At 48.7% G+C, this 68,999-nt stretch overlaps 4 protein-coding genes and 2 pseudogenes across 7 annotated transcripts in view; 3 read left to right on the top strand and 3 right to left on the bottom strand.

The window, feature by feature from the left end:
• LOC100978434 (C-type lectin domain family 4 member M) overlaps positions 1-6,136 on the bottom strand; it is a 6,376-nt gene extending 240 nt beyond the window's left edge. Inside the window, exons 1-6 of the mRNA XM_057300521.2 lie at positions 5,916-6,136; positions 4,101-4,184; positions 3,159-3,728; positions 2,559-2,710; positions 1,740-1,852; positions 1-529 (exon numbers count right to left, since the gene is read on the bottom strand). The exon at positions 1-529 is cut by the window's left edge and continues 240 nt beyond it. Coding sequence (XP_057156504.2) covers positions 379-529; positions 1,740-1,852; positions 2,559-2,710; positions 3,159-3,728; positions 4,101-4,184; positions 5,916-6,015 — 1,170 coding nt within the window. The 5' untranslated portion in view covers positions 6,016-6,136 and the 3' untranslated portion in view covers positions 1-378. The remainder of the gene's footprint in view (positions 530-1,739; positions 1,853-2,558; positions 2,711-3,158; positions 3,729-4,100; positions 4,185-5,915) is intronic.
• Positions 6,137-21,807: 15,671 nt separating this feature from the next.
• On the top strand, positions 21,808-29,035 carry CD209 (CD209 molecule). The gene is made up of 7 exons (XM_034945315.3): positions 21,808-21,931; positions 22,032-22,091; positions 22,866-22,937; positions 23,310-24,086; positions 24,512-24,663; positions 25,385-25,497; positions 26,366-29,035. The coding sequence occupies exons 1-7, from the start codon at positions 21,886-21,888 to the stop codon at positions 26,565-26,567; spliced, it is 1,422 nt and encodes a 473-aa protein (XP_034801206.3). The 5' UTR covers positions 21,808-21,885; the 3' UTR covers positions 26,568-29,035.
• Positions 27,461-28,073, bottom strand: LOC106634061 (U2 small nuclear ribonucleoprotein auxiliary factor 35 kDa subunit-related protein 2-like; annotated as a pseudogene).
• Positions 28,299-29,166, bottom strand: LOC129393018 (U2 small nuclear ribonucleoprotein auxiliary factor 35 kDa subunit-related protein 2-like; annotated as a pseudogene).
• A 1,394-nt stretch (positions 29,167-30,560) lies between these two features.
• On the top strand, positions 30,561-40,686 carry LOC117976986 (CD209 antigen-like protein 2). Its single transcript, XM_055102968.2, has 6 exons — positions 30,561-32,245; positions 35,059-35,145; positions 35,951-36,034; positions 36,381-36,467; positions 36,890-37,041; positions 37,762-40,686. Exons 2-6 carry the CDS (start codon positions 35,085-35,087, stop codon positions 37,876-37,878), a joined length of 501 nt encoding a protein of 166 aa, XP_054958943.1. The 5' UTR covers positions 30,561-32,245; positions 35,059-35,084; the 3' UTR covers positions 37,879-40,686.
• Positions 40,687-48,787: 8,101 nt separating this feature from the next.
• On the top strand, positions 48,788-53,569 carry CLEC4G (C-type lectin domain family 4 member G). Of its 4 annotated transcripts, none has more exons than XM_034945722.3 (9): positions 48,788-50,268; positions 50,545-50,655; positions 50,997-51,050; positions 51,241-51,303; positions 51,472-51,576; positions 51,890-51,979; positions 52,163-52,311; positions 52,394-52,509; positions 52,826-53,569. In XM_034945722.3, exons 1-9 carry the CDS (start codon positions 50,214-50,216, stop codon positions 52,962-52,964), a joined length of 882 nt encoding a protein of 293 aa, XP_034801613.2. In that variant the 5' UTR covers positions 48,788-50,213; the 3' UTR covers positions 52,965-53,569. The 4 variants fall into 4 exon arrangements, with proteins under 4 accessions (XP_034801613.2, XP_034801614.2, XP_063456179.1 ...); XM_034945723.3 differs by having other exon boundaries at positions 48,789-50,227; XM_063600109.1 differs by lacking the exon at positions 50,545-50,655 and having other exon boundaries at positions 48,793-50,268; positions 52,826-53,568.
• Positions 53,570-68,999: the final 15,430 nt, after the last annotated feature.

Here is a 68,999-nt window from a genome sequence, read left to right as displayed (position 1 = left end):
TGAGCAGATGGTAGTTTGCACGGATGAGATAAAGCCCCAGGGGACAGGGCAGCTACACATGGCAATCCAAATAGTCTAATCTCCAAAAGGAACAGAGAGTGGATTCATACAACATACCAAGCCCGCCCCCTAAATGCATCCCACCCAGGTCACTTATAAAGCTCCAAGGATGGGCCAGGAACACAAGCTCTACGCCAGGGAAACTTGGAGGCATCAGAAGGACAGAATAAGACCCAGGTTCATAGGGGATGAAAAATCGAACAGAGAACCGTCTCAGGGCATTTGTGAAGGTCCAAGGATGGAGAGAAGGAATGCTGGCTTACAAGTGGGTGAAGTTCTGCTGTACCACAATGGAGGCCGAGGCCAGCAGGGAAGCAACTATTCGTCTCTGAAGCAGACTGCGGGCTTTTTGCAGATCCAGTAATTGTCAATGTCACATCGATTGTCGTTCCAGCCACTGCCACTAAATTCCGCACAGTCTTCATTCCCACTATTGTTGGGTTCTCCACTGTTCCAGTATCGCTGGAAGCTGCAAAGCCCATGCAGAATGTGAGCCTCTGCCCTGCCCAGTAGATGAGCCACATTCCTACCTTCTGTAATATTGATGCTTTAACATCTGCCCTATGTGTGTATGCTGGACATGCATTGCTCTCCACACCTCATAATATGCCCGAGTCACGTTGCCTTCAGTTCCTGCCTCTCTTGCTGCATCCCAGCCTTGGGAGGACTCCTACTGAGGCTGTGATTTTCTTTTTTATCCTTTTTTCTTTTCTCTCTCTCTTTTTTTTTTTTTTTGAGACGGATTCTCGCTCTGTTGCCAGGCTGGAGTGCAGTGGCATGATCTTGGCTCACTGCAACCTCTGCCTCCTGGGCTCAAGTGATTCTCCTGCCTCAGCCTCCTGAGTAGCTGGGACTGCAGGTGCACGCCACCACACCCAGCTAATTTTTGTATTTGTAGTAGAGACGGGGTTTCACCGTGTTGGCCAGCATAGTTTTGATCTCTTGACCTCGTGATCCACCCGCCTTGACCTCCTAAAGTGCCGGAATTACAGGCATGAGCCACCACGCCTGGCCGAGGGTGTGATTTTAAAATACAAACCAACCAGTCTGGGGTCTGTACAGCCAACCACCTGCCTTATTGGGCTTTTGCACTCCAAGCCACTATCCTTCTGCCCTAATCACCCCAAGGCCAGGTGTCAGGCAGCTAGGCAGCCTCTATGCCCCAGAGCCCACAAAATGCTTCATATCTGCCCATCTGAAGCCTGCTTGCCTGGCCTTGCCCTTTTCTCCCCACACAAACCATAATAAAAGCTCTGGCCCACAGTCCCCTCCATGACTTTGCCTCACGACAGACCCTGCTGCTTCCCCAGTGGCCCCCTGCTGTGAAATGTGTGCCCTCTAGGAACCTGAGGGTAGGATAAGCTACTCACTTTGTGTAAATGGCAATTGTCTCCTGAGCTGGTGGCCTTACTAGACTTCAGACTTCCTATTAATACACTGTATTTTAACACACCCACCCACAGGGCAAGCTCCTCCTGCAGCTCTGCTGGTGGAATTCTTGGCACCTGCCATGCTGTCTGGAGGTGGGTGTGAAGACCACCTTCCCCACTCAGTGAAAACCCCAGACTCTTAGTCCTATGGGGTCAGGGAGGTTGGGGGGGACCCCCAGGGAAAGCTCAAGTCAGAGTTGCAGGAACCCAGCCCGACTGGATACAGTGTCCCTTTCTCCCAGAATCTACCTGGGTGACAGAGGTGAGCCGTCCACCCATTGCCACGTGCCTTCCTGATTTAGGTCTGAAAGTCCCATCCAGGAGAAGCGGTTACTTCTGGAAGTCTGCAGCTGTAGGAAGTTCTGGAGGGTAGAGGAGGAGTCAGGAGGGAGCTCTGCTTCCCATTTTCCAGGTTCCACCTCCCCGTCTCTTGGCAGAAAGTTCTGCTTTCAAGTTAACCTGCAGTTTTCTGATATACCAGGTCCTGAGCCTCCTCGTGTCTGAGCCCCTCTCACATCTGTATCCCCACGGCATGTGTGTCCTGACATGCAGGCACGCATGCACAGCTGGCCTCTCCTCACATGCTCCTGTGAATGCTGCATGTTTATCTATTCTGCATGTCCACATGAATTTACTCCTGACTGGGTTTCATGTACTGGAGCCACATTGGACCCATTACTAATTGCTGGTCCAGCACATCTCCTTTCAGCTCTGCACTGAGTGACAGCACATCACAGCTTGAAATCAGCCGCAGTGGGGATATTTACACCGGGGAAATTGGCAAACACAACACATCAGGAATTTTCTCTCCGGAGAGCTGGTTGTTAAACACCTGCAGCATGCTGTGGTGGTTTGCTTACATTTGACGTTTCCCCCAAATATTCACGTGTTCAGATCTGGTTTGTATTTGCTTGAAGGGTACCTGGGACTCCTTCATTCATATCCTTCTCTTCCCATCTTTCCAAATAGAGCAAAGCCCCTCTTCTGCAAAGTCCTCTCTGAGCACCGCCTCCCCAGTTGGCCAGAAGCCATGCCCCAGGCCAGGACGAGGACCCCCACCAGGTGTACCTGCTCCTCAGCACTTTTGATTACGACGAGCTGGGCCCTCACTTCCCGGCAGGCGGTTACGGAGTTGTGCCAGTTCCGCTGGGAGTTAGACATGAAGTAACAGTTTCCTTGGAAGAATGTCCAGTCCTTGGGACAGTGGCGGCACAGGCGTTCTGTTGGGGGAGGCTGGTCAGGGCTGGGCTCAGATCAGGTTGTCCATATTCCCATATCTGCCCAGCCTTCAAGCCCTTGAAAATCAGGGCCCTTCCTTGACTGTCCATGTTGGGTGGACCTCTTGGAATGAGGAGAGACCATTCCTCTCCCTACTTCCCAAGACTCTCCCTGATCCCCAGGAGAACCCAGGAGTCCTGGCTCCATCTCTTCCAGACTGGGAGTATTAGCAGCTTTAGAGCTCAGAACAGAAGGCAGCGGATTGGTTGAACTGAGTGTCTACTGTGTGCCTGGCCCAGTGTGAACACCAAGTGCAATGATCGCAGTTACCCTGTGTTCTCATTTCACAGGGGAGGAAACTGAGGCTCAGGCAGGGTTGGTAACTCAAGTAAAGTCACATCACACAGAGACCATCTCAGGCCCAAGGACCCTCGATGTGCAGGAACTCACCAAATGCAGTCTTCAAATCGGTCAGTTCTTGATAGATTTGCTGCTGCTTGGACTGGTCTGGCAATTTACCAAGTGCAGCCTTCAGCTGGGTCAGCTCCTGGTAGATCTCCTGCAGCTCGGATTTCTCTGGCAACTCACCCACTGCAGCCTTCAGCTGGGTCAGCTCCTGGTAGATCTCCTGCAGCTTGGATTTCTCTGGCAACTCACCCACTGCAGCCTTCAGCTGGGTCAGCTCCTGGTAGATCTCCTGCAGCTTGGATTTCTCTGGCAACTCACCCACTGCAGCCTTCAGCTGGGTCAGCTCCTGGTAGATCTCCTGCAGCTTGGATTTCTCTGGCAACTCACCCACTGCAGCCTTCAGCTGGGTCAGCTCCTGGTAGATCTCCTGCAGCTTGGATTTCTCTGGCAACTCACCCACTGCAGCCTTCAGCTGGGTCAGCTCCTGGTAGATCTCCTGCAGCTTGGATTTCTCTGAGAGCTCACCCACTGCAGATTTAAGCTGGGTCAGGTTCTGGTAGATTGTGTCTTGCTCGGATTGTTCCTGACTTAGGGAGCTGGGGACCTTGGACACTGGGCCAAGAAGAAAAGGAACTGCAATTATTAAACACCTACTGTGTGCCAAGCCCTGAACTGAGCCCCATAGAGACATCATTTGTGAGAGCCAAGGTCTCAGTTAATCCCCTTCGAAGATGAGGAAAACTGACACCTGGAGAAGGCAGCACAGAAGGCCAAGGAGAGCCAGGTTCTTCCCCTCCTCCTCCTCCTCCCTCTCCTCTCCTGCTCTAGAGTGGGGAGGGGCTGTGGGAGAGGCCCCTACAGACCCCCAGGGACAACATCTTGGCTGTCAGTCCCACCTCCCTCCCAGACCTGGCCACTCCAGGCTCTGTTCATAGCCAAAAGGCCAGGCGTGGGGACCCCAGACCCTCAGAACCTGCCCCTGACCTTGGACAAGGATGGCCACCAGGACCCCAGCCAAGAGCGTGAAGGAGAGGAGTTGCAGCACCAGGGGACCATGGCCAAGACACCCTGAGAGAGGATACATGCGTCAGCCTGCCAGTGTTCCCACCTGAGCCTGGCCCAGGGAGAGCCTGGCCTAATCCCTCAGCACCCCAGGACCCAGGAACCCCAGCCCCAGCCCCCTCCACTCCAACACCTGGGAATCCAGGCCCTAGCTCAAACCTCCCCAGGACCCAGGAACCCCATCCCCAGCCTCTCTCTCCCCAAGTCCCAGGAGTTTAGGTCCCAGCCCCCACCTCCCCAGGTCCCAGGAACCCAGGTACCTGCGTCCACCTCCCCAGTGGAACAGGAATTAAAAGAAATTAAAGAATGTGTAAGCAAAAACTCAGTTGTATGTAAGAAAACCCAATTCCCCCTGAAGAAGAGAAAGAGGTGGAATCCTTTAAAAATTAACTGCCTGTTTGGCCAGGCATGGTGGCTCACACTTGTAATGCCAGCACTTTGGGAGGCTGAGGCAGGCAGATCACAAGGTCAGGAGATCAAGACCATCCTGGCTAACACAGTGAAACCCAATCTCTACTAAAAATACAAAAAATTAGCTGGGCGTGGTGGCGGGCGCCTGTAGTCCCAGCTACTCGGGAGGGTGAGGCAAGAGAATGGCATGAACCTGGGAGGCAGATCTTGCAGTGAGCCGAGATGGCACCACTGCACTCCAGCCTGGGTGACAGAGCAAGACTCTGTCTCAGAAAAAAATAAAATAAAATAAAATAAAAACTAAATAAATAAATAAAATAAAAAAGAATTAACTGCCTGTTTTTCTGTCTGTGGCTAGTGAGCCTTATCTCTCCCTTTCCCAGGCATTGTGAAGACCCTGTTTCTCTAGCTGTGCAGCTGGAAGGTCACTAGGCAGATAAACTCAAGTTGTAAAACATGTTTTTCCTTGAAAAGTAAGAAATGATGTAATGCATGTCTCAGTTGAATAACTGTCTTTGTTTCTCGCTTCTGTAATATGCTTCCCCCTGCACAGATCTCCCCCTACCCCATGAAATGCTTAAAAGGTAACTTGACTCTTTGTTTGGGGCTCAGTCTTTTTGGATGTTAATCTGACTGGGCTGGTGCACCTAAATAATAATAATAATAATAATAATAATAATAATAATAATAATAAATCCTCCTCAACCCCTTGATCTCTGTGATTCCTAAATTATCCTGCAACACCAGGACTCAGGCATCCAGGTCCAAGCCTCCACATCCCTTGGTCCCAGGAGGAACCCAGGCCCAAGCTCCCACCTCCCCAGGTCCCAGGAACCCAGATACCTGCTTCTACCTCCCCAGGACCCACGAATTCAGGCCCCAGCTCTCACCTTCCCCAGGACCCAGTAATCTGGTCCCAGCTCCCACCTCCCCAGGACCCAGGATTCCAGTCCCCAGTTCTCACCTGCCCCAGGACCCAGGAATCCAGGCCCCTTCTCCCATCTCCTCTGGTTCCAGGAGTCCAGGCTCCAGTCCCTACCTCCCATGGACCCAGGTATCCAGCTTCCAACCCCCACCTCTGTAGGTCCCAGGAGTCCAGAACCCCTCTCCCACCTCCCCAGGCCCCAGGAACCCAAGCCTCAACCCCCACCTCCCCAGGTGTGAGGAGTTCAGATCTCTGCCCCCTCCTCTTCAGGACCCAGGAACCCAGGTCTCAGACCCTCCTTCCCCAGAACCCAGGATTCCAGACCCCAACACCTACCTCCCCAGGACCCAGGGGTCTGGGAGGCTCTGTCTTCCACTATCTGCTCCCTAACTCTTGCCTACCTGTAGAGCTCTTGTGGCCATGTATCTGCTGGAATTGAAAGTCTCTTGGAAAAAGTCTGATGCCACTGGTTGTTGGATCTTCTTCTGAATTGACAGACATCAGCTCAGAGCCTGGGCCATCCCTTCCCCTTACCCAGGATCCCAGAGTTCCAACCCAGCCTTACCCAGGAGGCCCAGCTGCTGCACCCTTGGTTCCTTGGAGTCACTCATGTTTTCCCGCTGTCCCCAGATGTTCAGGACTCCTGGGGACCACAGCTTTTATTTTCCACCCTCTGATCCTCACTCCCTAAATCTACTGTCTCTCAGGAAGACAAACAGGAAGCTGGGTAAGATCACATCACCAGAAAGGCTAGTGAAAGGAGTCAGAGCCTGAGATCGGCCTGACCTTGCAGGAATTTCAGGGAGGTGTTGGGGGATGGTCTGGGGTTGACAGGGAGAAGGACTCCTCCACTCATGACATGGTTGAGCGACGGGATGCTTTTAATAAAATTCAATTCATTCTAATGGAAAGCGACTTTGTTATGCCTCCCTACGTAGGGCAGGGGTGGGCAGGCAGTACCGCCTAGTTCCTGGAACCACCATGCCCTCTGACCTCCAGGATCTGCTCTTTTGGTCTGCGGATGCTCTCATTCATGGGAATTTCCTTTGTTTTTGGGAGTTGGAGATGAACGATAATTGTTTATTTCATACATATGATAGGCACATTTCCAACAGCTTTATAAAACTCCTTCATTTAACTTTCCTACCCTGCAGTAGATCATGTGACCTCCAGTTTACAGATAGGGGGAAATAGAGGCACTGCGAGATTAAGAAACTAGCCCAAGGTCACACAGCTGGTAAATGGTGGAGCTGAGATTCGAATCCAGGCAGTTTTCCTCCACACTTCACCCAGTTAACCAAAGAGGGTCTAATAACATCAAGGGCAAAATAGAAATATTTACAGTAACTTTAGTTAGACTATCCCAACCCAAATTGGAACAACCCATGTGGCCACCAGCAGGTGAATGAAAACAAATATCATGGCATATTCAGAGGGTGGAATTCTATACAGTAATGAAAAAGCAAAGTACTGATACGAACAACAATTTGGATGAATCTCACAAGAGTTAAGAAACCCAAACAGAATGAATACATTCTGTAAGATTTTGAGTTTACATGAATTTAAAGAATAGGCAGAAGAACTAACCTTTGATGGGACTCAAACTGGGGGCTTTCTGGAAGGAGTGGGTGTAAACTGACCAGAACGGGGTAGAAGGAAATTTTCTGCTGACAATGGTCCATATTTTTTTCTGAGAAGTGGCTGCATGGATGAATTCATATGTCAAAATTTCTTTCTTTCTTTCTTTCTTTTTTTTTTTTTTTTGAGACAGAGTCTCGCTCTGTCACCCAGGCTGGAGTGCAGTGGCTGATCTGGGCTCACTGCAACCTCCGCCTTCTGGGTTCGAGTGATTCTTCTGCCTCAACCTCCTGAGTAGCTGTGACTACATGTGTGCGCCACCACATCTGGCTAATTTTTGTATTTTTATTTATTTATTGGAGATGTAGTTTTGCTGTGTTGCCCAGGCTGGAATGCAGTGGTGCAATCTTGGCTCACTGCGACCTCCACCTCCCAGGTTCAAGTGATTCTCCTGCCTCAGCCTCCCGAGCAGCTGGGATTACAGGTGCATGCCACCATGCCTGGCTAATTTTTTTGTATTTTTAGTAGAGACGGGTTTCACCATGTTGGACAGGCTGGTCTCGAACTCCTGACCTTAAGTGATCTGCCCTCCTCGGCCTCCCAAAGTGCTGGGATTACAGGTGTGAGTCACCGTGCCTGGCCCATATGTCAAAATCTCTTGAACTATATATTTAAGACTTGTGTACTGTGTTGTAAATGTGTTATATATGAATTTAAAAATGAGAAATACAGAGGCAGTTCAAGATGGCAGATTGGAGGCATCTGGCACTCACCTCCTCCCCAAAGAAGAATTAAATAGTGGGTAGATAATCACACTTTGAATACAGCAACTAAGAGAAAACACTGGAATTCAGCAGAGAAGTGATAGGAAACATCTGTGGCCTGGAAGGAGGGAAACAAGGCAGCTGGCCCAGCCTGGATCAGCTGGGAGCACCGGGTTGGGGGGTTCCCAGTGCAGGAACAGGGTAAGTGAGAGATCCCCTGCAGTGCACATTCCCACCATGAACTCCTGAAATCCTAGTTGGGGGAGAGCTCCTCAACCCTCATGGGCCATGAGACCAGTATAAGGTGCTGCTTGGAGTTCATGTGACAACATTACCCCAGAGAGGGAGCTGACTCTGGGTTCCACACATCCCCCAACACACAGGTAGTTGCAGCACAGTGCCATTTGGAGAACCCAGTCCCCACCAGACTACATCCTGCCCTGGGACCCAACAGCCCCTGCATCTCCATGTCCCTGGAGTCTGACTGATATCCCTTCACATCCATCCAGAAGACTACCGCAGTGCCACAGTAGTTGGACCCAGGAATGTAGCAGGGTCCCCAGTGCTTCAGCCCACATAGTGTCTTACGTACCAGGGAACAGGCAGTGGAGCACAGTGGGGAGCCTGTCCCCAGGACAAAGGTAGGCAAAGTCCCCAGAACTTGAGAGACACCTTCCTGGGGCTGCTGCCATTGACAGCAAACCCCCACTCCTAGCAGCAGGGCCACCTTGCACCTGCAGACACCATGAGGACAGGCTCTTCCCGTCCACCACCACTGCAGCCACCACCACCCAAGCACACTGCCTTTCCCTTCCCGTCACAGCCTGCATGCATGAATGCCACTGGGGGGGCCTGAGGACAGGCCTGCATGGCCTGGCACTGTCCTCCAGGTGGCCAAGCACACTACCAGGGGTCCTGGGGATTGCTCTGCTCTATCAGTCACCCTAGGCACATGCATGTACCATCAGGAGACCTAACAAGAGACCTAGAACAGGCTGGGCATGGTGGCTCATGGCTGTAATCCCAGCACTTTGGGAGGCCAAGGTGGGTGGATCACCTGAAGTCACAAGTTCGAGACCAGCCTGACCAACATGGTGAAACCCCATCTCTACTAAAAATTCAAAATTAGCCAGGTGTGGTGGTGCATACTTGTAATCCCAGCCACTTGGGAGGCTGAAGCAGGAGAATCCCTTGAACCCAGGAGTCAGAGGCTGCAGTAAGCTGAGATCGTGCCATTGCACTCCAGCCTGGGCTAAAAGGTAAAACTCCATCTCAAAAAACAGGCCCAGAACAACTGCCACCAGCACCAAAGCGTGCTCTCTGAAGATCTGGGGTTCACCTCACTTTGTTCACCACTACTGGCATCTGTGTATCCCTCCCAGGGGCCCAGGCACAGGTACACCCAGCCTGCCGCTGCCACCACTGGGACCCAAGGACTGGCTCACATGGCACCCCTATCCCCAGCAAAGCCTCATTGTAGCCTCTGCTAACAACTGCAGCCTAAGACGCTGAGGAATTTACAGATACCACTCATAATGTTTATGGTTAAAGAAATCATACAGAGACTACACTGCTGCATGCACCCAGTCAAAGCTAAAGTGACTTACCCAACCAACACCATAGATACATCAACAGCAAAAAGTCTTCCCCTATGAAAACCAATCCAAAAAATTGGAAGAAGCAACTGCTACACCACATACATAGACATCAATGTAAGAACACAGGAAACATGAAAAGGCAAGGAAATATGACACCTCAAAAGGAACACAATAATTCTCCAGTAACAGATTACAATGAAAACGAAATTTGTGAAATTGCCTGAAGAATAATTCAAAATAATGATCCTAAAGAAGCTCAATTAGATACAAGAGAACACGGATAAACAATACAAAGACTACCTGAGTGTTTTGGCGATGCATGCCTATAATCCTCACTAAGCAGGAGGGTCCCTTAAGCCCAGGAGTTCTAGGCCAGCCTGAGCAACATAGTGAGACCCCCATCTCAAAAAATAAAAAATTCAAAGAAATCAGGAAAAAAATTCAGAATATGAATGAGAAATTCACCAAAGAGATAGACGTTATTTACAAAGAACCAAGCAGAAATCCTGGAACTGAAGAATTCAATGAGTGAAATAAAAAATACAGTTGAGAGCTACAAAAAAAAAGATTAGATGAAGCAGAAGAAATAATTCCAGAACTTGAAGACAGGTCTTTCGAAATAATCTAGTCAGATAAAAACGAAAAGAGAATAAAGCATAAAAAGAATGAATAAAGCCTATATAATATATGGGGCATCATAAGGTGACCAAATATTTAAATTTTGGGTGTATCAGAGAGAAAAGGCATAGAACACCTATTTAACAAAATAATAACTGAAAACTTCCCAAGCCTAGGAAGATTTAGACATCCAAATATAGGATGCTCAGAGAATCCCAAATAGATACAAGCCAAAAGGACTTCTCTAAGGCACATTATAGTCAAACTGTAAAAAATAAAAGACAAAGACAGAATTCTATAAACAGCCAGAGAAAAGCATCTAGTCACATATAAGAAAACCCCTATCAGACTAACAGTAGATTTCACAGCAGAAAACTTAAAGGCCAGGAGAGAATGGGATGATATACTCAGAGTGCTGAAAGAAAGAAACTGTCAGGCAAGAATGCTGTATTAATTTGTTCTCATGTGGCTAACAAAGACATACCCGAGTCTGGGTAATTTATAAAGAAAAGAGGTTTAATTGACTCACAGATCAGCATGGCTTGGCAGACATCAGGAAACTTACAATTATGGTGGAGGGGAAAGCAAATACATTCTTCTTCATATGGTGGCAGGGAGGAGAATGAGTGCCAACCAAAGGGGAAGCCCCTTATAAAAGCATCAGATCTTATGAGAACTCATCCGCTATTACAAGAACAGCATGGCGGAAACCACCCCCATGATTCAATTGTCTCCACCTGGTACCTTCTACGACACAAGGGAACTATGGGAACAATATTTCAAGATGAGATTTGGGTGGGGACACAGCCAAACCATATCATTCCACCCCTGGCCTTTCCCAAATCTCATGTCCTCACAATTCAAAACACAATCATGCTCTTCCAACAGTCTCCCAAAGTCTTAACTAATTCCAGCATTAACTCAAAAGCCCAAGTCTCATCTGAAACAAGGCAAGTCCCTTTTGCCTATGAGCCTGTAAAATCAAAAGCAAGTTAGTTACTTCCTAGATACAATGGGAGTACAGGCATTGGGTAAATACACACATTCCAAAAGGGAGAAATTGGCCAAAACAAAGGCCTCATGCAAGTCTGAAACCCAATAGGGCAGTCATTAAACCTTAAAGTTCCAGAGTAATCTCCTTGGACTCCATCTCTCACATCCAGGGCACGCTGATGCAAGAGGTGGGCTCCCATGACTTTGGGCAGCTCTGCCCCTGTGGCTTTGCAGGGTGTGGCCCCCTCCTGGCTGCTTTCATGGGTTGGCATTGAGTGTCTGTGGCTTTTCCAGGCACATGGTGCAAGCTGTCCGTGGATTTACCATTCTGAGGTCTGGAAGACAGTAGCCCTCTTCTCACAGCTCCACTAGTCAGTGCCCCAGTGGGGACTTTGTGTGGGGGCTCCAACCCCACATTGCCCTTCTGCACTGCCCTAGTAGAGGTTCTCCATGAGGGCTCTGCCCCTGCAGCAAACTTCTGCATGGACATCCAGGTGTTTCAATACACCCTCTGAAATCTAGGTGAAGTTTCCCAAACCTCAATTCTTGACTTCTGTGCACCTGCAGGCCCACAGCCCATGTGTAAGTCACCAAGGCATGGGGTTTACACCCTCTGAAAGCAATGGCCTAAGCTGTACCTTGGCCCCTTTTAGCCACAGCTGGGGCTGAAGCAGCTGGGATGCAAGGCACCACGTCCCAAGGTTGCATAGAACAGGGGGTCCCTGGGCCCAGCCCACGAAACCATTTTTTCCTCCTAGACCTCCAGGCCTTTGATGGGAGGGGCTGCTGTGAAGGTCTCCAACATGCCCTAGAGGTACTTTGCCCATTGTCTTGGTGATTAATATTCAGCTCATTACTTATGCAAATTTCTTCAGCCAGCTTGAATGTCTCCCTAGAAAATGGAGTTTTCTTTTCTGTCACATCACTGGGCTGCAAATGTTTCAAACTTTAATGCTCTGCTTCCTCTTGTATGCTTTGCCACTTAGAAGTTTCTTCCACCAGATACCATAAATTATCTTTCTCAAGTTCAAAGTTCCACAGATCTCTAGGGCAGCAGCAAAATGCTGCCAGTCTCTTTGCATAGCAAGAGTCACCATTACCCCAGTTCCCAAAAAGTTCCCCATATTCATCTGAGACCATGTCAGCCTGGACTTCGTTGTCCATATCACTATCAGCATTTTGGTCAAAGCCATTCAACAAGTCTCTGGGAATTTCCAAACTTTTCCACATCTTCCTGTCTTCTGAGCCCTCCAAGTTTCTAGGAAGATTCAAACTTTCCCACGTTTTCTTGTCTTCTTCTGAACCCTCCAAACAGTTCCAACTTCTGCCTGTTACCCAGTTCCACAGTTGCTTCCACAATTTGGGGTATCTTTGTAGCAACACCCCCGTCTCTGCAGTAACAATTTACTGTATTAGTCTGTTCTCATGCTGCTAAGAAAGACATACCCAAAACTGAATAATTTATAAAGAAAAGAGGTTTAATTGACTCACAGTCCAGTATGGCTGGGGAGGCCTCAGGAAACTTATAATCATGGTGGAAGGGGAAGCAAACGCATCCTTCTTTACATGGTGGAAAGAAAGAGAATGAATGCTGAGCAAAGGAGGAAGCCCCTTATAAAAGCATCAGACCTCATGAGAACTCACTCACTATCATGAGAACAGCATGGTGGAAACTGCCCCCATGATTCAGTTATCTTTACCTGGTCCCTCTCACGACACATGGGGACTATGGGAACTACAATTCAAGATGAGATTCGGGTGGGCACACAGCCAAACCATATCAAATACTATACCCAGTAAAGTTATTCTTCAAAAATGAAGGAGAAATAAAGACTTTCCCAGACAAGCAAAACCAGAAGGAATTCATCATCACTAGACCAGCCCTACAAGAAATAATTAAGAAAGTCCTGCACCTGGAAGTGAAAGGGCAATATCACCATCATGAAAACACACAAAAGTATAAAACTTATTGTAGAGCAAAACACAAATGAAGAAAAGACTCAAATGTTACCACTACAGAAAACAACCAAACCACAATGACAAACAATAAGAGAGAAAGAAAGGAACAAAAGATACGCAAACCAACCAGGAAACAATTAACAAAAGGAAAGGAATAAGTCCTCAGACATTAGTAATAACCTGTAATGTAAATGGATTAAATTTCCCACTTAAAAGATATAGACTGGCTGAATGAATTTTTTAAAAAGACCCAACTATGTGCTGTCTATAAGAAACTCACTTCACCTGTAAAGACACGTATATACTCAGGAGGAGGCTGAAGCAGGATGATTGCTTGAGGTCAGGAGTTTGAGACCTGTCTGGGCCACATGGTAAGACTGCATCTCTAAAAAAATTTTTGTAAAGCTAGCCAGGTATGATAGCATGTGTCTATAGTCCAAACTACTCAAGGAGCTGAGGCAGGAGGATTGCTTGAGCCCAGGGTTTTGAGGGTGCAATGAGCTATGATTGTGTCTGGGAATAGCCACTGCACTCCAGCCTAGGCAACAGAGTGAGACCCCATCTCTTAAAAAAAAAAAAACACATATAGACTAAAAGTGAAAGGATGATAAAAGAAATTCTAACAAATGGAAACAAAAAGTGAGCAGGAGTAGCTATACTGATATCAGATAAAAACAGACTTTAAGTCAAAGACAGTAAAAATAGGCAAAGAAGGTCATTATATAATGATAAAGGGATTGATTCAGCAAGAGGATATAACAATTTTAAATATATGTGTACCCAACACCAAAGCCCCAGATATATAAAGGAAATCTTATTAGATCTACAGGGAGAGATAGACTTCAATACAATAATAGTTTGGGGCTTCAACACCCCACTCTCAGCACCAGACAGATAATCTAGACAGAAAAATCAACAAAGAAACATCAGATTTAAACTACAATTTAGCCCAAATGGACCTAACAGATATTTGCAGAATATTTCATCCAACAGCTGCAGCACACACATTCTTCTCATCAGCACATGGAACATACTCCAGAATAGATCACATGTTGGGCCACAACACATTTTTTACAAAATCAGAATTATATCAAATATCTTCTCAGACCACAATGGAGTAAAACTACAAATTAATAACAAGAGGAACTCTGAAAACTGTACAAATACATGGAAATTAAACCATATGCTCCTGAACAACCACTGGGTCAATGAAGACCTTAAGAAAGAAATAAAAAAAATTCTTGAAACAAATCAAAATGGGCACAGAGCATACCAAAATCTATGGGATACAATAAAAGCAACACTAAAAGGAAAGTTTAAAGCAATAAATGCCTACATCAGGGCCGGGCGCAGTGGCTCATGCCAGTAATCCCAGCACTTTGGGAGGCCAAGGTGGGAGGCTTGCTTGAGCCCAGGAGTTCAAGACCAGCCTAGGCAACATAGTGAGACGCCATCTTAAAAACAAAATAACACACAAAATGCCTACATCAAAAAAGTAGAAAGATTTCAAATAAACAACCTAGGAATACACCTCAAGGAACTAGGAATGTAAAACCAAACCAAACCCAAAATTAGATGGAAGGAAATAACACAAACCAGAACAGAACTAAATGAAATAAAGACTAAAAAACAAAAAAACAAAAAAACAAAAACAAAAACAGAGGATCAGCAAAAGGAAATTTTTAAAAAAGATAATCAAAATTGATAAACCACTATCTAGACTAACCAAGAAAAAAAGAGATAAGGCCCAAATAAACAAAATCAGAACTGAAAAGGAGAGGTTAAGATTGAAACCACAGAAATACACAGAAAAAAAATCATCAGAGACTATTATGAACAACTATATGCTAACCAAATTAGAAGACCTAGAGGAAATGGATAAATTCCTGGACAGCCTACCAAGATTGAAACAGGAAGAAATAGAAAACCTGAAACAGAACAATAATGAGTAATGAGATTGAATCAAAGTAAAATGCCTCCCAACAAAGAAAAGCCCAGGGCTGGATGGCTTTTCACTGCTAAATTCTACCAAACTTATAAAGAACTACATAAATTCTCAAACTAATCCAAAAAATTGAAGAGGAAGGAATTCTTCCTAACTCATTCTACCAGGCCCACATTACGCCAAGACTAAAACTAGACAATTACACAATAAAACAGAAAACAGTCCTTGCTTTCAATTGTTTTGAGTATATACCCAGAAGTGGGATTGCTGGATTATATGTAATGAAATTTTTATTTCTATTTTTTAGGAACTGCCATACTGCTTTCTGTAGTGACCGCACCATTTTACATTCCCACCAACAATGCACAAGAGTTCCAGTTTCTCCACATCTTTGCCATTATTTGTTACGTTATTATTATTATTATTATTATTGTTTTTGAGATGGAATCTCACTGTGTCACCCAGGCTGGAGTGCAGTGGCATGATCTTGGCTCACTGCAAGCTCTGCCTCCTGGGTTCACACTATTCTCCTGCCTCAGCCCCCCGAGTAGCTGGGACTACAGGCACCCGCCACCACACCCGGCTAATTTTTTTGTATTTTTAGTAGAGACGGGGTTTCACCGTGTTAGCCAGGATGGTCTCGATCTCCTGACCTCATGATCTGCCTGCCTCGGCCTCCCAAAGTGCTGGGATTACAGACGTGAGCCACCGTGCCCGGCCACGTTATTATTTTTTGTAGTAGTCATCCTAGTGGGTGTTAGGTGGTATCTCACTGTGGTTTTAATTTGCATTTCCTGAATGATTAGTGATGTCGAGCATCTTTTCACGTGCTCGTTGGTCACTTGTATATCTTCTTTGGAAAAATGTTTAGTCAAGTCCTTTGCCCATTTTTAATTGGGTTGTTTTTCCATTGTTGATCTGTACTTTTGCTCATCTTTAAACTAGGTTTGTTGTCTTCTTACTGTTGGGTTTTAGGAGTTCTTTACTTACTTTGAATATGAGTCTCTTTTTTCTTTTGAGATTGGGTCTTGCTCTGTTTCCCAGGCTGAAGCTCACTGGCACTATCATAGCTCACTGCAGCCTTGACCTCCTGAGCTTAAGCAATCTCCCACCTCAGCTGCCCAAGTAGCTGTGACTACAGGTGTGCACCACCACGCTTGGCTAAATTTTTAAATTATTTGTAGAGACAAGATCTCACGGTGCTGCCCAGGCTGGATGATTTCTTTATATATGTCTTGCAAATATTTTTGCAAGTTTGTGGATTTTCTTTTCATTTGTCTTGATTTCAACGGGAATGCTTCTAAAGTTTCTCCAGTAGAAATGGTGTTTGCTGTGGGTTCTTGATGGATACCACAACCATGTTAAGGATATTTCCTTCTACTCTTAGTTGATGAAGACTTAAAAATGTAAATCACGAGTCACTGTTGAGTTTTATTGAACACTTTTATTTGATCTACTGTGATACTTATATAGGTTTTCTACTTTAAATTCTTCATTTGATTTATTATTATTATTATTATTTGAGATGGAGTCTCACTCTGTAGCCCAAATTGGAGTGCAATGGCACAATCTCGGCTCACTGCAACCTCTGCCTTTCGGGTTTAAGCGATTCTCCTGCCTCAGCCTCCCAAGTAGCTGGGATTATAGGCATGTGCCACCGTGCCGGCTAATTTTGTGTTTTTAGTAGAGATAGGGTTTCACCATGTTAGCTAGGCTGGTCTTGAACTCCTGACCTTAGGTGATCCATTCACCTCAGCCTCCCAAAGCGCTGGGATTACAGATGTGAGCCACCGTGCCCGGATGGTATGCTATTATTAATAGATTTTCTGATGCCGTCCATGTGTTTGTCAAAAAAACTTTATTTGATCATAATGTTGTATAGGGAGAAACATGACAAACAGTACCTCAGCTAAGCTATCAAGCTTGGCTGATGATAAGTAATAAGTAATATCCATGATAAGTAATATCATATGATAAACAAAAACAAAAAACTAAAACTGTAAACAAAACATACATTTCAAGATGAAATAAAATAAACGGCTGATGGAAAAATAAAATGACATTAGAGGAGAAAGGACCAAGAAAAGGGGTAATAAGAATGTAGTTGGGCTGGGCGCAGTGGCTCACGCCTGTAATCCCAGCACTTTGGGAGGCCGAGGCCGGTGGATCACCAGGTCAGGAGATCAAGACCATCCTGGCTAACACGGTGAAACCCCGTCTCTACTGAAAATACAAAAAATTAGCTGGGCGTGGTGGCGGGCGCCTGTAGTCCCAGCTACTCGGGAGGCTGAGGCAGGAGAATGGTGTGAACCCGGGAGGCGGAGCTTGCAGTGAGCCGAGATCGCGCCACTGCACTCCAGCCTGGGCGACAGAGCAAGACTCCGCCTCAAAAAAAGAAAAAGAAAAAAAAGAACGTAGTTGGTCAGATGTGCTACAGGGGACTTTGAATTGACTATCTAGCCAAAAGTCTTATTTCCTGGCTCACACAATACTGTGGAGGCGGGGGCAGAGGGGACACTCACCTGTCTCCAGGAGCCAAAATGGCACTGACTGGCCTCCAACTTAGGGCCTGGGTGAAGGTGTTCTCCACCAAGGCCAGGTCCCCAGGTTTCCCAGCTTGGGCCAGCTCAGCTGTCACAGGGCACCAGTAGCCTATTGGCCTGCTGGTCAGAGTGGCTGGTCCAACATTACATGGCACTACAGCCGAATGTTCATCTGCTCAGCTCCATTGCCTGCTAGGGAAGATGATGGTTCTTCAAAGAGTCCTTGGTTAGTGTTACAGCTCTGCAGCTTTGATTACCGTAGTGCTGATGGCTGTCTTGCTGTCTCTCGTCAACTGCTGCCTCTCCGTCTCACCAATCATCATCCTGCTGACCGCTGATCACCATCTGATATCGTTTGGGTGTGTCCCTACCCAAATCTCACCTTGAATTGTAGCTCCCATAATTCCCTCGTGTTGTGGGAGGAACCCAGTGGGAGATAATTGAATCATGGGTGCAGTTTCCTCCACACTGTTTTCGTGGTAGTGAGTCAGTCTCATGAAACCCGATGGTTTTATAAGGGGAAACCCCTTTCACTTGGCTGTCTCATTCGCTCTTGTCTGCTGCAATGTAAGACTTACCTTTTGCCTTCCACCATGATTGTGAGGCCTCCCTAGCCATGCGGAACTGCCCATTAAACCTCTTTTTCTTTCTTTCTTTCTTTTCTTTTCTTTCTTTCTTTTTTTTTTTTTCACAATCCAGAGGTCTTTTATTTTTTTAACACCTCTGATGCCATGAATTCATAGGGAAGAGTTTCCAGCAGCTCAGCCTCCTTCCCATTGGTTCTCACAAAGCATGCTTCTCTGGGTGGAGCAGGCTGGTGCTTCAGTTGAACCCAGGTACCTTTCTCTTTGGCTTCTTTCTGTTTCTGATTATTTTCCTTCACACATTTCAGGAAGCTATCTCAGCTCTTAGCATGCTTAATGCGCTCAATGCACACATTAATTCTCTCGGCATGAATCTTGCCCTTGTTTGTTTACAACAATGCCAACAGCATGCTGGGTAACATTGTAGACTCTTCCAGTTTTGCCATGGTAACCCTTGTGGTCCATTCCTTTTTGAACAGTACCCATTCCCTTGATGTCTACAATATCACCTTTCTTATAAATTCGCATATACGTGGCCAAAGGAACAACTCCATGCTTTCTAAAAGGCCTAGAGAACATATATTGGGTGCCTCTCCTCTTTCCCTTTGCGTTCGTCATTTTGGCAAATTACTGGAAGATGGCAGTTACGGCCAAAAGGCACCTCTTTTTCTTACAAATTGCCCAGTTTCAGGTACGTCTTCATCAGCAGCGTGAAAACAGACTAATATACCACCTCTCTGTCTTTCTTTCTTTGCCACCACTCCACCACTCTCTGATCACCACCTCTCTGTCTCACTGACCTATCACCGATGGGTGCCTCTTGCCACCTTACCAGTTGCCGTCTTGCTGTCTTGCCATCCCTTGCTGTTTCACCTCTCTGCCAATCACCAATTGCCACTGTCTCTGCTGTCTTACTAATTCTTCAGTGATCCCCACTGTCTCACTGCCTCACTGCTGATCACCATCGGCAGATCGGCAGTGCTGCACCAGTCACTGCCGCTTGCTCACTGTCTTTGTTCCTTCAAGGTCACCAAATGTTGCAGGACAGGTGAACCCCAAAATTGGGGCTTAGCCGGGGAGGGTTCTTGGCTTCGCTCTGGAAAGAATTCAAGTGTGAGCCAGTGATGTTAGACAGAGATTTTTTTTTTTTTTTGAGACAGAGTTTCACTCTTGTTGCCCAGGCTGGAAGGCAATGGCACGATCTTAGCTCACCGCAACCTCTGCCTCCCAGGTTCAAGCGATTCTCCTGCCTCAGCCTCCTGAGTAGCTGGGATTATGGGCATCAGCCACCATGCCTGGCTAATTTTGTATTTTTAGTAGAGACAGGGTTTCTCCATGTTGGTCAGACTGGTCTTGAACTCCCAACCTCAGGTGATCTGCCTGCCTTGGCCTCCCAAAGTGCTGGGATTACAAGCGTGAGCCACCTTTTGTTTGTTTGTTTGTTTGTTTTTGACATGGAGTCTCCCTCTGTCGCCCAGGCTGGAGTGCAGTATTGCAGTCTCGGCTCACTGCAACCTCTGCCTTCCAGGTTCAAGTGATTCTCCTGCCTCAGCCTCCCGAGTAGCTGGGATTACAGGCATCAGCCATCATGCCTGGCTAATTTTGTATTTTTAGTAGAGACAGGGTTTTACCATGTTGCTCAGGCTGGTCTCGAACTCCTGACCTCAGGTGATCTGCCTCAGCCTCCCAAAGTGCTGGGATTACAGGTGTGAGCCACCGGTTTTGTTTGTTTGTCTGTTTTTGAGATGGAGTCTCACTCTCTCGCCCAAGCTGGAGTGCATTGTCACAGTCTCAGCTCACTGCAACCTCTGCCTCCCAGATTCAAGCAATTCTTCCGCCTCAGCCCCCTGAGTAGCTGGGACTACAGACACGTGCCACGCCTGGCTAATTTTTTTGTATTTTTAAAAGAGATGGGGTTTCACCATGTAGCCAGGAGGGTCTCGAACTCCTGACCCTGTGATCTGCCCACCTCGGCCTCCCAAAGTGTTAGGATTTCAGGCGTGAGCCACCATACCTGGCCTTAGACAGATATTTTTTATGTAATTATACTGCTCCTTGTGAAGCAGGGCTAACTCATAGGCAGTGCACCCAGAGTCAACAACATACAAGCTCTTGGCAACTGTAGTTATATTCATGTCAACTCACTTTCAGTTATACGTCAGTTAAGGGGTGGGTCAATGCAAATTGAAGGGCAGGTTCTTTAGAAGTTTTAAGGAAAAGGGCGAAGATGTCCAGGTTGTTTCCATGGAAACAGGTGGGAACTTCTAGGTCATTGCCATGGCATTGGTAAACAGTCATGGCACTGGCGGGAGTATCTTATGCCCACGAGCAATGAGGCAGCCAGGGATTGCTTTTGTTGCCATCTGCTGGTTCCTGCTGGTTTCTTCACATCATCTCATCTGGACCAGATTCTGTATGGGTCTGCAGGGTTGTGGCCAGAAAACAAGTTCTGCCAGTTTCCTACCTCATAACCATGTGAAATGTTACCATTAGGAGAAACTGGGTTCACATTAGGGATCCCTAGGTGAGAGATTTACATATGGGAAATCTCTTTCCTACATTTGCAACTTTGCTATAAACCCAAAATTATTCTAAAATTAAAAAATTTTTAAAAAGAATACAAAGTAAAGATCAGGTCAAAAACCACTATTTGATTATGATACATGTATGTATTTTCCATCTTTAAATTGAGATTTAACACACATGTGGTAAATGTACATCTCTATGATCAAAATATAGAACATTTCCAGCATACAGAAACCCCATTGTCAATCTCCACCTGCTCCTTCCTGATAATTCCCATTCTGAGTCTCCTTCAAAGGTTAGTTCTGCCTGTTCTCAAAATTCACATAAAATCAAATCTTACAGTGTGTACTCACTCTGTCTGGGTCCTTTTACTGTTTTGTGAGATTTATCTATGTTATTAAATGTACTAGTACTTTGCTTTTTCATTGCTGTATAGTATTTCAATCTTTGAATATGCCATTATATTTTTTATCATTCACCTGCTGGTGGACACGGGGTTGTTCCAATTTCAGATCATTCTAAATAAAGCTGCTATGGATCTTTTCTTTCCTCTTTGATACTATTTCACTCTTTGGTTAACAGCATGCACTGTGGAGGCAGACTGGGTTCAAGTCTCAGCCCCACCATTTACCAGCTGTGTGACCTTGGGCCAGTTAGCTAAACTTGCAGTGCCTCCTCAGTTTCCTCATCTGTATAATGGAGGTCATATGATCTACTGAAGGGTAGGAACATTAAATGAATGAGTTTATAAAGCTGTTGGAAAAGTACCTGACTACCCTAGGCATTAAATAAACAAGCAATTATGATTCTGCCCCAACTCCCAAAGTCAGCAGGAATTCCCAAAAATGAGGACAGCAGCAGCTCAAAGCAGGAAAGCCAGGAGGTCACAGGGGACAGTGCTTCCAGGAACTGGGGGTGCAACCTGCCCACCCTTGCCCTAGTGGAGGGGGTGTAACACAGTAGCTTTCTCTTAGAATTTATCAGATTTCATTAAAAGCATCCCACTGCTCAGCCATCCATGAGTGGATGAGTCCTTCTCCCTGTCAACCCCAGACCATCCCCCACTGCCTCCCTGAAATTCTTGAAAGATCCGGCCCATCTCATGCTCTGATGCTTTCCACTAGCCTTTTGGATGACAGATCCCTACCCAACTTCCTGTTTCTCTTTCTGTGGAAGACTAGATTTAGGAAGTGAAGATCACAGGGTGGGAAATAAAAGCTGTGGCCCCCAGGAGTTCTGGACACTGGGGGAGAGTGGGGCGACATGAGTGACTCCAAGGAACCAAGACTGCAGCAGCTGGGCCTCCTGGGTGAGGCTGGGTTGGGACGCTGGGATTCTGGGAAGGGGGAAGGGATGGCCAGCCATGGCCTCAGCCTGCCCAGGCTCTGATTTCACGTCTATCCATTCAGAGGAGGAACAGCTGAGAGGCCTTGGATTCCGACAGACTCGAGGCTACAAGAGCTTAGCAGGTAGAGAGGAGTTAGCAGTTTGGGAGGAGAGACGAGAGACTCCTGGACTCCTGGGTCCTGAGGAGCTGGATGCTGGGGCCTGGACTCTTGGGTCCTGGGGATGTGGGGCTAGGGGCCTGGACTCCTGGGACCTGAGGAGGTTGAGTTTGGGGCCTGAATTCCTGGTTCCTGGGAAGGTGGAGGCTGGGGCCAAGACTCCTGGGTTCTGGGGAGGTAGAAGTTGAAGCCTGGGTTCCTGGGTCCTGGGGAGGTGGGGTCAGGGGACTAGACTCCTGGGTCCTGGAGAGGTGGGGGCCTGGGCCTGGACTCCTGGGTCATGGGGAGGTGGGGACTTGGGCCTGGGTTCCTGGGACCTGGGGATGTAGGGGCTGGGACCCAGATTCTTGGGTCTTGGGGAGGTGGGAGCAGGTACCTGGGTTACTGGGACCTGGGGAAGGGGAGGCTGGGTCCTGTGTCCCTGGGTCCTGGGGAGGTGGGGGCTGGGGGCCTGGGTTCCAGGGACCTGGGAATGTAGAGGCTGGGGCCTGGATTCCTGGGTCCTGGGGAGGTGGAAGCAGGTACCTGGTTCCTGGGACCTGGGGAGGGGGAGGCTGGGGACGGGGTCCCTGGGTCCTGGGGAGGTTAGAGCTAGGGCCTGGATTCCCAGGTGTTGGAGTGGAGGGGGCTGGGGCTGGGGTTCCTGGGTCCTGGGGTGCTGAGGGATTTAGGCCAGGCTCTCCCTGGGCCAGGCTCAGGTGGGGACACTGGCAGGCTGACGCATGTATCCTCTCTCAGGGTGTCTTGGCCATGGTCCCCTGGTGCTGCAACTCCTCTCCTTCACGCTCTTGGCTGGGCTCCTTGTCCAAGGTCAGGGGCAGGTTCTGAGGGTCTGGGGTCCCCACGCCTGGGTTTTGGCTGTGGACACAGCCTGGGGCTGCCAGATCTGGGAGGGAGGTGGGACTGAGAGCCAAGATGTTGTCCCTGGGGGTCTGTAGGGGCCTCTCCCACAGCTCCTCCCCACTCTAGGGCAGGACAGGAGAGGGAGGAGGAGGAGGACGGGAAGAATCTGGCTCTCCTTGGCCTTCTGTGCTGCCTTCTCCAGGTGTCAGTTTTCTTCATCTTCAAAGGGGATTAACCAAGACCTTGGCTCTCACAAATGATGTCCCTATGGGGCTCAGTTCAGGGCTTGGCACACTGTAGGTGTTTAATAATTGCAGTTCCTTTTTTTTCTTGGCCCAGTGTCCAAGGTCCCCAGCTCCATAAGTCAGGAAGAATCCAGGCAAGACGTGATCTACCAGAACCTGACCCAGCTTAAAGCTGCAGTGGGTGAGCTCTCAGAGAAATCCAAGCTGCAGGAGATCTACCAGGAGCTGACCCAGCTGAAGGCTGCAGTGGGTGAGCTTCCAGAGAAATCTAAGATGCAGGAGATCTACCAGGAGCTGACTCGGCTGAAGGCTGCAGTGGGTGAGCTTCCAGAGAAATCTAAGATGCAGGAGATCTACCAGGAGCTGACTCGGCTGAAGGCTGCAGTGGGTGAGCTTCCAGAGAAATCTAAGCAGCAGGAGATCTACCAGGAGCTGACCCGGCTGAAGGCTGCAGTGGGTGAGCTTCCAGAGAAATCTAAGATGCAGGAGATCTACCAGGAGCTGACTCGGCTGAAGGCTGCAGTGGGTGAGCTTCCAGAGAAATCTAAGATGCAGGAGATCTACCAGGAGCTGACTCGGCTGAAGGCTGCAGTGGGTGAGCTTCCAGAGAAATCTAAGCAGCAGGAGATCTACCAGGAGCTGACCCAGCTGAAGGCTGCAGTGGGTGAGCTTCCAGAGAAATCTAAGCAGCAGGAGATCTACCAGGAGCTGACCCAGCTGAAGGCTGCAGTGGGTGAGCTTCCAGAGAAATCTAAGCAGCAGGAGATCTACCAGGAGCTGACCCGGCTGAAGGCTGCAGTGGGTGAGCTTCCAGAGAAATCTAAGCAGCAGGAGATCTACCAGGAGCTGACCCAGCTGAAGGCTGCAGTGGGTGAGTATCTGGAACCAGGGCTTCTTGGGCCTGAGATGGTCGTTGTGTGGTGTGAGTTTGCTTGAGTCACTGACCCTGCCTGAGCAAGTTTCCTCATCTGTGAAATGAGAACACAGGGTAACTGTGATCATTGCCCTCAGTGTTCACAGTGGGCCAGGTACACAACAGGCACTCAGGGAAGCCAGTCTCCTGCCTTCTGTTCTGAGTTCTAAAGCCCCAACTTCTCCTAGTCTGGAGGAGATGGGGCCAGGACTCCTGGGTTCTCATGGGGATGGGGGAGGGTCTCGGGAAGTGGGGAGGGGAATGGTCCACCCAGCGTGGACAGTCAAGGAAGGACTCTGACTCTCAAGACCTTGAAGGCTGGGCAGATACGGGAATATGGACAACCTAATCTGAGCCCAGCCCTGACCAGCCTCCCCCAACAGAACGCCTGTGCCGCCGCTGCCCCTGGGAATGGACGTTCTTCCAAGGAAACTGTTACTTCATGTCTAACTCCCAGCGGAACTGGCACGACTCCATCACTGCCTGCAAAGAAGTGGGGGCCCAGCTCGTCGTAATCAAAAGTGCTGAGGAGCAGGTACACCTGGTGGGGGTCCCCGTCCTGGCCTAGGGCATGGCTTCTGGCCAACCAGGGAGGCGGTGCTCGGAGAGGATTTTGCAAAAGAGAGGCTTTGCTCCACTTGGAAAGATGGGAGGAGAAGGATATGAATGAGGGAGTCTCAAGTACCCTTAGAGCAGATACAAACCAAATCTGAACACGTGTGAATGCTCCGGAAAAAAACATCAAGTGTAAGCAAACCCCTGCAGCATGCTGCAAGAGGTTAACAACCAGCTCTCTGGGGGAAGAAGTCCTGATGGGTCGTGTTTGCCAGTTTCCCTGGTGTAAATATTCCCATGGTGGCTGATTTCAAGCTGTCGTTGTGATGTCACTCAGTGCAGAGCTGAAAGGAGATGTGCGTGACCAGCAGTTAGGAAATGGTTGCCTCTGGCTCCAATACATTAAGCCCAGTTATGAGTAAATGTGCGTGGACATGCACAGAACATGTGAAATGGATAAACATGCAGTATTAGCAAGAGGGTGTGAGGAGAGGCCAGCTGTGCATGGATGTGTGCACGTCAGGACACATGTGCTGTGGGATACACATGTGAGAGGGACTCAGACACGAGGGGGCTCAGGACCTAGTATACCAGAAGGCTGTAGGTTAGCCTACAAGCAGAACTTCCTGCCAAGAGATGGGGAGACAGAGCCTGGAAAATGGGAAGCAGAGCTCCCTCCTGACTCCTCCTCTACCCTCCAGAACTTCCTACAGCTGCAGTCTTCCAGAAGTAACCGCTTCACCTGGATGGGACTTTCAGATCTAAATCAGGAAGGCACGTGGCAATGGGTGGACGGCTCACCTCTGTTGCCCAGGTAGATCTCAGAAGGGGCACCCTATCCACTGGGGCTGGAATTGTGAAACTCTGATTTGAACTTTCCCTGGGGATCCTCCCCAACTCCCTGACACCCTAGACCCAAGAATCTGGGGGTTTTACTGAGTTGAGGAAGGTAGTCTTCATACCCACCTCCAGACAGCATGGCAGGTACCTAGAATTCCACTAGCAGAGCTGCAGGAGGAGCTTACCCCGTGGGTGGGTGTGTTAAAATATAGTGTATTAATAGAAAGTCTGAGGTCCAGTAAGGCCACCAGCTCAGGATACACCTGCCATTGTGAGTAGCTTCTCATATACACAGATCCCTAGAGAGAGGACACATCACAGCTGGGGGCCACCTGGGGAAGCACCAGGGTCTGTTATGAGGCAGAGTGGTGGGGAGGGGGTAGTGTGGGCCAGAGCCTTTATTATGGTTTCTGTGGAAAGGAAAGGTCAAGGCCAGGTGAACAGGCTTAGGATTGGGAAGTATGAAGCATTTTTTGGGCTCTGGGGCACAGGGGCTGCCCCTCGCTGTCTGACACCTGGCCTTGGGGTGATTAGTACAGGATAGTGGCTTGGAGTACAAAAGCCCAGTAAGGCAGGTCGCTGGAGGTGTGGACTCCAGACTGGTTGGTTTGTATTTGAAAATCACACCCTCAATAGGTGGAGTCCACCCAAGGACAGGTTGTGAGAAGAGAGGCAGGAACTCAAGGCATCGTGAGTCAGGCATATTATCAGGTATGCAGAGGGATTCAAGTCCAGCATACACACGCAGGGCAGATGTTAAGGCATCAAGATGACAGAAGGTAGAAACACAGCTCATGTAGCTGGCGGGGGACAGAGGCTCACATTCCGCATGGGCTTTGCAGCTTCAACCAGTATTGGAACAGAGGAGAGCCCAACAACGTTGGGGAGGAAGACTGCGCGGAATTTAGTGGCAATGGCTGGAACGACGACAAATGTAATCTTGCCAAATTCTGGATCTGCAAAAAGTCCGCAGCCTCCTGCTCCAGGGATGAAGAACAGTTTCTTTCTCCAGCCCCTGCCACCCCAAACCCCCCTCCTGCGTAGCAGAATTTCACCCCCTTTTAAGCTACAGTTCCTTCTCTCCATCCTTCAACCTTCACAAAATCTCTGGGACTGTTCTCTGTCAGATTCTTCCTCCTTTAGAAGGCTGGGTCCCATTCTGTCCTTCTTGTCATGCCTCCAATTTCCCCTGGTGTAGAGCTTGTTTTTCTGGCCCATCCTTGGAGCTTTATGAGTGAGCTGGTGTGGGATGCCTTTGGGGGTGGACTTGTGTTCCAAGAATCCACTCTCTCTTCCTTTTGGAGATTAGGATATTTGGGTTGCCATGTGTAGCTGCTATGTCCCCTGGGGCGTTATCTCATACATGCAAACCTACCATCTGTTCAACTTCCACCTACCACCTCCTGCACCCCTTTGATCGGGGACTTACTGGTTGCCAGAGCTCATCTTGCAGGCTGGAAGCACCAGGGAATTAATTCCCCAGTCTACCAATGGCACCCAGAGAGGGCATGGAGGCTCCACGCAACCCCTTCCACCCCTACATCTTCCTTTGTCTTATACATGGCTTCCATTTGGCTGTTTCTAAGTTGTATTCTTTATTTTATTATTATTATTACTATTTTTCGAGATGGAGTTTCACTCTTGTCGCTCAGGCTGGAGTGCCATGGCGCGATCTTGGCTCACTGCAACCTCTGCCTCCCGGGTTCAAGTGATTCTCCTGCCTCAGCCTCACGAGTAGCTGGAATTACAGGCAGGCGCCACCAGGCCCGGCTAATTTTTTGTATTTTTAGTACAGACGGGGTTTCTCCGTGTTGGTCAGGCTGGTCTTGAACTCCCGACCTCAGATGATCTGCCCGCCTCGGCCTCCCAAAATTGCTGGGATTACAGGTGTGAGCCACCGCGCCTGGCCTATTATTTTTTGTAAGAATAAAACAGGTTTATTTGGATTTGGGACTCTGAACAGTTCTGTCTCTACTACCTGATCTCCTCCTACCACGACTTTGGGACCTAGAGAAACTTTGGCTCCGGCTGTGACGGCTCCGGCGGTTCTCACTGCGGCTGCACCGGCCCCCGCTGCGGTCACTATTTCTTCCTCTACTTGGTGAATTGTGCCTCTCCTGGCTCTTTGACATGTGCTAGTGAGATTTCTTCCTTTTCCTTTCGGATTCCCCATTTCTTTTGTAGGAATGGTCTGGACTAGGGTATCTCCTTCCCAGCAGCCTGTAGTATTCATCGTGGTGGCCCATCCTCTCTCTCCTCTTGGAGCTCTTGCCAAAGGAGGAGCCAGTCAGATCTGGAGACAAGCAGAGGTCTCTATTGGATTTCTCAACACCTGAAGAACGTTGCAGTGTTTTCCTCTTGGACATTGTTGTATTTCAAATAAACCACAAATCACCATTTTCCACCGGGCCACTGGGCAGAATTCACACTGAAGCTGTCGTCCTGCATACATACCATCGTCCGTTAAACACAGAAAGAGCTGCTTGGCATTCTTCTTCCGACTGGTACTGAACATATATACTTGCCCCTCAGGTGAGGTTCCAAGTTGCAACTGACCTTGAACTGAATCACTCTCCCCACGTTATTTTTTAATTACTATTATTTTTTTAAAGATGGGGTCTTGCTCTGTCACCAGGCTGGTGTGCAGTGGCGCGATCTAGGCTCACTGCAACTTCCGCCTCCCGGGTTCAAGCGATTCTCCTGCCTCAGCCTCCCGAGTAGCTGGGACTCTACTAAAGGTACAAAAATTAGCTGGGCGTGTACCACGGCGCCCAGCTAATTCTTGTATTTTTGGTAGAGAGGGGGTTTCAACATGTTGACCAGGATGGTCTCGATCTCTTGACCTCGTGATTCGCCCACCTCGTCCTCCCAAAGTGCTGGGATTACAGGCCTGAGCCACTGCGCCCAGCCTCTCCTCACGTTCTTGAGCTCGGGCAGCACATCCTCACAGAAATCTAGGAACTGTTGGTAGGTTTCTTCCTCGCTGTACTCCAGGCTTGCTTCGGAGTCATAGTCATCCCTCCTGCACTGCTCCATTCCAAACACTGTAAACATGCTTTTAATAAGAAGGGTAGGACTGGATGTTGGGAAATCATGTGAACATCTATCTCCAAATCTGCAAGCTCCTGTTTTACTGTAGAAGGGACAATTAACTCCATCCTTCTCCATGACTCTGAAATCCAAAGAGGGGTTCCGGGTTTTGCCATGTGGCGCCATTTTCCAACTCATTTTCAGCCTGATCCAGCATCTTCTGGACAGCTTCCGGTTTTTGTTTCTTCTGTCGTTTCTGTTCCTCCTCTTCTCTCTCTTTCCTCTGCTGTTCTTCCCATTGTTCCTTTAACTTTCACTCTTGTTCTTGCCGTTTTCTAGCCACCTCTTCCTTTTCCTTCTTTATTCTGAATTCTTCTTGTGCCTTCTGCTCTCTCAGCAACCACTCCTCATGTAATCTTTGCCTCTCTCTTCCCCATAGCTTTTCTAGTTGTTGTTTTTCAATAAAAGTGTCCTCCTCTTTCTGTGAGAGTCCTGAGTCCCTCAGTGGAGCAAGTTCATGCTGGTGTTTCTTTCGTTTCTCCTTCTTCAGGGCGGCCCTGTACTTTTTGTGGCTTGGTTTCTCTGGAAATGTCACCTTCTGGGGCGCAGCCATCTTGCCGGCACCGCCCCGCGCCTCTAGTTGTATCTTTTATAATAAACTGGTAAACATTGTAACCGCAGATTCAGCCCAATCTGGTTCAACTTTGTGTAATAAAATGGCGAGTTGTTTTTCAGTTGTCGTGGACCCCCAGGTTGCAAGTTACGTACCCTGGGCATGTCCAGATGAATGAAGTGTGCAAATCCACGTGGAACCTAAGTGCTCAGACCGAGGAACAGGGACTGAGTTAAGAAGTGGACACCACGTGGCATGACCCGTGATCCAATCAGATTGAGCCCTGGCATCACTCCACGGCGTGATCCAGTCAGATCAAGCCTCCTGAATCCCCTCATTACAAGATCCAATCATATCATGCCTCACTACCCTCTGTATATAAAATCTGCCCCAGCCCCCAACTTGGAGAGACAGATTTGGGCCAGACTCCCGTGTCCTTGCTTGGCTGCCTTGCAATGAATTTTTCTCTCTACAAAACCCCAGTGCTTCAGTGTTTGGTTTTCCACTGTGAGCCAGGGAACTGACCCAATTTAGTTCGGTAACAACATAAGCAAAATGTTTTCCTGAGTTCTCTAAATCATTCTAGGAAATTACTGAACTTGAGATGGACTTATGGGAAGCCACAATTTTTTGCCAGCCTGGCAGAAGTGTGGGTAGACAGTGCAAAGACTGTCTTTGTACCTGGCATCTGAAGCAGGGTCAGTCTTTTGGGACCTAGCCCTTTAATTTGTGGAATGTGGTGCTAACTCCAGGAAGGTAGTGTTAGAATTAGAGAATTTCTGTGGTGTAAATAAGACACCACAAACATCACTTCCTTTCTGCTGATGTTGACCCCAAAGACGCGCCTTCATAAACAGCTTGCAAGCCAAATTCCGTCTTACCTAAGAGTTGACCTTCAACAGGCAGAGGAACTGTGAGGCTTGTTCTATGTCGTCTCCCAGAGGCTCCCAGGGGGATTGGACCCAATTGCCCTTTTCAGCTCATTAGTGCCTTTGTATTGGGTTCCTTCCTTTCCCTACCTGCTCCTCTTCATTCTCCCCTTCCCCTGCTGATGCTTCTCGGAATCTCCTCCCAGATAAGCTACTTATATCCAAATCCTTGTCTCAAGCTCTTTAGTAGGGGAAACCCAAGCCAAGCTTATATTTTGATAACTACCAGGCATGGCTCCTTTTATGTGGGAGACAAGGTCTTGCTCTGTCACCCAGGCTGAAGTGCAGTGGTGCAATCATGGCTCACTGCAGCCTTGACCCCATGGGCTCCAGTGATCCTCCCCCCTCAGCCTCCTGAGTAGCTGGGACCACACGTGTGCATCACCATATCTAGCTACTTAAGAAATTTTTTTTTGTAGAGATGGGGTCTCACTGTGTTGCCCATGCTGTTCTTGAACTCCCGGGCTCAACTCATCCTCCTGCCTCAGCCTCCCAAAGTGCTGAGTTTACAGGCCTGGGCCACTGTGGCCTGCCTGGTCATGGCTCTTCTCTATCAAAATGTTCTCAGGTATTCTTGTGCAATTTTTGGATGATTTTTGAGTCTACTCTGGCTTTAAAGGTTTTCATTTACTTGTGGAATAAGTCACGTGTGCACACAGAACCAAAACGTATCAATCTCTACAGTGAAAACTAAAGCTCATTCCGTCCCCGTTTTCCCATCTCAAGAGGTTACTGTCCCCACTTGTAGCTTTGCTATTTATTCCCAACTAAAGAGTATAACCTCTTTATTATATTCCAAATAATGAGCTTGTCAAGTTTGTTTTAAAATCTGTTTGGAAATCCTTCAACAGAATTTTGAAAATCTATCTGTGGAGTAGGTGGAGCCCAAAGGATTTTTATTTTTATTTTTATTTTTTGAGACAGAGTCTCACTCTGTCACCCAGGCTGGAGGGCAGTGGTGCGATCTCAGCTCCCTGCAGCCTCTGCCTCCCGGGTTCAAGCAGTTCTCCTGCCTCAGCCTCCTGAGTAGCTGGGATCACAGGCACCCGCCACCATGCTCGGCAATTTTTTTGTATTTTTCGTAGAGACAAGGTTTCACCACATTCACTAGGCTGGTCTCGAACTCCTGACTTCAGGTGATCCACCTGCCTTGGCCTCCCAAAGTGCTAGGATTACAGGTGTGAGTCACCGTGCCCAGCCTATGAAATTTTCTTTTCTTTTACAAAGTAGATTCACATTGTTGTGTAACCATCACCACCATTCATCTCGCAAACTTTTTCATCTTCCCAAGTGAAACTCTGTCCCCGGGCCACACTGACTCCCCATTCCCCGTTCCCCAGCCCCTGGCACCCACCATTCTACTTTCTGTTTCTATGAATCTGATGACTCTAGAGACCCCGCATGAATGGAATCATACAGCCTTTGTCTTATTATGACTGGCTTATTTCACTTAGCATCTTTTCCTCAAGGTTCATCATGTTGTAGCATGTGTCAGAATGTCCTCCCTTTTTTTTTTTTTTTTTTTTTTGAGATGAAGTCTCACTCTGTCGCCCAGGCTGGAGTGCAGTGGTGCGATCTCGGCTCACTGCAACATCTGCCTCCCAGGTTCAAGCGATTCTCCTGCCTCAGCCTCCCAAGTAGCTGGGACTACAGGCGTGCGCCACCACTCCTGACTAATGTTTGTATTTTTTTAGTAGAGACGGGGTTTCGCCATATTGGCCAGGCTGGTCTTGAGCTCCTGACCTCATGATCCACCTGTCTCGGCCTCCCAAAGTGCTGGGATTACAGACGTGAGCTACTGCACCTGGCCACTGTCCTTCCTTTTTAAAGGATAAATAATATTTCATTGGATGGTTATATCACATTTTGTTTATTCATTTCTCTGTCAATGGACACTCGGATTGCATCCACCTTTGGGCTCTTGTGAATCACGTTGCTGTGAACATGAGTGTACAAATATCTCTTTGAGTCCTTGCTTTCAATTCTTTTTTTTTTTTTCCAGTGAGAGTTTCCTTTCCCTCTGTCACCCAGGCTGGAATGCAGTGGACACAATCAGGGCTCCTTGCAGCCTCAACCTCCTGTGCCCAAGTGATCCTCCCACCTCAACCCCCTAAGTAGCTGGGACTTCAGGCATGCACCACCATGCTCAGGTAATTTTAAAAATTCTTTGTAGAGATGGGATCTCCCTGTATTGCCCAGACTGGTCTGGAACTCTTGGGCTCAAGCAATCCTCCTGCCTCAGCCTCACAAAGTGCTGGGATTACAGGCCTGAGCCACCAAGCCTGGCCTTTGCTTTCTTTTTTTAAATTTATTTTTTATTTTACTTTAAGTTCTGGGGTACATGTGCAGAATGTGCAGGTTTGTTACATAGGTATACATGTGCCATGGTGGTTTGCTGTACCCATCAACCCATCATCTAGGTTTTAAGCCCCACATGCATTAGTATTTGTCTTAATACTGCCCCTCCCCTTGTTCCCCAAACCCCAACAGGCCCCGGTGTGTGATGTTCCCCTCCCTGTGTCCATGTGTTCTCATTGTTCAACTCCTACTTATGAGTGAGAACATGCGGTGTTTGGTTTTCTGTTCCTGTGTTAGTTTGCTGAGAATGATGGTTTCCAGCTTCACCCATGTCCCTGCAAAGGACATGAACTCATCCTTTTCTGTGGCTGCATAGTATTCCATGGTGTATATGTGCCACATTTTCTTTATCCAATCTATCATTGATAGGCATTCGGGTTGGTTCCAAGTCTTTGCTATTGTAAATAGTGCTGCAATAAACATACGTGTGCATGTGTCTTTACAGTAGAATGATTTATAATCCTTTGGGTATATACCCAGCAATGGGATGGCTGGGTCAAATGGTATTTCTGGTTCTAGATCCTTGAGGAATCACCACACTGTCTTCCACAATGATTGAACTAATTTACACTTCCACCAAAAGTGTAAAAGTGTTCCTATTTCTCCACATCCTCTCCAGCATCTGTTGTTTCCTGACTTTTTAATGATCGCCATTCTAACTGGCGTGAGATGGTATCTCATTGTGGTTTTGATTTGCATTTCTCTAATAACCAGTGATAATGAGATTTTTTTCATATGTTTGTTGGCTGCATAAATGCTTTCAATTCAAGGTGAGATTTGGGTGGAGACACAGAGCCAAACCGTATCAAGCATGAAATATTTCTTCATTTGTTTGTGCCATCTATGACTTCTTTCAGCAGTGTTTAGTAGTTCTCCTTGTAGAGATCCTTCATCTCCATGGTTAGATGCATTCCTAGATAATTTTTGTGTGTGTGGCTACTGTAAATGGAATTGTATCCTTTTTTTTCCTCTTGAGATGGAGTCTCACTCTGTCACCCAGGCTGGAATGCCGTGGCGTGATCTCGGCTCACTGCAACTTCCGCCTCCCTGGTTCAAGTGATTCTCCTGCCTCAGTCTCCCGAGCAGCTGGGATTAGAGGCATGCACCACCACGCCCAACTAATTTTTGTATTTTTAGTAGAGGTGTGGTTTCACCATGTTGGCCAGGCTGGTCTCAAACTCCTAACCTCAAGTGATCTGCCCACCTCGGCCTCCCAAAGTGCTAGGATTACAGGCATGAGCCACCACGCCTGGCTGAAATTGCTTTCTTGATTTGGCTGTCAGCTTGAATGTTATTGGTATATAGAAACGCTATTGATTTTTGTACATTGATTTTGTATCCTGAAACTTTACTGAAGCCATTTATCAGTTCCAGGAGCCTTTTGGTAGAATCTTCACGGGTTTTATGTATAAAATCACGTCATCAGTGAAGAAAGGTAGTTTGACTTCTTTTTCAATGTGGATACATTTTATTTATTTATTTTGCCTGATTGCTCTGGCTAGGACTTCTGATAGATATAGATATAGATATAGATACATAGATATATAAATATATATAGATTATATATATAATATATATAAAAATATATATAGATATATAAAATATATCTATATATATATTTATTCACCTGCTGGTGGCCACACAGGTTGTTCCAATTTGGAAAGAACCAAATTTAGGAATTTGGGAACAATTCAAAGCCATTATGAATATTTTATTTCCTCCTTGATGCCATTTAACTGTCTTTTGGTGAATTGTCTTTGACTCATTGAGCAGACCGTCTAGGTTCAAATCCCAGATGTCCCATTTACCAGCTGTGTGACCTTGGGCCAGTTACATAACCTCACTGTGCTTTAGTATCCCCCATCTACAAAATGGAAATCATATGATCTACCATAGGGTAGGAAGATTCAAGTGAATGAGTTTATAAACTTACTAGAAAAATGCTTGACTATCATAGGCATAAAATAAACAAACAATTCTGATTCAGCCCCAACTCCCAAAGTCAGCAAAAATTCTCATAAATGAGGACATCAGCAGACCACAGCAACAAAGCCTGGGGGTCAGGGAGGATGACGGTTCCAGGAACGAGGGGTACTGCCTGCCCATCCCTGCCCTAGGTGGAGGGGTATAACGAAGTCACTTTTCATTAGAACTTACTGGATTTCATTAAAAGCATCGCACAGCTCAGCTATGGAAGGAGTGGACGAATCCTTCTCCCTGTCAACCTCAGACCATCCCCCATCAGCTCTTTGAAATTCCTGCAAGGTCAGGGCCATCTCATGCTCTGATCCCTCCCACTAGCCTTTCAGGTGTTATGTCCCTACCCAGTTTCCTGTTTTTCTTCCTCAGTAAGAAGAGATTTAGGGAGTGAGAATCACGGGGTGGGAAATAAGCATCGTGGTCCCCAGAAGTTCTGGACATTGAGGGACAGTGGGGGAAACATGAGTGACTCCAAGGAACCAAGGGTGCAGCTGCTGGGCCTCCTGGGTGAGGCTGAACTGGGGCTCTGGGATCCTGGGGCGCTCTGGGATCCTGGGATGGGCAAGGGGATGGCCAGCCCTGGCTTCAGCCTGCCCAGGCTCTGAGTTCATGTTTATCCATTTAGAAGAGGAAGAGCTGATAACTAGCGGTATGAATTTTTTCCCGAGAAACTTTGGATTCCGACAGACTCGAGGCTACAAGAGCTTAGCAGGTAGAGAAGGGTTAGCTGGAAGGGAGGAGAGAACAGAGCCTCCCAGACTCCTGGGTCCTGGGGAGCAGGTGGCTGGAGCCTGGACTCCTGTAACCTGGGGAGGTGGAGGCTGGGTCCTGGGTTCCTGGGTCCTGGGGAGCTGGTGGCTGGGGCCTGGACTCCTAGGACATGAGGAAGTAGAGGCTGGGTCTTGGGGAGGTGGGGGCTGAGGCCCGGATTCCTGGGACCTGGGGTGGTAGGGGCTGGAGCCTGGACTCCTGGGTCCTACGGAGGCAGGGGCTGGAGCCTGGACTGCTGAGACTTGAGGAGGTGGAGTCTGGGGCCTGGGTTTCGGGGTCCTGAGGAGGTGGGGGTGATGGGCCTGGGTTCCTGGGTCTTGGGGAGGTGGGGGTGATGGGCCTGGGTTCCTGGGTCTTGGGGAGGTGGGGGTGATGGGCCTGGGTTCCTGGGTCTTGGGGAGGTGGGGGTGATGGGCCTGGGTTCCTGGGTCTTGGGGAGGTGGGGCCTGGGGGCTCGGACTCCTGGGTCCTAGGGAGGTGGAGGCTGGGGTCTGGACTCCTGGGATGTGAGGAGGTGGGGGCTGGGGCCTGGATTCCTGGGTCCTGGGGAGGTACGGGCTGGGGGCTTCACTCCTGGGACCTGGGAGGTGAGAGCTTGGTTCCTGGACTCCTGGGTCCTGGGTAGGTGGAGGCTAGGGCCTTGACTCTTGCCACGTGGGGAGATGGGGCTGGGGCCAGGCTTTCCCTGGGCCAGGCCGAGGCGTGGGCACTGGCATGCTGAAACCAAGCAATCTTTTCTCCTGCAGGGCGTCTGAGCCACGCGCCCCTGGTGCTGCTGCTCCTCTTCTTCACACTCTTCACTGGGCTCCTGGTGGCCATCCTTGTCCAAGGTCAGCAGCAGGCTCTGAGAGTCCTGGCCTCCCAGGCCTGGTTCTTCTGCTGTAGACACAGCTGGGAGTGGCCAGGCCCAAGAGGAACGAGGGGCTAAAAGCTGGCCTTCTGTCCCTTTGGGTTTCCAGAGGCCTTTCCCTATGACCACTCCCATCTCCAGGGCAGGGGAGGGGAGGACAGGCTCTCCTGTCCCTTCCTTGCTGCTTTCTCTGGGTGTCAGTTTTCCTTATCCACAAAAGGATTTAAACAAGATTTTGGTGCTCAGAAATGACGTCCTTAGGGGCACGGTGTAGGGCGTGGCACAGAGCAGGTGTTTAATAATTTCAATTTCTTTCCTTGTCCCAGGTTCCAAGAACCCCAGCTCCCAGAGGCAGGAGCAGTCCAAGCAGGAGGAGATCTTCCAGGACCTGTCCCAGCTGAAGGCTGCAGTGGGTGAGTGGCCAGATGCCAGCGGTCCTTGGGCCTGGGAGGGTTTCCATGGGGTGTGACTTTGCTTGAGTCACTAACCCTCTCTGAGCCTCAGTTTCCTCCTCTGAGAAACGAGAACACAGGGTAACTGCGATCATTGCACTTGGTATTCAGTGGGCCGGGTACACAGTAGGCACTCAATCAAGCTAGTCTCTTGCCTTCTGTTTTGCGCTGTAAAGCCCTGACTTCTCCTAGTCTGGAGGAGATGGGGCCAGGACTCCTGGGTTCTCATGGGGATGGGGGAGGGTCTCGGGAAGTGGGGAGGGGAATGGTCCACCCAGCGTGGACAGTCAAGGAAGGGCTCTGTCAAGACCTTGAAGGCTGGGCAGATACAGGAATATGAACAACCTAATCTAAGCCCAGCCCTGACCAGCCTCCCCCAACAGAACGCCTGTGCCGCCGCTGCCCCTGGGAATGGACATTCTTCCAAGGTAACTGTTACTTCATGTCTAACTCCCAGCGGAACTGGCACGACTCCATCACTGCCTGCCAAGAAGTGGGGGCCCAACTCGTCGTAATCAAAAGTGCTGAGGAGCAGGTACACCTGGTGGGGGTCCCCGTCCTGGCCTGGGGTATGGCTTCTGGCCAACCAGGGAGGCGGTGCTCGGAGAGGATTTTGCAAAAGAGAGGCTTTGCTCCACTTGGAAAGATGGGAGGAGAAGGATGTGAATGAGGGAGTCTCAAGTACCCTTAGAGCAGATACAAACCAAATCTGAACATGTGTGAAAGCTCTGGGGAAAATATCAAATATAAGTAACCCCCAGTGGCATGCTGCAAGAGGTTAACAACCAGCTCTCTGGGGGAAGAAGTCCTGATGGGTCATGTTTGCCAGTTTCCCTGGTGTAAATATTCCCATGGTGGCTGATTTCAAGCTGTCGTTGTGATGTCACTCAGTGCAGAGCTGAAAGGAGATGTGCATGACCAGCAGTTAGGAAATGGTTGCCTCTGGCTCCAACACATTAAGCCCAGTTATGAGTAAATGTGCGTGGACATGCACAGAACATGTGAAATGGATAAACATGCAGTATTAGCAAGAGGGTGTGAGGAGAGGCCAGCTGTGCATGGATGTGTGCATGTCAGGACACATGTGCCGTGGGATACACATGTGAGAGGGACTCAGACACGAGGGGGCTCAGGACCCAGTATACCAGAAGGCTGAAGGTTAGCCTACAAGCAGAACTTCCTACCAAGAGATGGGGAGACAGAGCCTGGAAAATGGGAAGCAGAGCTCCCTCCTGACTCCTCCTCTACCCTCCAGAACTTCCTACAGCTGCAGTCTTCCAGAAGTAACCGCTTCACCTGGATGGGACTTTCAGATCTAAATCAGGAAGGCACGTGGCAATGGGTGGACGGCTCACCTCTGTCATCCAGGTAGATCTAAGAAGGGGCACCCTATCCACTGGGGCTGGAATTGTGAAACTCTGACTTGAACTTTCCCTGGGCATCCTCCCCAACTCCCTGACACCCTAGACCCAAGAATCTGGGGGTTTTACTGAGTTGAGGAAGGTAGTCTTCATACCCACCTCCAGACAGCATGGCAGGTGCCTAGAATTCCACCAGCAGAGCTGCAGGAGGAGCCTGCCACCGGGGAGGTGTATTAAAATATAATGTATTAATAGGAAGTCTGAGGTCCAGTAAGGCCACCAGCTCAGGAGACACTTGCCATTGTGAGTAGCTTCTCATACACACAGATCCCTAGAGAGAGGACACATCACAACAGAGGAAGCACCAGGTGGGTCATGAGACAGAGAGGGGGGAACTGTCAGCCAGAGCCTTTATTATAGATTCTGTGGGAAGGAACAGACAGGGCCAGGCAAGGAGGCTTAGGATTGGCAGGTATGAATCATATATCGGCAGGCTCTGGGGGTAGGTTCTGTCCCTAGCTGTCTGACACTTGGCTCGGGCAGTTCACCTGAGGCCAGGAGTTCGAGACCAGCCTGGCCAACATGGTGAAACCCCGTTTCTACTAAAAATACAAAAAGTAGCCGGTCATGGTGGCGCACACCTGTAGTCCCAGCTACTTGGGAGGCTGAGGCAGGAGAATCACTTGAACCCAGGAGGCAGAGGTTGCAATGAGCCGAGATCAGGCCACTGCACTCCAGCCTGGGTGATAGAGTGAGACTCTGTCTCAAAAAAAAAAAAAAAAAGATAGTGGGTTTGAATGCAAGAGCCCAGTAAGGCAGGTGGTTGGGGGTGTGGACTCCAGATTGGTTGGTTTGTATTTGAAAATCACACCCTCAATAGGTGAAGTTCTTTCAAGGATGGGGTGCAGCAAGAGAGACAGGAACTCAAGGCAATGTCACTCAAACACTAGGGGGTGTGCGGAGCAATACATGTCCAGCATACACATGCAGGCCAGATATTAAAGCATCAAGAGGCCGGGCACGGTGGCTCACACCTGTAATCCCAGCACTTTGGGAGGCCGAGGCAGGCAGATCACCTGAGGTCAGGAGTTCGAGACCAGCCTGGCCAACATGGCGAAACCCCATCTCTACCCAAAGTACAAAAATTAGCCAGGCCTGGTGGTACATGCCTGTAATCCCAGCTACTCAGGAGGCTGAGGCAGGAGAATCGCTTGAACCCGGGAGGCGGAGGTTGCAGTGAGCCGAGATAGCGCCACTGCACTCCAGCCTGGGTGACAGAGCGAGACTCTGTCTCAAAAGAAAAAGCATCAAGATTTCGGAAGGTAGAAACACAGCTCATGTAGCAGGTGGGGGCAGAGGCTCACGGTCCGTATGGGCTTTGCAGCTTCAAGCAGTATTGGAACAGAGGAGAGCCTAACAATATCAGGAAGGAAGACTGTGTGGAATTTAACGGCAATGGCTGGAACGACGACAAATGCAGTGCTGCCAAATTCTGGATCTGCAAAATGTCTGCAGCCTCCTGCTCCAGAGATGAAGGGCAGCTTCTCCCCTCAGCCTCTGTATCCCCGACTGCCCATGCAGCATAGCAGAACTTCACCACTTTTAAGCCAGGGTTCCTTCCCTCCATCCTTGGACCATCACAGAATCTCTGGGACCATTCTCTATCAGATTCTTTATTTTTGTTTTGTGTTGTGAGATAGGGTCTCTGTCACCCAGGCTGGAATGCAGTGGCATGATCACAGCTCATTGCAGCCTCAGCCTCCTGGGCTCAAGCGGTTCTCCCACCTCAGCCTCCTGAGTAGCTGGGACCACAGGGGCGCATCAAGCCCTGCTAATTTTTACACTTTTTGTAGAGACAAGGTCTTGCTATGTTGCCCAGGCTGGTCTTGAACTCCTGAGCTCAGGTGATCTGATGGCCTTGGCCTCCCAAAGTGCTGGGATTACAGGCGTGAGCCTCTGTGCCTGGCCTCTGTCAAATTCTTCATCCCCATGGGCCTGGGTCCAGTCTGTCCTTCTTCGGATGTCTCCAAGGTCCCCTGGTGTAGAGCTTGCGTTTCTGGTTCATCTTTGGAGCTTTATAAGTGACCTGGTGTGGAATGCCTTTGGAGAGTCGGCTTGGTGTGTTCCATTAACCTACTCTCTCTTTCTTTTGGAGATTAGAGGATTTGGATTGCCATGTGTAGCTGCTACGTCCCCTGAGGCTTTATCTCATCCATGCAAACTACCATTTGCTCAATTTCTGTCTACCAGCCCCTGAACCCCTTTGACTGGGGACTTACTGGTTGCCAGAGCTCATCTTGCAGGCTGGAAGCACCAGGGGATTAATTCCCCCGGTCAACCAATGGCACCCAGAGAGGGCATAGAGGTTCCACGCAACCCCTTCCACCCCCACATCCTCCTTTCTTTTATGCATCTCTTCCATTTGGCTGTTTCTAAATTGTATCCTTTATAATAAACTGGTAAACACTGTAGCCACAGAAGTAGCCCAATCTGGTTCAACTTTGTGTAACAAAATGGCCAGTTATTTTTCAGTTGCCATAGACACCCAGGTTGCAAGTTACGTACCTTGATCATGCCCAAATGAACCAAGCAAGCAGCTACGGGCAGAACCTAAGTGTTCGATGCAACAAATGGGGACTGAATTAAGAAGTGGACACCACATGGCATGATCTATGATCCAATCAGATTGCACTCTGACATCATCCCATGGTATGATCCAATCAGATCAAGCCTCCCACATCACCTCATTACATGATCCAATGAGGTTACGCGTCACTACCCTCTGTATGTAAAATCTGCAGCAGCCCCCAGCTCAGAGAGACAGATGTGAGCCAGACTAGTCTCTCCTTGCTTGGCTGCCTTGAAGTAAACTTTTATCTCTACAAAATCTGTGCTTTGTTGTTTGGTTTTCCTTTGCGCATGGGTAAACAGACCCAATTCAGTTCTGTAAGAACATAAGCAAAATGTTTTCCTGAGTTCTGTGAGTCATTCTAGCAAATTACAGGACCTGAAAGGAGTTGTGAGAACCCCCAATTTTTGTTGGGCAGGCGGAAGTGTGGGTGGCCTGGGCACCCCCTTTGCACCTGGAATCTGAAATAGGGTTATTCCTGTGGGACCGGGCTTTTTTAACTTGTGGAATGTGGTGCTAACTCCAGGTGGCCAGTGTTAGAATTAGATAATATTTTGGTGTAAAAAAGACTCTACAAATGCCACCTCCCTTCTACCAGTGTTGACCCCAAGGACATTCCTTCATAAGCAGCTTGCAGGCTAAATTCCACCTCATTTAGAGTCAACCTTCAACAGACAGGGGAACTGTAAAGCTTGTCTGTACCATCTCCCTGGAGTGCAGAGGCTCCCAGAGGAGCTGAGTCCAGTCACCTATGTGGGTCAGAAGCTCGTTGATGCCTCTGGATTGACTTTCTTCCTTTCCCTACTTGACTGTCTTCACTTTTTCCCTCCTCTACTGATACTTCTTGGAATCTCCTCCCAGATCAACTACTTGTATCCAAACCCTTGTCTCAAGCTCTGCATGTAAGGAAACCCAAGCCAACTTATAATATTTTGATAACTACTAGGCATGGCACTTGGTGTGGGTGTGTCGGTTGTGTTTGTGTGTGTGTGTGACGATCTCACTTTTTCACCCAGGCTGGAGTGCAGTAGTGTGATCACGGTGGCTCACTGCAGCCTCGATTTCCCGAGCTCCACTGATCCTCCCACCTCAGCCTCCTATGTAGCTGGGACTAGAGGCATGCACCACCACAACTGGCAGAGTTTTTTATTTTTTTGTAGAGACAAGGTCTCAGTATGTTGCCCAGGCTGGTCTCGAACTCCTGGGCTCAAGGGATCCTCCTGCCTCAGCCTCCCAAAAAGCTGAGATTATAGGGATGAGCCACCAAGCCCTGCCCTGTTATGGTTCTTCTTTATTCAAAATGTTCTCAGCCACTCTTGTGAAATATTTTAGATGATTTTTAAATTACTCTATCTTTAAACCTTTTATTTTGCTTTTTGAATGTCAGTCGTGCACATGGAACTGAAACATTAAGCTCTACAGTGAAAACAAAAGCTGGCTCACTTCTCATTCTCTGACCGCAAGAGGTTATTCTCCCTAGTTGCAACCTCTTTATCATATTCCAGATAATCTGCTTGTCAGGTTTGTTTTTAAATCTGTTTGGCAATCCTTCAATAGAATTTTGAAAAATCTATCTGTGAGCAGACAGAGCCTGAGGATTTTTAGGAACCTACTCTGTATGTCTGATACTGTAATGGTGAATATATGTCATTATACATTCGTCCAAAACCATAGAACGTAGAACACCAAGAGTGAACCCTCATCCAAACTATGGACTCTAGGTAATAATGACAGGTCAATATCAGTTCATCAATTGTAATAAATACAACACTTGGCCAGGCCAAGTGTTCTTCTTATATGTGGTATCCAGATAAACTCATAGCGAAAGAAAGCAGAATGGTGATTATCAGGGGCTAGGAAGGGAAGGGAATGGGGAGTTAGTGTTTAATGCGGTCAGAGATTTAGTCTGGGAAGGTGAAAAAAGGTGGAGAAAGTTGGTGGTGATGGTTGCCCAATAATGTGAATGTACTGAAGTCACTGAATCATATTCTTAAAAATGGTTACAATGTTGGGAGGCCAAGGCAGGCGGATCACTTGAGGTCAGGAGTTTGAGACCAGCCTGGCCAACATGGTGAAACCCTGTCTCTACTAAAAATACAAAAATTAGCCGGGCGTGGTGGTGCACACCTGTAATCCCAGCTACTCGGGAGGCTGAGGCAGGAGAATCGCTTGAACCCAGGACGTGGGGGTTGCAGTGAGCCTAGATTGCACCACTGCACTCCAGCCTGGGTGACAGAGCGAGACTCCATCTCAAAAAAAAAAAAAAAAGGTTACAATGATAGATTTTATGTTATGCATATTTTACCATAATAAAACTCTTATCAAAAAAGCTGTTTAGGCTGAACATGGTGGCTCATGCCTGTAATCCCAACACTTTGGGAGGCTGAGGCAGGTGGATCGCTTGAGGCCAGGAGTTCAAGACCAGCCTGGCCAACGTGGTGAAACCTCATCTCTACTAAAAATACAAAAACTAGCCAGGTGTGGTGGCATGCGCCTATAATCCCAGCTACTCGGGAGGCTGAGGTAGGAGAATCAATTGAACCCAGGAGGCAGAGGTTGCAGTGAGCCGAGATCACGCCACTGCACTCCAGCCTGGATAACAGGGCGAGACTCCGTGTCAAGGAAAAAAGAAAATCTATTTAGGATTTTTATGGGGTGGCATTTGTTTTAATTTAGGATCTTTTGGATGGAGGGCACCCCTTCAGTTATTAAGAGAGACAGAAAATGGAAATAAAGATTTTATTACTTACAGGACCTGGAGGGTACATGGCATATCCGGTGGCCACACACACCATGGCGGTCAAAGAGTGCTTGGGGGATGGGAGAGGGAAGAGAGAGAGATCCATGGGCCAACGCCCTCATTGGGGTCCATGACTTCATCCAAACAGATTTCTAGTGAGGAGATTTATTTGGTGGGTTTAATGCAAGCAGGCGTGGGTTCTAGGAGATCTCACTGTGGCTGAGAGGTGGTCACTGCAATGTTTGTGCACAGTCTGCAGAAACTGCAGGGTCAGGGGAGTCATCTGCAGGGCTAATTCAGGAGGGCATGTCCCCCTGTCCCACAGGCAGGTGGTCACCATGGGGAGGTTGGATAAAGCAGATATCTGGATCAATCCCATTGAACTGGGAGGAGGTGAGCTAGAAGTGGTTTCCAGAGTGACTAAGCCCTGCTTCCGGTATGAGACATGGGAGACATATTCAAAATGGGCGTGGGTCCAACATGAATTATAGGAATTCACTACAGCATTACATTTATAAATTAATTTTGGAAGAATTAACCTCTTTAAAATACTGAGTGTTCTTCTGGGGAACTCATTTTGTGTCTTTTTTTTTTTTTTTTTTTTTTTTTTTTTGAGACAGAGTCTCATTCTGTCGCCCAGGCTGGAGTGCAATGGCACGATCTTGGCTCACTGCAACCTCCGCCTCCTGGCTTCAAGCAATTCTACTGCCTCAGCCTCCCTAGTAGCTGGGATTACAGCTAATTTTTGTATTTTTAGTAGAGATGGGGTTTCACCAGGTTGGCCAGGCTGGTCTCGAACTCCTGACCTCAAGCAATCCACCTGCCTTGGCCTCCCAAAGTGCTGGGATTACAAGTGTGAGCCACAGCGCCCAGCCTTGTGTCTTTAGTTATTTAGATCTTAGCTACATGTGAGGGCTTAATCTATACTTTTCCTATAATTATTCTTTAATGTTCAAGAATTTTTCTTGTGGTAGCTCATGCCTATAATCCCAGCATTTTGGGAGGCAGGAGGATCACTTGAGCTCAGGAGTTCAAGACCAGCCTGGGCAACATAGCAAGACCAAGAGGGTTTTCTTTCTTCCTGTATTTGCAAATACTCACTGCTGCAATGTAAGAAAGCTGTTCCTTTTATAGAATAACCTTGCTGAGACCTTTTTTTTTTTTTTTTTTTTTTTTTTGAGACAGAGTCTCGCTCTGTCGCCCAGGCTGGAGTGCAGTGGCACGATCCCGGCTCACTGCAAGCTCCGCCTCCCAGGTTCACGCCATTCTCCTGCCTCAGCCTCCCGAGTAGCTGGGACTACAGGCGCCCACCACCACGCCCGGCTACTTTTTTTTTTTTTTTTTTTTTGTATTTTTAGCAAAGACAGGGTTTCGCCATGTTAGCCAGGATGGTCTTGATCTCCTGACCTCTTGATCCACCCACCTCAGCCCCCCAAAGTGCTGGGATTACAGGCGTGAGCCACTGCACCCAACCAAGTTCTTTAATTAGTCCAGAAGTCCCTAGAACTTCCTAGATACAAGATCGCGTCTTCCAAATATGGTCAGCTTTGACTCATCCTTTCCAATATTTACAGGTCTTAATTCTTTATATTTCCTTATTGCATCGACAAAATAGCAAGAGGGGCATCTTTATCGTGTTCTTGATTTTACTAAATATGCTTCTCACATTTCACTATTGAGTAAGGCGTTTCGGCGGGCTCACAGAAATTACCCCTTATCCAGCCAGAATCAGTGAGCTAGGGCTGCCACGACAAAGTAGCACAAAGCGGGGACTTTAAACAACAGAAATTTATTCTCTCACGGTCCTGAAGGCCGGAAGTCTGAACTCAAGGTGTCAGCAGGGCCGTGTTCACTCTGAATTGCGTAGGGGAGAATCCTTCCCTGGGTTTCTCTAGATTCTGGTGGTTGCCGACAACCTTTGGCGTTCCTTGGCTTGTACACCCATTGCTGGAATCTCTGCTTCTGTTGTCATGATTTTCTCCCTTCCTACCTCTTCATATCATCTTCCCTCTGTGTCTCTCTTCTCTCATTTTGCTTTGTTTTGCTTTTAAGAGATAGGGGCTGGGTGAGGCAGCTCACACCTATAATTCCAGCACATTGGGAGGCAGAGGTAGGAGGATCTATTTGAGGCCAGGAGTTCGAGACCAGCCTGGGCAGCAAAGTGAGATCAAATCTTTACAAAAAAAAAAAAAAAAAAAGAAAAACTGGCTGGGTGCCGTGGCTCACATCTGTAATCCCAGCACTTTGGGAGGTCGAGGTGGGGGGATCACCTGAGATGAGGAGTTCAAGACCAGCCTGGCCAACATGGTGAAACCCCATCTGTACTAAATTCAAAAAATCAGCCGGGAGTGGTGGCATGCACCTGTAACCCCAGCTACTTGGAAGGCCGAGGCAGGAGAATTGCTTGAACTCAGGAGGCGGAGGTTGCAGTGAGCCAAGATTGCACCATTGCACTCCAGCCTGGGCAACAAGAACAAAACTCTGTCAAAAAAAAAAAAGAAAGAGAGAGAGAGAAGAAAGGAAGGAAGGAAGGAAGAAGAAAAAGAAAGAAGAGAGAGAGAGAGAAAGAAAGAAAGAAGGAAAGAAGAGAGAAAGAAGGGAAAGAAAAAGAAAGAGAGAGAAATAAAGAAAAAGAAAGGAAGGAAGGAAGGAAAGAAAGAGTTGGGCATGGTGGTGCTCCCCTGCAGTTGCAGCTACCTGGAAGGCTCAGGCAAGAGGATCACTTGAGCTCTGGAGGTCAAGGCTGCAGTGAGCTGTGATTCTGCCACTGGGCAAACAGAGTGAGACCCTGTCTCAAAAAAAAAAAAAAAAGAGGATCTTGCTCTGTTGCCCAGGCTGGAGTGTAGTGACATGAGATTGCCCTGCCTCAGCCTCCTGAGTAGCTGGGACTACAGACATGTGCCACCACACCCAGCTAAATTTTCCTGTAGAGGTGGGGTCTTCTTGTGTTGTCCAGGTTGGTCTCCAACTCCTGGCCTCAAGCACTTCTCCAGCCTAGTGCTGGGATTACAGGTGTAAGCCACCACAGTTAGCCCCAGCATTGCTTTTGGGGGACACTGTTCAATCCACTACACCGTGGACATTTTGAATGTCTTCTGGATCTTACCAAAAATGGTTCTCATGTTTCACTATTAAGGAAGACATTTCTGTAAGATCCTGGAAATTGCCACTTCTCAAATTAAGGAAGCTTTATCCTGTTCTGTGTTTACTAAGCATTTATTTTTTGTGCTTATCTTCATTTTAAATGCAGAATGAATGTTGAATAGACATATCTCATAATTGTAATGTGGAGAGGACAAAAACAAGTTCCGGAAGGATATAGACCATGTGATGACATTTTAAGAAAGCTCCCAGATGTGCAAAACAGCCCAATATATTCACCATTGAAAGATTTGTAATTAAAGCATTTTAAGATAGGGTAAACACCAAGTTTGGGAGAGCAGTGGCCTTGGGGAGGGGAATAAGAGGAGGGTGGGGTACAAGAGACCTCCACTCTATTTGCTATGATTTGTTATGTGACGATGTTATGTTATTTGTTAAGTGATGTTATTTGTTATGTTATCATGTTTGTTATACGATGTTATTTGCTACATTTTGTTATTTGTTACGTGATGATTTTTAAGAAGATCTGAAATATGTGAAGATATCAAAACTTGATAAAGCTGAGTGGAAGGCATAAGCATTTTCATTTTTTTTCCTGCATACCTCTTTGCATACTTTATAATAAAAAATAAAAGTGAAGCCAAAATTCAGAGCGACAACCAATACACCATAGGCCCTTTGCAGTGGGCTGGCTTCCCTGGTTACAGCAACCCTCTCATCTCTGCAGAGAATGGAAACCAGAGTGGTCATGGCCTTGGGGCTGAATCCTGTGACTTTCACCTTCTTCCCACATTCGCCCAAACCTCTTGTCCCTGCTCTTCAGGTCCTTGTATGATGTGACCCCAGCTGACACCCTAGCCCCAGATGACTGCCCCTGAATTACTCTCAGCTTCTCCAACAAGTCCTGTTCCCTTACTCTCCCAATCTTTGCAATGTGCTGATAACCATGTTGGGGCTATTCTTTAATGTATCCATCTCCTCTGGAATAATTCTGACTCCTTCCCCAGGCATCACCTCCTCCAGGAAGCCCTCCTGGCTCAGCCAGTGTCTCCAGTGGTCCTCACAGTCTCCTATACTTCCCAGACTCATCATATTGCCTTCAAATTGCCTGGTTACATGTTCCCTGCCCCCCCGAGAAACAGGCCTCCCTTCCCTGTCCTAGGCCAGGGGTAGAGAGTGGAGGTCTGCTGCCTCCTTCTAGGACCTCTCTTCCCCTCTCAGTTATCCCACAGCGAGGTCTGGGCACGGGACATGGATGGGCAGCCTTCTGGCTTCCTCGCTAACCTGGACAGCTCCGCCCTGGCTCGCCAAGGCAGCTTCAGCCACAGGTGTATCCAGCTGAGCCCCACTTTCCTGCCCCCTTGCCTTTGCCTGGGCTGTGCCCTGTGCCTGGTGTGTCCTTCCTTTCTCTATCCACAATACACATGTCCTCAAAGCCACACGTCTCATGCTATCTCTTCCAGAAAACCTCCGATTTCCCAAATGAACTAATTCTATCTCCTCCGTAAGGGTTGATGAAACACTTCCATGTAAATCCTTTCCCCAGAACACATTCCGATGGTTGCCTTGGACAGAGATTGTGCAATTCTTGTGGGGTTTCATTTCCACTCCCTGAACCAGGAAGCCATCTACTCTCTGCTCAGTGACAGCCAATTGCTACTGCATTTATGGAAACTTTCATGAGGACTTAATTCTACACATCCCCCTCTCCCACCCCACCCCAAAATATTACTCCGGAAGAGTCAGTTGCCCATTGCTGGGTGTCTGACCCTATTCCCTGCCTCAACAAAACCAGGAGATGCTGGTATGAAGCCTGACACCCTGGTCTGAGTTTTGTGTACAAGGCTTGTCTTTTTAGATGTGTGTTTTTTTCTTCACCTTCCTTTCTCTTCCATCTTTCTTTTACAAAATCCTCTTGTTTTTTTTATTTCATTTTATTGTGAATGTCTCTCATTCCTGGAAGAAGAAAGGGGGAAATAGACAACAAGTATAATTTATTTATTTATTTATTGTTGAGACAGGGTCTCACTCTGTCACCCAGGCTGGAGTGCAGCGGGCACAATTACAGCTCCCTGCAGCCTCAAACTCCTGGGCTCAAGCAATCCTCCAGCCTCAGCCTCCTGAGTAGCTGGGACTACCGATACACATCACCATGCCCAGGTAATTTAAAATTTTTTTTAATTTTGTAAAGATGGGGTCTTGCTACATTGCCCAGGCTGGTCTCGCGATCCCCCTGCCTTGGCTCCCCAAGGTGTTGAAATTGCAGAGCTGAGCCACCGCGCCTCGGCTCAAATAAAATTTTTAAATGAAAAAATGGATAAGGGTTTTTGAGAGGCTCAAGAAGATGGAGTGTGTTTACATATCTACAAGAGGGGCTGGAACATTCTATTAAGTGCTCAACATTTCACCTTGTCAGTGAGGCTGGCCCTGGCCACCCTAGCCACTGCCCACTGCCTAGTGCCCATCCCAGTCCTGCCAAGTACTTATCCTACTGGATTTTTTCTTCCCTTAATGTTTTTTCATAGCATTTATGACTTTTGAATAGAGTATACTACGGTTCCCACCTTTTGCACTACGGACATTAGGAGTCAGATCATTCTTTGCTATGGGGGATGTCTTATGCATTGTAGGGCTTTGAGCAGCATCCCTGGCCTCTACCCACTAGATGCCTGGAGCACGCACACACACACACACACACACACACACACACACACACACACACATTCTGTGACAACCAAAAGTGTCTCCAGACATAGCCAAATGTCCCCTGGTGGGCGTAATTGCCCCCAGCTGAGAACTACTATGCTATACAACTTATGTTTTCAATTATGTTTATTACGTTGAGTATGGAGTCTGTCTCCCCACACTTCTAGAATATTAGCTCCAAGAAGAGAGGAATTTGCTTATTTTACTCTCTGATGTGGCCCCAGTTCCAAGATCAATGCCTGGCATATGGCAGGTGCTCAATGTTTGTTGAAAGAATGCATGAACACTGAGTGTTTTTGATATGCCTGAAATGGTGCTAGGTAGACATGTATAACCTCATTGTCTTTATTTTTTTATTTTTTCAATTTTTGTTTTCATATATATATATATATATATATATATATATATATTTTTTTTTTTTTTTCAGAAATGAGGGTCTTGTTATATTGCCCAGGCTGGTCTGGTCTGGAACTCCTGGGCTCAGTGATCCTTCCGTGTCGGCCTCCCAAAGTGCTGGGATTACAGGTGTGAGCCAGCAAGACTGTCTTGTTTCTTTATCATAGCATCTTTGTGAGAGAGGCCCATCTCTATCTCCTTTACAGTGGGGAAAACTAAGGCTTCTAGAAGCTACCTAGAACCCACACAGTGGTAGAGTCCTGCAGCTCCGCCGGCTACCTCCCTAACAAACCTGTTTGTTCCCTTCTGGTCCAGAGGGACTGGATCAAGGTCAGGTTCAAACCCAACCTCTGCAGGCAACTGCAGGGGAGTTGAGAAGGGACCTGAACTGGCCTGGGGGGCTATGCCTGAGGGGGCTTTCTCAGGAGCCAGCAGGGGTTACAATTTGGTCGGGTTCGGTGTGTCCCTCTCGGGATAAAACCCAGCCCCAGGCCCGTAAGAGATGGGGACTAAGCTCCAAAGAGAAGCCTCCAGCACCAGCCTGGGGATGGAGCTGCAGTGGCCAGAACCAGGAGGCTGGAACCGCCCGGCCTCACTCCAGCCCAGCCCAGCCCAGCCCAGCCTTGAAAGGGCCCAATCCTGTGATTGGTCCATGGGTTCCCGTTGCCAGGAATTAAGGCCAAGAAAATGGGAAGGAAGGAAGGGAGTGCGTAGGTCCAGTGAGAACGGGGTGAAATTTATATCTCTGCCCAGGACTGGATGACTGCATCGCCATGGACACCACCAGGTACAGCAAGTGGGGCGGCAGCTCCGAGGAGGTCCCCGGAGGTATGAGCAAGGAGACTGCCCCCTCCCTGCCCCAGTGTCTGGGGTTTGATGGGGGAGGGGAGGGAAGAGTAGAGACAGGCCAGGGTTGTGGGTGCAGGAGAGACACCACAGGCCACAGAGCCAGTTGGACCAGGGTCCAATTCCAACTCTGCCACTTAGAAGCTGTGTGACCATAGGCAAGTTACTTAACTTCTCTGAATCTCAGTTTCCTGGGAGGAACTCAGGCCTCCAGGGCTCAGTTCTGGGGTACCCAGCATGCCGTCCTTGTTATGCCAGGGCCCTGGGGACGCTGGGTGCACCGGAGCAGGAGACCCCTCTTCTTGGCCCTGGCTGTCCTGGTCGCCACAGTCCTTTGGGCTGTGATTCTGAGTATCCTATTGTCCAAGGGTGAGTGACTCTCGATGGGGAGGTGTTGCATCCGGCCCCCCTGGGGACACAAAACCCCCACTGCATGGCGCACCAGCTGCATCCTGGGGTCCTGTTCGCGTCTGAGTGTGAGCAGAGTGTGTGTACATCTTTGGGCCGTGTGCACTCACGCGTGTGCACATGGCGTGCACGTATGTGCGCGAGTCCCCGCGCGTTTGTCTCCCATCGGCGTGTGTGCGCATCGTGTGAGCTGTATGCCTGCCCGCCCGCTCCGTGGTCCCGAGTTGGGGGACCCTGCACCCCCCGGGCGAGGGAAGGATTCCCGAGTCCCCGGCCTCGCCTGCAGGAGCCTCTCTCCTCAGCCTCCACGGAGCGCGCGGCGCTGCTTGACGGCCACGACCTGCTGAGGACAAACGGTGTGTGCAGAGCCGGGCGCCTGGGCCCCCGGGGCGTGCGAGGTGGGAGCGTCTGAGACCCCGGAGATGGAGTCTCGAGTGCGTGGGGACCCTATGGTCCCTGAGGCTGGCCCCGGGGTGGGGAAGGGGGTCCCCTGAGTCCTCCCAAGTGACCCGAGGGGCATGCATTTTGGGGCGGGGGTCGTTCCAGCCTCGAAGCAGACGGCGGCGCTGGGTGCCCTGAAGGAGGAGGTCGGAGACTGCCACAGCTGCTGTGAGGGGGCGCGGCCAAGGCTGTGGGCGCAGGGACGGGGTCTTGCGGCCGCGATGGGAGGGGGGCCGGGGCCGAGGCCTGCGGCGGGTGGGGCGTGGGGGGGGGGCTGGTCTCCGAAGTCCCGCCCCATCCTCGCCGCCCTCGCCCCTCTCACCCCGCGGCTCCCAGGCTCGGGGACGCAGGCGCTGCTGCAGACCACGCGCGCGGAGCTTGGGGAGGCGCAGGCGAAGCTGATGGAGCAGGAGAGCGCCCTGCGGGAACTGCGTGAGCGCGGTGAGGGCCCGACGCGACCCCAGCCCTGAGCCCTGGCCGCGTCCCCCGACCCCGACCCCGTCCTGAGTGCTGACCCCGACCCCGATCATGCACCCCGTCCTGACCCTGACGCTGCACTCTGACCTTGCCTGCTACTCCTAGCGCCAGCCACACCCGGACCCTGCCCAGTTGTAACCGCCCTTGACCCTGTGCCATCCTGGACGCTGGCACCGAGGGTACAATGACCACAGACAGGGGTCCTGACCTTTAGCTAGTCATGACCCTGGTCCTGGCCCTGACCCCAGCCATAATCCCCGCTCCCTTGACCCCGCAGTGACCCAGGGCTTGGCTGAAGCCGGCAGGGGCCGTGAGGACGTCCGCACTGAGCTGTTCCGGGCGCTGGAGGCCGTGAGGCTCCAGAACAGTGAGCGAGACGGGGGGTGGGGGGCGGGCTGTGAGGGCGTAAGTGGACCCTGTCCCTCCTGGACCTTGGCCTGGTTCTGTGTCTCCACCCCTGAACCCGCGGGGCCGAACCCCTACCCACTGCATCCTCTCGGTGCGTTGCCCCTGGAAGCACGCGACCTCTCTGACCCTCGCCACCCCGCAGACTCCTGCGAGCCGTGCCCCACGTCGTGGCTGTCCTTCGAGGGCTCCTGCTACTTTTTCTCTGTGCCAAAGACGACGTGGGCGGCGGCGCAGGGTCACTGCGCAGATGCCAGCGCGCACCTGGTGATCGTTGGGGGCCTGGATGAGCAGGTGCGCAGGGGGAGGGGGCGTGGTCAGGCGGTGGGGCAGGGCGGGGCGGACTCTGCAGGCTCAGATGTCCCCTCCTTTCTAGGGCTTCCTCACTCGGAACACGCGTGGCCGTGGTTACTGGCTGGGCCTGAGGGCTGTGCGCCATCTGGGCAAGGTTCAGGGCTACCAGTGGGTGGACGGAGTCTCTCTCAGCTTCAGGTGAGGGAAAGGCTCCTGGTGAGACCTGGGGAGGGAGACAGGTTAGGCTCTAGAGGACATGCTTTGGCTAGATCTCAGGGACCCCTCGGCTGGGGCTCCATGCTTAGGGATGGGCAGGCTGGACCCCAGGAACTGTCCTCAGGTTAAATTCTGGGCGTTAAAAAGTTATATACCAGGTGTATACTCAGGTTAGACAGTTGGGGTGTCTAGAGTAGACCCAAGCAATAAACAGGCTAGAGCCTGGAGAGGAAGGCGGGACCCCAAGTTCATCCTCTGTCTAGATTCCCAGCAACACCCCCACTCAACCCCCCTGTAGCCACTGGAACAAGGGAGAGCCCAATGACGCTTGGGGGCGCGAGAACTGTGTCATGATGCTGCACACGGGGCTGTGGAACGACGCACCGTGTGACAGCGAGAAGGACGGCTGGATCTGTGAGAAAAGGCGCAACTGCTGACCCCGCCCAGTGCCCCGGAGCCGCGCCCATTGCAGCATGTCGTATCCTGGGGGCTGCTCACCTCCCTGGCTCCTGGAGCTGATTGCCAAAGAGTTTTTTCTTCCTCATCCACCGCTCCTGAGTCTCAGAAACACTTGGCCCAACATAGCCCTGTCCATCCCAGTGCCTGGGCTCTGGGACCTCCATGCCGACCTCATCCCAACTCCACTCACGCAGACCCAACCTAACCTCCACTAGCTCCAAAATCCCTGCTCCTGCGTCCCCGTGATATGCCTCCACTTCTCTCCCTAACCAAGGTTAGGTGACTGAGGACTGGAGCTGTTTGGTTTTCTCGCATTTTCCACCAAACTGGAAGCTGTTTTTGCAGCCTGAGGAAGCATCAATAAATATTTGAGAAATGAATCCAGGATCCTGGCTCTGGCGAGATCTTCTATGCTTTATTCCGGATGTCCTGGTTTAATCCGTATGAGTGACCCCTGGACTCTCTCAGTGATCTCTTGGCCTTTGGTGGGTAACTTGCCCTGGGCCAGGAGGGCTTGAAGGTAGGGGCAGTTTCCCACTCTACACCATTACTTCCTCAGTCCCTGGCACAGGGCTTGGCTCGGAGGGTGCTGGGGACACAGAAATGGGTCAGACGCAGTCCTTTCCCCTGGGACCGCTGCATTCTGGTCTAGCGGGGTACAGGAACAAAATGACCAGTAATGTAATGGATGAGTGTGTGGAGAGGACACCTGAAGCATTTGGAAGGGCCACCTTTGTCTTTGGGGAGAGGGACCATCCTGAGATATGCAGTCCTTGAGAAGACTGTCACGTCTTCGTGGAGATTATGGGTATCCTGAGAAAAGCCCTTGAGGCAGGTGGGGGACAGGGTACCCTGATGGAATGAGCAGGTCCCTTCTGCTCAGTGCATCTAGGGTCTGTGACTATTGGATGGGTCAGTCAGGAAATACATTCCAGAGAAGGTGGATTTTCCAAGGGACAATGGAATTTTGAGTAGATGAAGCTGGGAAGGTAGGACTTTGGAGGCAGAAGGTCCAGGAAGAAAAAGGCTTGGAGAGTGGGTGTGGTGGTGCAAGCTCGTAGTCCCAGTTACTCAGGAGGCTGAGGTGGGAGAATTGCTTAAGCCTAGGAGTTTGAAACGGCAGTGAGCTATGATCATGCCTGTTGATATAGTCACTGTTCTCCATTCTGGGCAATGCAGTGACACCATGTCTCAAAAAAAAAAAAAAAAAAAAAAGGAATACTAGGAGGTTGGAAGGTATACAGATTGCTGAATTCACACAGTGGTATATGTTACATAGAACCTGGGTTTCTCAACCAGGGACTTTTGATCTGAATTCACCCTACACTCCCAGTTTCTTGCTTCCATCTCGGAGAGTTAGGGGCTCTCCAAGAATTTCCCATGGAGACAGGTTCAACAGGGGAGTGACAGGTTGGCAGCTTTTAGTTCTGTGCAGAACGGAGTCTAGAACTACAGGCTGCTGGGAGCCCCCAGGCTGCTGGACTGTATAACAGCATCAGCTGAGCAGGAAATAGAAGGAACACCATCACATTCCCTGGCCAGGTGGAAATCTTCCACTGCTGTAACCTGTCAACCCCCCTATCCTCTGATCCTTCTAAACCTGCAGTCTGGAGCAGGCACTGGGCAAGTCCAGGAGCCTATTGACTTGCCTACTGGACTGAGGGCCAGGCTGCTGGACTTCCAGACACAGTTGGCTTGGAGGAGTGTTTGAGTTTCCCACCACTACTGTAATGGATTTTGCTGGGCAAAAACCAAGGTCTAAGGATGTATTAATCCGTTCTCATGCTGCTAATAAAGACATACCTGACACTGGGTAAGTTATAAAGGGAAGAGGTTTAATGGACTCACAGTTCCACATGGCTGGGGAGGCCTCATAATCATGGCAGAAAGGAGAGGAAGAGCAAAGGCATGTCTTACATGGCGGCAGGCAAGATAACTTGTGCAGGGGAACTCTCATTTATAAAACCATCAGATCTTGAGGCTGGGCATGGTGGCTCACGCTTGTAATCCCAGCACTTTGGGAGGCCAAGGCAGATGGATCACTAGGTCAGGAGTTCGAGACCAGCCTGGCCAAGAGACCAGCCTGGCCAATATGGTGAAACCCCATCTCTACTAAAAATACAAAAATTAGCCAGGTGTGGTGGCAGGCGCCTGTAATCCCAGCTACTCGGGAGGCTGAGGCAGGAGAACTGCTTGAGCCCAGGAGGCAGAGGTTGCAGTGAGCCGAAGGTCATGCCATTGCACTCTAGCCTGGGTGACAGAGCAAGAGTTCATCTCAAAAAAAAAAAAATTAAAAAATTAAAAAATAAAACCATCAGATCTTGAGAGACTCATACACCACAAGAACAGTATGGGGAAAACTGCCCCCATGATTCAATTATCTCCACCTGGCCCCACCCTTGATCCACGGGGATTATTACAATTCAAGCTGAGATTTGGGGAGGCGGACACAGCCAAACCATATCAAAGGGAAAATGTTTCTTTACCTCTTCTTTAGCTTTTCTAGAGCTGTTGTCCTCATCCTTCTTGACTCCTGGACCCTTCTTCCATCTTCAAAGGCAGTAGGGTAGCATCTAGCTTCAGCCATGACAATTACTTCTTCTGTATCAAATCTCTCTATGAATGCCCCCACAATCACCTTTTTTTGAGACAGGGTCTTGCTCTGTCACCCAGGCTGGAGTGCAATGGCACAAGCATAGTTCACTGCAGCCTCAACCTCCTGGGCTCAAGAAATCCTCCTGCCTCAGCCTCCCAAGTAGCTGGGACTACAGGCATGCACCACCACACCCCGCTATTTGTTAGTTTTTTTGTAGAGATGGGGTGTCACTATGCTGCCCAGGCTGGTCTTGCCTCCTTCTTATATGAACAGTTGGGATTGCATTTAGGGCCTGACCTGATAGTACAGGATGATCTCCTGTGGTTCCTTTTTTTTTTTTTTTTTTTTTTTTTTAATTTTCTTTTTGAGGCAGGATCTCGCTTTGTCACCTGGGCTGGAGTGCAGTAGCATGAACATGGCTCACGGCAGCCTTGACTTCCCAGGTTCAAGTTCAAGCAATCCTCCAGGCTCAAACAATCTTCCTGCCTCAACCTCGTGAGTAGCTGGGACTACAGGCGTGTGCCACCATGCCTGGCTAATTTTTTTTTATTTTTTGTAGAGAAGCGGTCTCATTATGCTGCCCAGGCTGGTCTCAAACTCCTGAGCTCAAGTGATTCGCCTACCTTGGCCTCCCAAAGCACTTGGATTACAGGCATGAGCCACCACTCCTGGCCTCCTGTAATTCTAAATGCAGTTCTGCCACTATTCACCCAGATAGTGCAGACTCCACCCACAGGTTAAGGACACAGTCCCATCAAGACTGCTCTCATTTCAGATACCAGCTACAAGTTTGGGGATCCCCAGCCACCCACATTTCTGATCAACTGCCTACAAATTGTCATGACCCCTTCAGGTTCCATAATTCACTAGAATGACTCCCAGAACTTAGGAAATGCTATGCTTACGATTTCAGTTTGTTTTTTGTTTTGTTTTGTTCTTTGTTTTGTTTTGTTTTTTTTGTTTGTTTTTTGAGACAGTGTCTCGCTCTTTCGCCCAGGCTGGAGTGCAGCGGTGCAACCTCAGCTCACTGCAACCTCTGCCTCCTGGGTTCAAGCAATTCTCCTGCCTCAGCCTCCCAAGTAGCTGGGACTACAGGCGCCTGCCACCACCATGCCTGGCTAATTTTTATATTTTTAGTAGAGATGGGGTTTCACCACGTTAGCCAGGATAGTCTCACTCTTTTGATCTGGTGATCCACCCGCCTTGGCCTCCCAAAGTGCTGGGATTACAGGCATGAGCCACTGTGCCTGGCCCTGATTTCAGTTTTCTTAACAAAATACAAATCAGGACCTGCCAAATGAGGAGATACATAGGGTGAGGTCTGGGAAGGTCCCAAACACAGAGCTCCTGTGTCCTTCCCCATAACGTCAGCACACATCACTCTCTCTATGCCTTCCTCACTCCCGGGGTGATGGGTTCACCAGCCAGGAAGCTCCAGAGCTCGGTGTCCTGAGTTTTTATTGGGGTTTCAGTATGTAGGCAGGATTGATCCAATTACTCCTTCAGTGTTTCAGTTTTGTTTGTTTGTTTTTTTGAGACCCGGTCTTGCCCTGTTGCCCAGGCTGGAGTGCAGTGGCATAATCATAGCTCACTGCAGCCTCAACCTTCTGGGCTCAAGTGATCCTCCCACCTCTCAGCCTCTTGAGTAGCTGGAACTACAGGCACATGTCACCACCCTGTCCAGCTAATGTTTGTATTTTTTGTAGAGATGGGGTTTCACCATATTGTCCAGGTTGGTCTTGGGATCCTGAGCTCAAGTGATCCTCCTGCCTTGGCCTCCCAAAGTGCTGGGATTACAGGCATGAGCCACCTCACAAGGCCTCGGGAGTTTTTAGTGGGGTCTCATTACACAGGAAGGATTGACTGAATCGTTGGCCTTGTGATTGAACTTTATCTCCAGTCCCCCTTTCGGTCAAGTGGCTGCAAATTCCAACCCTCATGGTTGATGTATCTGGCATGACCAGCCCCCATCCTAAGCCACCCCCTCATATAAACCCAAGTGTGGTCCAGGGCTCTGATGAATAACAAAGACTCACAGCACTTGGAAAATTCCAAGGGCTTAGACACTTCCTAGCAGGAACCAGGGACAAATTCTTTACCACACGAGCTCTTCCCATCTTGAAATCCATCATCACGTCTGCAAAGTGCCTTTTGCCATATAAAGTGATGTTCACAGGATCCAGGGATGAGGACATGGTATATTGCAGGTCATCACAAATCTGTGTTAGCCAGGGTTCTCCAGGACTGAACTGATAGGATTTGTGTGTGTGTGTGTGTGTGTGTGAGAGGGAGATATAGTTAGGATATCTGTCCCCACCCAAATCTCATGTTGAAATGTATCCCCAGTGTTGGAGGTGGGGGCTGGTGGGAAGTGTTTTGCATCATAGGGGTAGATTCTTCGTGAATGGCTTGGACCATCCCCATGGTGATAAGTGAGCTCTCACTCAAAGTTCACATAAAATCTGGTTGTTCAAAAGTGTGTGATACCTCCCCTGCCACGCTGTCTCTTGCTCCTGCTTTCGCCATGTGAGACACCTGCTTCCCCTTTGTCTTCTGCCATGATTGGAAGCTTCCCGAGGCCCCTCCAGAAGCAGATATCTCTGCTATGCTTCCTGTACAGCCTGTAGAACCATGAGCCAATTAAACCTCTTTTCTTCTAAATTACCCAGTCTCAGATATCTCTTTATAGCAATGCAAGAATGGCCTAACACAGCCGGATGCGGTGGCTCACACCTGTAATCCCAGCACTTTGGGAGGCCGCGGCGGGCAGATCACTTGAGGTCAGGAGTTCGAGACCAGCCTGGCCAATATGTTGAAACCCCATTTCTACTAAAAATACAAAAATTAGCCGGGTGTGGTGGCGGGTGCCTGTAATCCCAGCTACTTGGGAGGCTGAGGCAGGAGAATCACTTGAACCTGGGAGGTGGAGGTTGCAGTGAGCCGAGATCGCACCACTGCACTCCAGCCTGGGTGACAGAATGAGACACCATCTTGAGGAAAAAAAAAAAAAAAGAACAGCCTAACACAATATTAAAGAGAGTTTATTTGGGAGAATTAGCTCACACAATTATAAGGCGAAGTCCCATAGTAGGCTGTCTGCAAGCCCGGGAAAAACAGAAAGTGGTAGTGTGGCTCAGTCCAAGTCCAAAAACCTCAAAAATCATGGAAGGAGACAGTGCAACCTTCAGTCTGCAGCCAAAGGCCCGAGAACACCAGGGAGGCCACTGGTGCAAGTGCCAGAGTTCAAAGGCCAAAGAACCTAGAGCCTGATGTCCAAGGGTAGGAGGAGAGGAAACCAAGTGATTGGCACAGCAGGGGAAGAGAGAGGAAGCTGACTCAGCGAGCAAGCCAGCTTCTCCCGCCTTCTTCCACCTGCTTTGTTCTAGCCACGCTGGTGGCCGATGGGATGGTGCCCACTCACATTGAGGATGGGTCTTCCTCTCCCAGCCCACGGACTCAAATATCAACCTCCTCTGATAACATCCTCACAGACACACTCAGAAAAATGCTTCACCAGCCATCCAGGCATCTCCCTCCATCCGGTCAAGTTGACATCGGGTGTTAACCATCACAGCATCACAGCACAGGGCAGAGCCATCTGAGATAGACTCCCAGGTGGGACAGCAGTGAGATACTTACCTAGAGGTCTAACTACTTGATGAGCCAGGTTAAGTGATTGTCTGGATGATACAGACAGATTGTAATCAAACATACTGACAATGAGGTGGAGACTCCGGATCGAATGAAGAACAACAGAGACAGAACGACAGACGGACTTCATGGCTGGGTGTGGTGGCTCACACCTGTAATCCTGGCACTTTGGGAGGCTGTGGTGGGTGGATCACCTGAGGTCAGGAGTTTGAGACTAGCCTGGCTAACATGGCAAAACCCCATCTCTATTAAAAATACAAAAAAATTAGCCAGGCATGGTTGTGGGTGCCTGTAATCCCAGCTACTCAGGAGGCTGAGGCAGGAGAATCGCTTGATCCCGGAAGGTGGAGGTTGCAGTGAGCTGAGATCACGCCACTGCACTCCAGTCTGGGTAACAGAGTGAAACTCCATCTTTAAAAAAATTTTTTTTTAAAAAGAATAACAGATGGACTTCAAGTCTGACCAACAGCCTCAATGGGGAGCCCCTGCCAGGCTGTCGTGACAAATGTACAGCAACAGCACGGGCAGGCACAAGAGGTTTCAGCCTCTCCCCTGAGGATGGAGCTGAGAAAGTGCCAGCTGTGGCTGAGGCAGAAGGAAGAGAGGCTGAGTGCCGTGGTGTGCACCTGTCACCCTGAAACCCACCCAACAGTCTCATAGAACAGGGGTCCTCATCCCCCAGGCCACAGACCGGTACTGATCTGTGCCCTGTTAGGAGCCAGGCCACACAGCAGGAGGTGAGCAGCAGGTGAGCAAGCAAAGCTCATCTGTGTTTACAGCCACTCTCCTTTGCTTGCATGACCACCTGACCTCTGCCTCCTGTCAGATTAGCAGTGGTATTAGATTCTCACAGGAGCGTGAACCCTATTGTGAACTGCACATCGAGGGATCTAGGTCGTAGGATAATCGAATGACTGATGATCTCTCACTGTCTCCCATCACCCCCAGATGGGACTTAGTTGCGGGAAAACAAGCTGAGTTCCCACTGATTCTGCATTATGCAGAGTTGCATAATTATTTCATTACATATTAAAATGTAATAATTATAGAAACAAAGTGCACAATAAATGTCACGCAGTTGAATCATCCTGAAACCATCCCCCACCCCAGTCTGTGGAAAAGTTGTCTGCTGGGTGCGGTGGCTCATGCCTGTAATCTCAGCACTTTGGGAGGCTGAGGTGGGCAGATCACCGGAGGTCAGGAGTTTGAGACCAGCCCAGCCAACATGGTGAAACCCCGTCTCTACTAAAAATACAAGAATTAGCCAGCTGTGGTGGTGTGCGCCTGTAATCCCAGCTATTCGGGAGGCTCAGGTAGGAGAATGGCTTGAATCTGGGAGGCGGCAGTTGAATTGAGCTGAGATCGTGACACTGCACTCCAGCCTGGGCAACAGAGCAAGACTCTGTCTCTAAAAAAAAAAGAAAAAGAAAAATTGTCTTCTCCAAAACCGGTCCCTGGTACCAAAAAGGTTAGGGATTGTTGCCATAGACAGTTCTTTTCAATAAACATAGAAATTGACCCTGTGGTATTTTTTTTTTTTTTTTTTGAGACGGAGTTTCGCTCTGTCGCCCAGGCTGGAATGCAGTGGCGCAATCTCGGCTCACTGCAAGCTCCACCTCCTGGGTTCGAGAGATTCTCCTGCCTCAGCCTCCCGAGTAGCTGGGACTATAGGCATGCGCCACCACGCCCAGCTAATTTTTGTATTTTTAGTAGAGACAGGGTTTCACCATGTTGGCCAAGGTGGTCTCAAACTCCTGACCTCGTGATCCACCCGCCTCGACCTCCCAAAGTGCTGGGATTACAGGTGTGAGCCACCGTGCCCAGCCTGACCCTGTGGTCTTAAAGCTTGAAATTTAGCATTAGTTTTATCTGGCCAGGCGCGGTGGCTCACGCCTGCAATCCCAGCACTTTAGGAGGCTGAGGCGGATGAATCACTTGAGCTCAGGAGTTCGAGACCACTCTGGCCAACCTGGCAAAACCCTGTGTCTACTAAAAATACGAAAAATCAGCCAGGCATGGTGGCGGGCGCCTGTAATCCCAGGTACTCAGGAGGCTGAGGCAGGAGAATCGCTTGAACCAGGGAGGGGGAGGTTGCAGTGAGCCAAGATCGCGCCACTGTGCTCCATCCTGGGCAACAAGAGTGAAACTCTGTCTGAAATAAACAAACAAACAAAAATTTGTTTTATCTGAGTTCCTTCTCAGGAAAGGACCCCCAGGCTCTCAAAAATCATCTGAGTTGAAACTCAGCAGATCATCACATGCAGACGATGAGACACCAGGCCGCTCATTCATCACGATTGCTTCCTGACCCCTCCCGCGTTCCTGTTTTACCACATATTGTTCTATTTCTCTCCCGCTATATAAACCCCTAATTTTAATCGGCCAGAGAGATGGATTTGAGACTGAGCTCCCATCTCCTTGGTTGCAGCATCCAATTAAAGCCTAAAGCCTTCTTGCTTGGCAATAATCCTTGCCTCGGTGATTGGCTATCTGTGCGGTGAACAGCAGGACCTAGACCAAACCCCTGGTATTGCCGTAAACACTCCCAGCACTTTGGGAGGTGGAGGTGGGAAGGTCGCTTAAGTCCAGGAGTTTGAGATCAGCCTGGGGCAACATACCAAGACCTCATCTCTACTTTAAAAATAGGCTGAGCGCGGTGGCTCACGCCTGTAATCCCAGCACTTTGGGAGGCCAAGGCGGGTAGATCACCTGAGGTCAGGAGTTTGAGACCAGCCTGACAAACATGGAAAAACCCCGTCTCTACTAAAAATACAAAATTAACCAGGCGTGCTGGCACATGCCTGTAATCCCAGTTACTTGGGAGTCTGAGGCAAGAGAATTACTTGAACCCAGGAGGCGGAGGTTGTGGTGAGCCGAGATCACGCCATTGCAATCCAGCCTGGGCAACAAGAGCAAAACTCCGTCTCAAAAAAAAAAAAAAAAAAGAAAGAAAAGGAGAAAAGGACCAAGAGCCAAGGACATCAGTGGCTGTTTCAGTCTGTTCAGGCTGCTATAACAAAACACCATAAACTGAGTTGCTTCTAAACAGCCACACATTTTTGGCTCACAATTCTGGAGGCTGGGAAGTCCAAAACCAACAGGTTGGCAGACTCTGTGCCTTGTGAGGGGTCTCTTCCTGGTTCACAGATGGCCATGTTCTTGCCATATCTTCACATGGTAGAAAGGGCAAGTAAGTCTCTGATGATTGATGAGGGCATTAATTCCATGCATGAGGGCCCCACCCTCATGACCTAATCACCCCCTAAAGCCTCCACCTTCTAATACTGTCATCTTGGAGGTTAGGTTTCAACACATGAATTCTGGAAAGACACTAACTTTCAGACCATAGCAGCCACTTCTAGAAGTTACGTAAGGCAAGGAAATGAATTCTCCCCCAGAGCCCCCAGAAGGATGCAACCCTGCCATCATCTTAATATAAGTCCAATGGGATCAGTGTCAGACTTCTGATCTTCAGAACAGTGAGATAATAAGTTTGCATTGTCTGAAGTCACTAAATTTGAGATAATTTGTTAACTGCAGCAGTAGCTGACTAATACAAAAGCTTAGCTGGAGCTCACCCATATCACAACAGTAACCACTTGTGACTATTTCATAGTATCCTTAATAGGTCTGTAAGTACCTGTACACCTCCATGGAAGTAACTCAACTCAAGAAAAACCACTGGAAACACCTGTAAGAAACCTTTAACACCTGTAACATGTTACCATCTAAGATATAAGTGTAACTCTCTCCTTGCCTAAAAATACACACAGGTAACTTACCTTATCTAGGGTGGCCATATGTCTCTCTTTGTCTAATTTTTACTTGACCCAGGTATAAATATTCTTTTCTTTTCTTTTTCTTTCTTTCTTTTTTTTTTTTTTTTTTTTGAGATGAGGTCTCACTCTGTCACCTAGGCTGGAGTGCAGTGGTGCGACCTTGGCTCACTGCAACCTCTGCCTCCCAGGTTCAAGCAATTCTTCCACCTCAGTCTCCCGAGTAGCTGGGATTACAGGGGCTCACTGCCATGCCCAGCTAATTTTTGCATTTTTAGTAGAGATGGGGTTTCACCATGTCGGCAAGGCTAGTCTCAACTCCTGACCTCAGGTGATCCACCTGCCTTGTTGTCCAAAGTGTTGGGATTACAGGTGTGAGCCACCATGCCCAGCCATGATGTAATTTATATACAATAAGATGCACCCATTTATTATAATCATTAGGATGGCTGCCATCAAAATTTACAGAACGCAAAAGTACTGGTGAGAATGTGACAAAATTGTGCACTATTGGTGGGAATGTAAAATGGTACAGCCACTGTGGAAAAAGCTTCTGGCAGTTCCTCAAATAAATTATAAATAGAATTGCCATATGGCCCAGGAATTCCATTTCTGGGTATGTGGCCAAAAGAACTGAAAGCAGGGTCTCAAAAAATATTTGTACACTCGTGGTCATAGCAGTATTATTTACAATAGTCAAAAGATTGAAGCAGGTCAGATGTGGTGGCTCTCGCCTGTAACCCCAGCACTTTGGGAGGCCGAGGCAGGCGGATCACTTGAGGTCAGGAGTTCGAGACTGGCCTGGACAACATGGGGAAATCCCGTCTCTACTAAAAATACAAAATTAGCCGGGCGTGGTGGTGCGTGCCTGTAATCCCAGCTACTCAGGAGGCTGAGGCAGGAGAATCGCCTGAACCCAGGAGGTGGAGGTTGCAGTGAGCCAAGATCACAGCACTGCACTCCAGCCTGGGTGATAGAGGAAGACTCAGTTAAAAAAAAAAAAAAAAAGATTGAAGCAACCTAGGTGTCCATAAACAGATGAATGGATAAGTGGAATGTGCTCCATCCATACGATAGAATATAATTCAGCCCTAAAAAGGAAGGAAATTGTGGGCCAGACGTGGTGGCTCACGCCTGTAATCCCAGTACTTTGGGAGGCTGAGCTGGTGGATCATTTGAGGTCAGGAGTTCGAGACCAGCCTGGCCAACATGGTGAAACCCCGTCTCTACTAAAAATACAAAAATTAGCTGGGTGTGGTGGTGCACACCTGTAGTCCCAGCTACTTGGGAGGCTGAGGCAGAAGAATTGCTTGAACCCGGGAGGTGGAGGTTGCAGTGAGCAGAGACCGTGCCACTGTACTCCAGCCTGGGTGACAGAGCGAGACTCTATCTCAAAAAAAAAAAAAAAAAAAAAAAAGGGAAGGAAATTCTGACACAGGCAGTTATGCTATTATGCTAAGTGAAATAAGCCAGCCACAAAAAGACAAATATGGTATGATTCCACATTATTCCACTCATAGAAGGTCCTCAGAGTCAACTCACTCATAGACACAAAAAGTCGAACGGGGGGTACCAGGGGCTGGGGCACGGGGCAATGGGTAGTCGTTGTTTAAATCGGTAAAGTTTCAGTTTTTGTTGGTATTTTTTTTTCAGTTTTATAAGATGAAACAATTCCAGAGATTGGTTGTGCAACAATGTGAATATACTTAACACTACTGAGCTGTATGCTTAAAAATAGTTAAAATGGTCAATTTTTTGTTATGGTATTTTACTTCAATTTAAAAAATTTTTTAATTGTTTAATGTACTCATTTCAAGTTTACAATTCAGTGAGGTTTTGTTTTTGCTTTGTTTTTGTTTTTGTTTTTGAGACGGAGACTCCCTCTGTTGCCCAGGCTGGAGTGCAGTGGTGCAATCTCGGCTCACTGCAACCTCTGCCTCCCAGGTTCAAGCTATTCTCCTGCCTCAGCCTCCCGAGTAGCTGGGACTACAGGCGCCTGCCACCAGGCCTGGCTAATTTTTGTATTTTTAGTACAGACAGGTTTCACTTTGTTAGCCAGGCTGGTCTCGAACTCCTGACCTCAAGATCCAAACGCCTCAGCCTCCCAAAGTGCTGGGGTTACAGGCGTGAGCCACTGCGCCCGGCCAATTCAGTGAGTTTTAACAAAGGTATACAGCTGGGCAACCATCAAGACATTGATGATATAGAACATTTCCATCAGCCCTAGAATTCCCTCCTGCCCTTCAATCTCAGCACCAGCCCTGACAGACCTAGGTCATCACCAATCTGCTATCACTATGAATTTGACTTGTCTTGTGAAGTTTCATATAAATTAGATCATACAGTGCATAGTATTTTGTCTCCAAATACTTGCTCTCAGTATGATGTGTTTTTGTATTTTGTGTTTTTCATGTTTGTGGGTATATACAGGTGATTACATTTATGGGGTACATGAGATGTTTTGACATAGGCATGCAACGTGTAATTATCACATCATGTAGAATGCAGTCTCCATCCCCTCAAGCATTTATCCTTTGCGTTACAAACAATCCAATTATATTCTTTTATGTTTTATTTTTATTTTTATTTTTTGAGACAGAGTCTCACTCTGTCACCCAGGCTGGAGTGCAGTGGTGCAATCTTGGCTCACTGCAACCTCCGCCTCGCAGGTTCAAGCAATTCTCCTGCCTCAACCCCCCAGGTAGCTGGGAATACAGGTGTGCACAGCCACGTTCGGTTAATACACTCTTTTAGTTGTTTTATTTTTTCTTGTTGTTGTTTTGTTTTTGGTGTGTGTGTGTGTGTGTGTGTGTGTCTGTGTGTGTGTGTGTGTGTGTGTTTGAAACAGGGTCTCGCTGTGTCGCCCAGGCCGGAGTGCAGTGGTGCAATTTCAGCTCACTGCAACCTCTGTCTCCCAGGTTCAAGCGATTCTCCCTCCCCAGCTTCCTGAGAAGCTGGGATTACAGGCGCCCACCACCACACTGGGCTAATTTTCGTGTTTTTGATAGAGATGGGGTTTCACCATGTTGGCCAGGCTGGTCTCAAACTCCTTATCTCAAGTGACCCACCCACCTCGGCCTCCAAAAGTGTTGGAATTACAGGCGTGAGCCACGGCGCCTGGCCTAGTTTTTTTTAAATGTACAATTAAATTATTATTGACTGTAGTCACTCTGCTGTACTATTAAATAGTAGATCTTAGTCATTCCTTCTAATTGTTATTATCACTTTTTTTTTTTTTAAGATGGAATCTCGCTCTGTCACCCCGGCTGGAGTGCAGTGAGGTGATCTTGGCTCACTGCAACCTCTGCCTCTTGGATTCAGGCAGTTCTCCTGTCTCAGCCTCCCGAGTAGCTGGGATTACAGACGCACACCACCACACCCGGCTAATTTTTGTATTTTTAGTAGAGACAGGGTTTCTCCATGTTGGCCAGGCTGGTCTCAAACTCCTAACCTCAGGTGATCCACCCACCTCAACCTCCCAAAGCGCTGGGATTACAGGTGTGAGCCACCGTGCCTAGCCAAATCAAGCTTATTCACAACATATGTATTGCCTTAAGGCGGGGCGAGTCACAAGGTCAGGAGTTCAAGACCAGACTGGCCAACATGGTGAAACCCCTTCTCTACTAAAAATACAAAAAAATTAGCTGGGCGTAGTGGCTGGTGCCTGTAATCCCAGCTACTTGGGAGGCCTGAGGCAGGAGAATCACTTGAACCCAGGAGGGGGAAGTTGCAGTGAGCCAACCTCGTGACAGAGTGAGACTCCGTCTCAAGAAAAAAAAAAAACAAAAACCTACTTTCTGAGTAATTTTCGAGTATACAATATGTGATTATTAACTATAGTCACCATGATGTACAATAGATCTCTTGAACTTGCTCCTCCTCTCACTGAAATGTTGTATCCTTTGGCCACCATCTCCCCAGTCCCCGCCCCACCCCGCCCACCACCACCTGCCTCTGGTAACAAATATGTTCACATAATTTTGGCTAAAAAAAAAAGTTACAGCCAGGTGCAGTGGCTCACGCCTGTAATCCCAGCACTTTGGGAGGCCAAGGTGGGCGGATCACCTGAGGTCAAGAGTTTGAAACCAGCCTGGCCAACACGGTGAAACCCGGTCTCTATTAAAAATACAAAAATTAGCCCGTGGTTGCTCACGCCTGTAATCTCACGATTTTGGGAGGCCTGAGGTGTGAGGACCACTTGAAGCTAAGAGTTGGAGACCAGCCTGGGCAACAGAGCGAGATTTGTCTCTACAACAACAAGGCCAGGTGCGGTGGCTCACACCTGTAATACCAGCACGTTGGGAGGCCAAAGCGGGCAGATCACAAAGTCAGGATATCGAGACCATGCTGGCCAACATGGTGAAACTCTGTCTCTACTAAAAATACAAAAAATTAGCCAGGTCTGGTGGCGTGTGCCTGTAGTCCCAGCTACTTGGGAGGCTGAGGCAGGAGAATTGCTTGAACCCGGGAGGCAGAGGTTGCAGTGAGCCGAGATCGTGCCACTGCACTCCAGCCTGGTGACAGAGTGAGACTCCATCTCAAAAAAAAAAAAAAAGTGTTTTTAATTAGCTGGATGTGGTGGCACATGCCTATAGTCCCAGGTACTCAGGAGGCTGAGGTGGGAGGATCCCTTGAGCCCAGGAGATGGGAGGTTGCAGTGGGCTATGATGGTGCCATTGCACTCCAGCCTGGGTGACAGAGTAAAACCCATCTTTAAAAAAAAAAAAAAAAAAGGAAAAAGAAAAAAAAAAAAAGAAAGGGCCTTCTTATGTGTACCCCATCTGTCCTGTCCGACCAGACAGAAACTTAGTCCTAAAAATAAAAATATTTTTAAAAAAACTTTTTCTGAGATAGAGTTTCACTCTGTCGTCGCGGCTGGAATGCAGTGGTGCCATCGTAACTCACTGCAGCCTTGACCTCCTGGGCTCAAGTGATCCTCCTACCTCTGCCTTCCGAGTAGCTGGAACTACAGGCACACGCCACCATGCTTAGCTATTTTGTTTTTGTTTTTGTTTTTTGTAGAGATGGGTGTCTTGCTATGTTGCCTAGGCTGGTCTTGAACACCCGGCCTCAAGTCATCCTCCTGCCTTGGCCTCCCAAAGCACTGAGATTACAGGTGTGAGCCACCATTCCTGGCCAAAAAAACCCAAAAATTTAATTAGAAAAAAAAGAAAAAAGAAAAATTTGGCTGGGTGCAGTGGCTCACGCCTGTAATCCCAGCACTTTGGGAGGCCAAGACAGGTGGACCACCTGAAGTCAGGAGTTCGAGACCAGCCTGGCCAACATGGCAAAACCGCATCTCTACGAAAAAACACAAAAATTAGCTGGGCGTGGTGGTGCATGCCTGTAATCCCAGCTACTCAGGAGGCTGAGGCAGGAGAATTACTTAAACCTGAGAGGCAGAGGTTGCAGTGAGCCGAGATCATGCCATTGCACTCCAGCCTGGGCGACACAGCGAGACTGACGAAAGAAAAGAAAAGAAAAGAAAGGAAAGGAAAGGAAAGGAAAGGTAACATAAGGTAAGGTAAGGAAAGGAAAGGAAGAAACAAAAAAGAAAAGAGAAAAGAAAAGAAAGAAAAAGGAAAGAAAGGAAGAAAGAAAGGAGGCAGGGAGGGAAGGAGGGAGGGAGTGAAAGAGAGAGATAGAGAGAAAGGAAGGAAGGAAGGAAAAGAAAATTGTCATAGTGAAATGTTGGGGTTCAGGTCATTGTTGCTGCCCTCCTGGGGCCCACAGGAGGTGGTGAGGACAGATAGAGGGTGTGCCCACGTGGTGAGGTTTGACATGAACAATTCTGGAAAAGCAATTCCCCCTCCACTGCATTTCCGGCCTGGGGAGTGGGGTACAGGGAGAGAAAGTAGGGTCTGCCCTGAAGAGACCAATGGGGGTTTGTGCTGGAAAGCAGGGCATGGAGGCAGAGAGGGGCACCTTCCAGCCACTCCCTGATTCTTTTTAGGGGGTGTCCCCACCACTAGCCCCCTGAGTGACCACAG

The sequence above is a fragment of the Pan paniscus genome, chromosome 20, assembly GCF_029289425.2.
Source record: "Pan paniscus chromosome 20, NHGRI_mPanPan1-v2.0_pri, whole genome shotgun sequence".
NCBI lineage: Eukaryota > Metazoa > Chordata > Mammalia > Primates > Hominidae > Pan > Pan paniscus.
Note: the sequence above shows the minus strand (reverse complement) of the source record. Positions and strands in the feature narration are given on the sequence as shown.

Bases quoted from the DNA above. Each gene is read 5' to 3' on its own strand.
- LOC117976986 (XM_055102968.2), top strand. From the start codon at position 35,085: ATGAATTTTTTCCCGAGAAACTTTGGATTCCGACAGACTCGAGGCTAC. The intron at 36,468-36,889 runs GTGAGTGGCCAG...CTCCCCCAACAG, and splicing joins CCAGCTGAAGGCTGCAGTGG to AACGCCTGTGCCGCCGCTGC. The intron at 37,042-37,761 runs GTACACCTGGTG...TCTACCCTCCAG, and splicing joins TCAAAAGTGCTGAGGAGCAG to AACTTCCTACAGCTGCAGTC.
- CD209 (XM_034945315.3), top strand. From the start codon at position 21,886: ATGAGTGACTCCAAGGAACCAAGACTGCAGCAGCTGGGCCTCCTGG. The intron at 22,938-23,309 runs GTCAGGGGCAGG...TTCTTGGCCCAG, and splicing joins GGCTGGGCTCCTTGTCCAAG to TGTCCAAGGTCCCCAGCTCC. The intron at 24,664-25,384 runs GTACACCTGGTG...TCTACCCTCCAG, and splicing joins TCAAAAGTGCTGAGGAGCAG to AACTTCCTACAGCTGCAGTC.
- CLEC4G (XM_055103204.2), top strand. From the start codon at position 50,720: ATGGCGCACCAGCTGCATCCTGGGGTCCTGTTCGCGTCTGAGTGTGAG. The intron at 51,980-52,162 runs GTGAGCGAGACG...GCCACCCCGCAG, and splicing joins GGCCGTGAGGCTCCAGAACA to ACTCCTGCGAGCCGTGCCCC. The intron at 52,510-52,825 runs GTGAGGGAAAGG...ACCCCCCTGTAG, and splicing joins GGAGTCTCTCTCAGCTTCAG to CCACTGGAACAAGGGAGAGC.